The sequence below is a fragment of the Argiope bruennichi genome, chromosome 6, assembly GCF_947563725.1.
Source record: "Argiope bruennichi chromosome 6, qqArgBrue1.1, whole genome shotgun sequence".
Taxonomy (NCBI): Eukaryota; Metazoa; Arthropoda; class Arachnida; order Araneae; family Araneidae; genus Argiope; species Argiope bruennichi.
The window spans coordinates 114560985-114633073 of NC_079156.1; the positions used below are offsets into that span (position 1 = coordinate 114560985).

General features: G+C 30.8%; 2 protein-coding genes across 5 annotated transcripts in view; one reads left to right on the plus strand and one right to left on the minus strand.

Annotated features, from left to right (window-relative positions):
• The window catches only part of LOC129971073 (techylectin-like protein), a 14785-nt gene extending 5389 nt beyond the window's left edge, over positions 1-9396 (plus strand). For both annotated transcript variants that reach the window (XM_056084545.1, XM_056084546.1), the window contains exons 3-7: positions 907-1014; positions 2341-2504; positions 6170-6272; positions 6545-6709; positions 9018-9396. In XM_056084545.1, coding sequence (XP_055940520.1) covers positions 907-1014; positions 2341-2504; positions 6170-6272; positions 6545-6709; positions 9018-9244 — 767 coding nt within the window. In that variant the 3' untranslated portion in view covers positions 9245-9396. The remainder of the gene's footprint in view (positions 1-906; positions 1015-2340; positions 2505-6169; positions 6273-6544; positions 6710-9017) is intronic.
• A 17138-nt stretch (positions 9397-26534) lies between these two features.
• On the minus strand, positions 26535-55407 carry LOC129972984 (techylectin-5B-like). Of its 3 annotated transcripts, none has more exons than XM_056087318.1 (6): positions 55292-55407; positions 39608-39681; positions 36889-37040; positions 29487-29589; positions 29244-29408; positions 26535-26823 (listed from the first exon to the last, which is right to left on the minus strand). In XM_056087318.1, exons 1-6 carry the CDS (start codon positions 55300-55302, stop codon positions 26588-26590), a joined length of 741 nt encoding a protein of 246 aa, XP_055943293.1. In that variant the 5' UTR covers positions 55303-55407; the 3' UTR covers positions 26535-26587. The 3 variants fall into 3 exon arrangements, with proteins under 3 accessions (XP_055943293.1, XP_055943292.1, XP_055943294.1); XM_056087317.1 differs by lacking the exon at positions 55292-55407 and adding an exon at positions 52559-52628; XM_056087319.1 differs by lacking the exon at positions 55292-55407 and adding an exon at positions 42268-42389.
• Between the last annotated feature and the right edge of the window lie 16682 nt (positions 55408-72089).

Sequence of the window (72089 nt, forward strand, 5' to 3'; positions counted from 1 at the left end):
GGCCCTCTATCCTTCGAATAACTCCTAAGAAATTAATCCCTCAATTAATTTGACACTTGTTGTTACATCGTTTTGTAAGCTTTGGGATAATTTTTGAACATTTCAAAAATTATCCCAACGTGGGGCGCCAATGTGGTGGTATGTAGATTATTATGATCCATGCAGGAAGCAACAGGACGAATGTTTATAGGAACATTTATTTTAATACACATTCACACACTAAACAAACACAAAGACAAGACATTCACGCGCGCGGCTTCACAGTTCAGCATCACATCTCATTCTCATTACAATCGTAATGCACTATGGGATGACCTAATCAGGCATCGCCATCTAGTATCCAAAAGAGAAGATAAGAGTAATGCAACTGCTACAGGAATAAATTTTATTTTTTAAAGCACTTTTTGTGTATAAATTTTCTGAAAGTGTTATTTTTTTACTATAATCTGAAATTTAAAATTATATCGAAAATTAATTCTTGTGTTTTGTTTGATCAGTAATAGTAACCTAAATCTAAATTTGAAACATTCCGTTATCGCCAAGTAGTACACATGATTCCAAGTTGTACTCATCACTTACTCTTCTCTTTATCACTTAGAAACACGGCAAAAAAATGCAAATACACCAAAACGAAAAAATTATTTCGTGATTACTCTTTTATAGCTTAATAGCAAAGATTGAGAAATAAAGATTAATCGGAGAGAATTATTAGTAATTATTAATAATAAAATGATAAAATGTTCTGTGTTACAAAAGTATCGAGGCAGCGAAATTGCTACATGGAAACGTTTCCATCAGAAGGTTTTACTCAATTGTATATCATTCTTTTTTTTTTAAATTTTGGTATGAACATCAAACATTTTATTTCTTTCTATAGTTTTTATTTTTGTTTTATTCACCTCACAGCTAATGACGCATCAAAGCAATCAGAGTGCAACAGGAAAGAAAAATCTTCCATCTACATGGAATTTACAAGGAAGTTGCTGAGGGAAATCAGAGATAATTTCCCATCATGTATGTATTAAAAAATAACTCGATGAAATTTTAAATGATCTAAATATATATGGGGTGAATTGCATATAAGCCAGTAACAGCGCTTCTGCCCGAACAGCTGTTTTGGCAAAATCGGTTAGTTACTGGACTGCTAGCTAAAAGGTCCCAGGTTCTATCCCCACGCGTCCCTCACCTCTTCATTGGTGACCTCGGACGCTGAACCTTCAACCTTCGTACAGCTGTTGTGGCGCCATCTACCCGCAACTAAAGTCGCTCACTTGGCGCAGCAAAGTCGTCAGACTCACGTGACGCAGCTACCCAAAAGTCGCCAGACACACTTGGCGCATTAGCACCCACACACGCTCGCCATAACACGTGCCGCTATTCAAAATTGGGTATCGGCCCATTAAGACAACAGCTACTACTACTAATAATAATAACTCAATACATCACCACTCAACATCCGTATCGTTCGTCGCCCCTTCGACTCACTGGAGGGAGAGTACTGTGGTGAATTGCATATAAGCCAGTAACAGCGCTTCTGCCCGAACAGCTGTTTTGGCAAAATCGGTTAGTTACCGGACTGCTAGCTAAAAGGTCCCAGGTTCTATCCCCACGCGTCTCATACCTCTTCATATAAAACCAACAAAAAAAAAAATACAAGACGTAATGTAATATAAATATATGTAATTCAGAATAACGTAACAAAATAAAATAAGAAAGGAAATTCATGCACTGGAGGATTTAAAATATAACATAAAAGCTGTTCGAGAGAAATCAGAATGTAGGAAACAAGAAAAGCCAATTGCAAAAGCAAAAGTTTTCTGAAAAGGAAACTATTTAAACAGTTCATGATTTCTAGCTTTGTGAATCTTTCAAATTTTTTTTCTTTCTATCTTCAATTTCGCTTCACAGATAAAGAAAATTCAGTTCTCAAATTAAAAGCGTGAACAGTAGATTTAATTGTGTTTTATTTATTTAATTTTATTTCCGATTTCCGATATTGTCTTTCTTTATCCAATAAAAGACGCTGTAAAAAAGCCTAGTTTTAAACTATTTCTTTAGTGATACCAACAATAAAAAGTTTGTCAAAATTTTAACCATTGAATAAAATATTCAAATATTTTCCCAAATATTATTTTTTACTTTTTGTTTTGGAGACAATTACAAAGATATCTCGTTCATTTCTGTACTTTTTCACTCCGTAAATGGAAAATAGATAAATTACTCTTTTTTCTCCTTCTTGTAGTAACACAAATCCTTTAACGACTCACTGTTTTAGAGAATATTTTAAGTTATGCAAATCTAACCGTTCGCAGTGACACAAAATTTCAAACATTTGCCTAGGTCAACCGGTGGAGTGCAGTAAGAGACCGAGGGATTGTACTGAGGTCATGGAAGCTGGAGACACCAAGAGCGGAACCTACGCCATTTTCCCAATGAGCAAGTATACAGCTTCGAAACTAGTCAATGCGTATTGTGACATGGACACCGATGGCGGGGGTTGGACGGTCAGTATACTCTTCACACTGCAGGCTGTTTAATAGAACTATCATTCAATTTTATAGTCTTGAAGAATGTGTCACGTATATGTAATTGGAGGAGTGGGGGCATTGACAGAAGCTGATTATGTTAAGAAAAAGCTTTTTAAAAGGGAATGACATTTCTTTAAGGAACTTTTCCTAACTTTCGTCGTGGGACATCATAAAATATTCTCAAACCCTCTTTCAAATTTCTTTTCAAGTCAGTGCGAAACTGCTTGGATTCATTTGTGAAGTAGAGGAATTCCCATTATTTTACCCAGATTGACCATCCTTAAATTTTTATCTGTAATGACTCAAAAAAGAGGTCACTCGGAGGCCAGAAGTTTGACGACAACCTTATACTGCTTGGTAGCGTTTTACGAGACTGGGATTTCTAAATTGATCCCAAGCTGTGATAGATGCTTCAATATGGAAGGCAATTTATCGAAAATCAATAATACTCTAATTTCTATTTTATTCTGTCCTTTACTGAATTTTTTAAATATTTTTCTCAATACTTTGTGCGTTATTTCCAGATGCACCTTCGACAATCAGCTATTTTGACTGTGATAGATATATGGAGTTATCGTGAAATACTTTTCATGTTTGGAGATTTCTAGAACGAATGAGCGGAATAAATATGAAGAATTTACATTAGATGAACACACAAGATACATTAGATGAATTTCACAAAAAGAGTACCAAAAGCCTTTGATTTATCATCCTATTTCCAGATAAAGTCAGAGCATTGAAAATATTGCAGCTAAACGCAAGCTGATTAATGATTTTTATCGAGTTTCATACAGTATGTCATTCAATGCTCATGTGCGTTTTTTAACACTCGAAAATTCATGAATTTTTGCATAATTCCTTTTTTTTGTATCTCAATTGTAATATGTTTTTATTGCGAAAGCTTATATTTACTGTAATTTTTTTATTACATTTTCTTTCAGAGGAAGCCATTTCCTTATATCTTTATACAGTATATGTATTAATGTATGGCTTTATTTCATTCACTAATTATAGCTGTAATAATTACTAAAAATAATTTAAATTAACTTCTTATGGGAAAAGTTATTTTAAACCCACTTCAAAATTTATTGGGGCAGTAAAATTATATGCTGCCTATTTCTGAAAAATTTAAATGAATCGTCTCAACTTTTTTGTTTTGAAGGTTTTCTGTTTAGATACTCATAAAATTTTACTTAGCAGTCTAAAACTGCAATCACCAAAAAAAAAAAAAAAATGCGTGGATTAGATTTTATATACTCGATCAGTGATAATAAATATTTTTTATTAAATTTATTTTCTGTTCTTGTAATTCTGTTTCATAGTTTTGAAATTATAACTCTGAATTCCAACAACTCATAGTGTCCAATACAGAAGTATTCATATTTTTACCCTATGAAAAAAAAATTAGGGATATTTGTTTTTGAAGGTCATACTTTTTCTTTTCTTCATGATATATAAATAGTAGTCACAGCTATTTAAAGCTTCTAATCTTTTTTTACAGAATGAAGTATCTATTTTCTAAATTGCTATATGGATGGAATGTTTTCAAACAATTTCATATATTTTTTAAACAAAATGAATTGTTATTTGTATACTAGATTATAATAGCATAAAATTAGCTGTAATAGTAAAGATAAACACAATAGTAGACGGAAATCGCAAGATATATCTGATAATAGATTAGTTGTCAATTCACTGAAATGATGAGATACAACAGAGAATAGACTGCCTGTCAATCCATGGAAATCTTGAGATACAGCGGAGAATAGACTGGCTGTCAATCTATAGAAATCAGGAGATGTAGTAGAGAATAGATTGACTGTAAATCCATAGAAATGATGAGATACAGCAGAAAACAGAATGACTATTTATCCACAGAAATCAGAAGATATAGCAGATAATAGACTGGCTGTAAATCCGTGGAAAACGTAGGGTAAATACTGGAAAGTTTGATGAGATACAGCAGAGAACAGAATGACTATTTATCCACAGAAATCGGAAGATACAGCAGATAATAGACTGGCTGTCAATCCGTGGAAAACGTAGGGTAAATACTGGAAAGTTTGATGAGATACAGCAGAGATCAGAATGACTATTTATCCATAGAAATCGGAAGATACAGCAGATAATAAACTGGCTGTCAATCCGTGGAAAACGTAGGGTAAATACTGGAAAGTTTGATGAGATACAGCAGAGAACAGAATGACTATTTATCCATAGAAATCGGAAGATACAGCAGATAATGGGCTGGCTGTCAATCCGTGGAAATCGTAGGATAAATACTTGAAAGTTTGATGAGAAAAGCAAACGAGATTTTTTTTTTTATATGGGTTTGTTCTTCGGTTTTCGTAACATTTAAAGAGGTAATCTTTTATTTTTTTATCGATAATTTAATGATAAGCCCAAGTTTAAGATAAAAGACTATTTAATGTTTTTATAACTATCAGTGCTTTGCTACTGTAACCTCCATAGGTTGACGCATTTGTCCATTTTGTAAAGAACACTGATAATGTTTCATGTAATTGGGAAATTAAAAACATTCCCGCATTTGGCTGCAAACCATTGTGTTTTTCTGTACTACTCGATTTGCAGTTGCAAGTGTGAGACAGTTTCGGAGTGAATGATTACTTCCATTAAAAAGTCATAATATAATTATTTTTAATATCATTGTAATATATTTTATCATATTCAATATGTTTTAAAAGTTCTTATTCCTTCAGTAAAATTATTCAAGATTTTTGTTTATAAACCTTAAAATTATGCCACTAAACGATGAAATGGTTGACTTTAAATTATCACAAAGTATAGATTATCATATACAAAAACAATGACAATCATTGATAGATTTGGATGAGTGTTTATATAGCCATTATCTTCTTATCCTCCCATAATTGAGATTATTGGAGGCTGTGGTGAATAGCTTATAAGCCAATTAATAGCTACGTTACCTGAGCAATTGCTTTTGTATCGTGGTCATGTTACTGGACTGCGAACCACAAGGTTCCAGCTTCTATCCTCGCTCAACACAATTCGCTACATTGGTGACCTCGGACGATGATCCTTCAACTTTCGTACAGCTGTTGTGGCGCCATCTACCCACAACCCAAAGTCGTCAGACTCACTTGACGCAGCAACCGAAAGTCGTCAGATTCACTTGACGCAACAACGCAAAAAGGTCGCAGCAACAGCATCAGCAACCACTCACCCACACACGCTCGCCATTGGCACTACTCAAATGGGTACAGGCGCATTAGAATCAACAGCTAATACATCACCACTCAACAGCCATATCGTTCGTCTCACCTCCGACTCACTTGAGGGAGAGTCTGTGGTGAACAGCTTATAAGCCAGTTAACAGTTACGCTACTCGAGCAATTACTTTAGTATCGTGGCCATTTTACTCGGCTGCGAACCACAAGGATCTATTCTCGCTCATCGCAAACTCGCTAGAAGGCGTATAAATGAATCATAAATATTTTTTTCTGGAGTTCGGAGAAAATATGCACGTAATTAATGAAAACTTGCGAACCATTTAACATAAAACAGTAAAAAAATTCAACTTTTAAAAAAAATGGAAATTTGTAAACTTACAAACCTTTAAATGTGGAAATAATTACAGCATCCAAACATTCAATTTTCAGGTGATACAAAGAAGAGGAAATTTTACTCCCCAACATAATTTTCAGCTGAAGTGGAATGAATACAAAACCGGTTTCGGAAACATCGAGGGGGAATTTTATTTAGGTAATATTATTAGGTATTTACTATTAATTAATATATTTAACCGATTAACATTTATTGAGGTTAATTATTCTTTAGTACATACTTTATTCAAGATTTTATCAGATAAAACATTTATTGAAGTATTTTATTGGATACATAATTTTGTTTAAGATACTTATAAGATAATCATTTATCAATGTAATTTATTAGATGCTTAATAAAGAAAAAACATTTTCTTCCTGAAATTAAAAGATATATGTTTTACTATATATATATACTTTCATTGCTTTCAGGAAATGACAATATCTATGCTTTGAGCAACCAAAGTCCAGTTGAACTTCGTATCGATATGATGGATGCTAAGGGAAACCGTCGCTATGCGACTTACAAAAAATTTCGAATTGATGACGAAAAAAATAATTATAAATTGCACGTCGACGAGTACGAAGGCGATGCTGGTGAGTTGTTTGACTTTTAATCGAGATTTCTAAGAATAAAATGATATATTGCATACCAATGGAGCTCTAAATTTAAATCTAATAATCTTTTTACACTAAGAGCCCTAATTATTAGAAATATCCCTCGATAAAACTTAATAGCGGATTGTAGCACATCCCTCCCTCCTACCAGAGGTTGTGCCGGCGTCCTGGCATAGGGGCTGCGCGTCTTCCCCGTGATCTGGGCGCCCTGGTTACGAGTCCCGGTTCGGGCATGGTTGTTCTTCATCTGTTCTATCTGTGAGATGTGTGAATGTGCCCCCTCCCCTGTAAAAAGGGGTTATGCAAGCGAATGTGATGCGTGAGTAGCTAATTCCTACTTTTGGCCCTAGTTGACGCTACTAAAAAAACCAGAGACGCTCCCTCAGCGGCTTAAAATCACTGTCTTCGTAACAGTGGGCTTGTCCATGGCAAGTGCCATAAGAAGCAACAACAACAACAACCAGTGGTTGTAAATCTGATAAATTTGAAGATGATTAGGTGTATGCCATAAGTGGTTATATACTGGTAAATAGCTCATAATTAAAATATTGTTAAAAAATAGTCATTCAAAAATTTCTTATGCATATATGCTAGGTGAAAAAAGAGGCTATAGTCAATAAAAGAAAGTAAAAAGCCACAACAAAAAAGGAAGGGAGGAGCATGGAAAAAAGAAGGGAAGGTCTGAATGATACAAATAATAGTTAGATACCTTATTAATAAAACTTCCCACGAGATAGGCATTTAAACTTCAAACATAGAAAAAAAAATTGAAAAAAGAAATAAAAAGAAGATGATGGAATTTTAAGGAAAAGACAAAATATAAATAAATAGGGGAAAAAAACAAGAATAAATAAATATGTGCATTAATTCAGTCTTAGGTAAAATCCATTCTCAGGAACAAAAAGCTACAAAAAGAGTTGATTTTGAGATCCGCCCCCCCCCCCTCAAACTGACAAGATGCCATTGAGTTTTTAATAATACTTGACTTTCTCTATGCTTGACTTGAGGATTCTGGCACTAATATAGTCCTATTTAAAGTTTGTACTGTTGGAAAAGCTTTAAGGAAGTGGACATTTTTTTTAATCAGAGGAATAGAAAATTGGTATACAGCAAAGTATAATCAACAAAAATTATTTTTTTATCCGTAGTAAAATAACATATGGTTCCGACAGAAGCAGAATCGAAATTAGTGAAGATAAGTCCTGATAGGGAGTAAAATATATGATTATTTCCAATGGAAAATCTTGTTTTCATTGCAGTACAGGAATTCCAAGATAGCTTGACCTTCTATCATCAATTTATAGTATTATAACTCTCCCTATAGCCTAAGAGTGTAAACTGAATTCAATATTAAGAAGTTTTTCAGTCAGTTCAGTATTGCAGTCATTGAAAGTTGATGGTGATTCTGATCATAAACCTGGGCCCAGTGGCCTGGTGGTAAGGTCTCTGCTTGTGAGCCGTAAGGTTTCAGATTCGAGAGCCGATTTCACCGAAGAACCGTCGTGCAAGGGTATCTGTTGCACATTAAATCCGTCATGCCAAACGCCGTCCCGCTGGTGTGGTGTGACGTGGAGAGGGGGATGCCAGCTCGGGTGTTGTCCTCGTCGTCTGACCGCGGTTCAAAATGACGAGGTCCGTCCCAAAATAACCTTAGTGTTGCTTTACAACGGGACGTTAATATAACTAAACTAAACTAAAACTGATCATAAATCCAATCTATGTAATCTATGAATCCAATTTATGTAAAGAAAATTAAATATATATATATATATATATATATATATATATATATATATATATATATATATATATATATATATATATATATGTATGTATATAATGATGTCTGGCTCAAGAATTTTATTTTAAATATTTTCATAATGTTGTAAAACAAATTTTTAAAATCTCTTTTGTTTGAAGGAGTTGTTTAAAGACCTGATAATGAGTATAATTTAATTTGCATGTGGCTGGAATGCAACAATAAAAGAAAATAGAGCGGAACGGCGTAGAACGTAAAGAACAATAGTGCAGCTAATAAAGTCACCTAGAAGTAACGTCACAAGTAAGCTTTACAGAAATGGGAACCGTAAAAAAATCTAGCAAGTTTATTAGTTTAAGCTTAAGTTTTTAAAACATTAGCATTTTATATAAATGAGTGTCATCATTTTTGTAACAAAGATAGGAATAATACAGAAAACTCTATTTTTACTTATTTAAATTCTATTAATGTGCAATTTCAAAAAAAGAAGTTTTACATGCTCAATCAAAATGCATTTTTTCCTTGCAGGCGATGGCATGAAGCGTCACAATGGAAAGGAGTTTTCAACCATAGATAAAGGAAATACTGCTGCCGTAGCTGCTATTAATGGACCCTGGTGGATCGCTGATTGGGCTGATGCTCATTTGAATGGAAAGTACGAACCTGGGATAGACGATTTTCAAAACATCCATTGGCATGTTTGGCTCGAAAACGTGGGCTTGGCGTTCGTTGAGATGAAAGTGAGGGAAGTGTAGAAACAGAAACAAGCTGGAAGATGGCATAAATCATGCTTGTTTGAGAATTTATCTTCAGAGTCCAGTAAAAAGTATAAGATGAATAAGGTGGACAACATATTGTAAATATTCAATATTTTTTTTTTTGATTAAAGAAACATTAAGTGATTGAATCTCAAAGTTTATGTTTATTTGAGTGAATACACATGGTCAACAATGGCTTAGTGGGTAATTGAAAGAAACATTAAGTGATTGAATAGCAAAGTTTATGTTTATTTGAGTGAACACACTTGGTCAACAATGGCTTAGTGGGTAATTGAAAGAAACATTAAGTGATTGAATAGCAAAGTTTATGTTTATTTGAGTGAATACACTTGGTCAACAATGGCTTAGTGGGTAATAGAAAGAAATATTAAGTGATTGAATCGCAAAGTTTATGTTTATTTGAGTGAACACACTTGGTCAACAATGGCTTAGTTGGTAATAGATAGGTAAAGTGTGAGATAATAAATCGGAGAAAGGAAGTTAAAATCCTTATTTTCTGGTTTTATACGTAATAGCATTAATCATCGACGAGTAGATTGATATATTTTTCATTGTGGATGGCCTGATTAATTGATGATTACTTGATTTTTCCCTAAGATGAACTCAATTGTGAGCTACTCCTTGAAAGTCTTTTAGTAAGAAAAATCGTCATATATTCAAGGAACTCTAAGGTCGCTTTAATCTGTAGAAAATTCCTCATTTTCCCTTTTTTACGAATCCTTGATTGATATGCTAGAATAAATAGGATTAAGTCAGATCAATAAGGCAACTTTCCTAGATTAAATGGGGTTAAGTTAGAGCAATAACACAACTTTCCTATATTAAATGAGGTTAGTTTAGACCAAGGAGGGAACTTTCTTAGATTAAATAGGGTTAGGTTAGATCAAAGAGGCAACTTTCCTAGATTAACCCTTTAAAGGGCCATTTTTTTTCTAGTCATATTATGTTAAAATATTTTTAGGCTTGAAATTAGAATAAGACAAGAGATTCATTTAACTTATTAGATAAATTTAATTTGATTCATTAATTAATTTGGTTCATTAATAATTAAGTAACAAATCAAGATACATCATTTTGTGTAAGATAAAGAACTGAAGCATCTAAGTTTCTGTCTTTGTAAAAAAAATTGTCAGAACATATGCCAACCTACATCATTTCATACAAAGATTGATAAATTTGGTGGGAAGCATACCTCCCACGGCTCTGGAAAGAGTTAAATGAGGTTGGATTAGACCATAGTGGGAACTTTCTCAGATTAAATGAGGTTAGGTTAGAACAATAAGGCAACTTTCCTAGATAAAATAGGTTAGGTTAGAACAATAAGGCAACTTTCCTAGATAAAATAGGTTAGGTTAGAACAATAAGGCAACTTTCCTAGATAAAATAGGTTAGGTTAGACCAATAAGGCAAGGTTATATATTTCAGCCAAATCAGCTTTAAATCTCAGGTGCTTTAAGATCGGTTTGATCAACAGAATATATCATATTTCCTATCTATGAAGAATCCTTGATTCATGGGCTTAAATTTATATGCCAAAACATATGAATTTTATTATTATCGTTAATATTATACACATTTATGTTGTATAGAGATCAAATGATGGAAATAATTTATGAATTTATTACTTTTCCTTTTTTTAAATGTTTATGTTGCATACAAAAACGAATGAAATTCATTCATTTTATAAAATGCACGTTTTAGTACTAAATGAAATTTAAAATATCTATCAATTTTACTTCAATATTTCTCATATTGTCGCCGGATAACAGGGAGTACTTGTACGAACGATTTTTTTTTTTGGTGAGATCAGTTAAATTTTGTCGAAACTGATATTTATTCTATCCTATTGTGTCAAGTAGTTGGCACAAGTTGATAATTATTTGTTTATGATAAAAGCTATATTATATAGTTTCAAACATAATTCTTTTTGAGAGAAACTTTTTTCATACTGAAAATATATTAGATGTGCTGTGCAGCTGTTAAGTATTCTGCTACGTTCTTAAAAGGTATAAATTATTATAAAATATCAAGATTATAATAAAAATATCTGGAAGACCGGGCTTCGTTCGGCAGTTTTTGGGGGTTAAATCGTGTTTTTCAGGAGAAAATATTTAGATACGAATCCCAAACTAATTACATATGAACATTTTTCAATCCCACTTACATATGAACTGACCATTTAAATAAAAAAAATCATGAATGCACTTAGTTTAACCTATTATTAGAAACAATCTGCTAGATTACAGTATTCGTTTTACAGTTTATTTAACATTACTTATATTTTTGAACTGACACTCCATTTTACCATGGTGAAATCGGGTCCAAGATGGTGGTATATGACATTGCCAGCATGAGAACGTATAGAATATAGATTCTAAGAGCTAGTAATAAAAAGCGACTTTTTTTTGTATGTAAAATCGCATTTTTTCAGGAAAGACGACTATTTAGGTAGACTTAAAAGACAATATATAAAATATAAAGACATTTGTAAAAGAATAAAGCAAAACGTGCGACTGGAACTGATGACCTGCAACACATGCGTCATTCATATAGTTCTGACTACTAAATTGCACAGCCCACACTTTTTAGTGAAGTTTAGTGTTAGTTGGAAGTGTGTGTGTGTGTATGTGTAAAACCGATTTTTTTTCTGGAAAGACACCTATATAGTTTAACTTAAAAAGCAAAACCTTATTTATTATTTAACTATAAAATTTGATCCAAATCGTTAGATGAGTTTCTGAAAAGCCCGAACTATATATATATATATATATATATATATATATATATATATATATATATATATATATATATATATATATATATATATATATATATATATATATATATATATATATATATATATATATATATATATATATATATATATATATATATATATATATATATATATACATACATATATATATATATATATATATATATACATACATACATACATATATATATATATATACATACTATATATATATATATATATATATATATATATATATATATATATATATATATATATATATATATATATATATATATATATATATATATATACATACATATATATATATATATATATATATATATACATACATATATATATATATATATATATATATATATATGTGTGTGTGTGTGTGTGTGTGTGTGTGTGTGTAAGCATTATTTTGTATGAAGCAGGTTGCATTTTGAAGACAGTGAAGAGACTTTTGATTTCGTCACGTCGTTTTATTTCATATAGGAGAAGCACGCATGATTATTTACAAGAAGGCGTGGACATGGCACGTCCGCCCCAGTGCGGAACAACAGCAGAAGTGGAGAAGAAGAGAGAAATAAACTATCCCTCGTCTTGTATAACCCGAGATTTCGATAGGGAAAATATTTCTTCATAGTGCCAATATATTAATAAGATTCTGATTCTGATGCATGTCAATCAGAAGTAAGGGAAACACAGGGATGTTTTAAAAAGAATGTGCTTACTGGACATTTTCCTTTCCCTTCAAGCGGAGCGTGAGCATGTGTCGGCGTTTAGCCGATTGAGCAATTTTATAAAGCATCTCTTGAATTAAGTAAGTAGAGAAAGTGGAATTGGATCACGAAATAAGAGAATATTTTTAGAATGAAGTTACTATGGGCTAAGTTAAGATAAAACTTTGAAAATTAATTAAAATGAAATTAGAGTTAAAATATCATTACACCCCCCATATATATATATATATATATATATATATATATATATATATATATATATAAAAGCATTGATAAATAATAAGTATTGCCTAAATAAAAGCATTGAAAATAATGCAACAGTAGAACGCGTTAAGGTAACATATACAAGATATCACAAGGTGAAGGTAATAATTGAAGGTAAGACACGTAACAACATCAACAGTAGAAATCGTGATTTAATTTTAAAAAAATTCATTTTGTGTGTTCGCTGTTTCACCTGTCAGTTGACTGATGAACAATCCACGGAAACCATGACCTTCAAAAGCTTTGTTTGATTGCTGTACAAACATCTTTTATAATGTCCTTGCTTTTAAATTAAGTGCGATAGGGTTAAAACGAACTGGCACCGCTTTTTCATATCCGTTAAAGTTAGAATGAAAAGACATGATTTTCTCAAATCATTATGTTTGCATAACAATAGCTATTGTGTTAAGCAAAGCCTCAAAATTGTAGAATATAACTCTTTTTTTCCCTCTTAGGTAAATTTTATTTCAGAATAAAATGCGGTCTTAAGTTTGTAAAATGAACATGACGTGTTTGTCTACATCCTCTACTTTTAATGTAATATGCTCGGATGTGAAGTTTATACTTTTCGTTTCTATTTTAGAGTGTAAGAATACTTTTAACTATGAGGTGGCTCAGTATAGCATCTGCTTAGATGTCAAATATATGGCTTTTAAACTTTTATTATTTATGACTAGTGTTCGGCTTGTTTGTTCGGAATATTGATTTTTCTAGTTGTTGAACTATTAACACGCCATACATTAATTTAAAATTTCACTTGGTGAAAAAATATGAAATTGATGGAATCACTCACTCTATTACAAATTATTAGACGTTGATATATACTCACTCTACACAAATATATACTCAGTCTATTACAAATTATTATACGTTGATATATACTCACTCTATACAAATATATACTCACTCTATTACAAATTATTATACGTTGAAATTCATAAGTGTACATTGTACACTTATAAAATAATAATTCTGAACATGTTTGAAGAAAAACACATTATTTTATTTCCGTTTTATCATTGGCAATAGCACATGATTAAATGTTTGATGGAACAATGAAAATAGTTTGAATTTCCTCAACAAAATCTTTCATTGAAAAATTCACAATTTTGTTTGCATTTCACAACAAAAATTTTGTTGTAGTTTGTGTATCAAATTGTATAAAAATGGAAAGGAAACTGGCACCATTAAGTAAAAAAGTAATTTTTTAAGTTCCTAAGACAGTGTAAAAATAATTTTAGTGTGAGAAATTTTATCTACATATGGTGAAAAATGTGGAAGTTTGCTAAATTTTTGATAAACTTTTAGTCCTTTAAAATAGATAGTGCTAAATTTCATGTAGATAGAGAAAAAAACTGGATATTTGTATAAAAGAAATACATACAAACATTAATCTTTATACCTACAAATATAGAATAAGAAATTTAGTCTCATGCGAACGTCCATCTTTTACCATACTTTAACAAAACAACAAAACAAATAACGCACAAATCAGTCTTATTTTAGAGGAAATTATCAATTTTTTCAGGGAATCAATTGTATTCGGAACTTGATTGTAATATTGTATTGTAACGAATATTGTATTCACAAAGAAAAATGTTGATGCATTTTAAATTTACAGAGATGGAAGCGATAATTATTACTAAAGAAACTGACACTTCAAACCAAAATTCATCAAAAAATAAAAACACTTTTAAATTTGAAAGAAAGTTTTAACTCAATGGAAAAAGACTCATAAATTTTTAAGACAGTGGATATTAAAAAGGAGGCATTCAAAATCAAAATAAATATAAAAAAAGAGTATTAATTCACTACAAAGAAATTTTGGAATAAAGAAGAAAAAACATGAATCTTTAGAGGAGTTTGTTAGATTAATATTACGTCGGCATCGAATTTAATCTATTTCAGTTTGATTTTAATATATGTTATTGTATATCTCTTGGTATAAAAAAAACTTTCTTTATCACATGCCGTTTTACGAAATAACTTCAGGAAAAACTCTTGACTGGAATCAATATTAACTCGATTTATATACAAACCATGAATGATGTCTGCACATTCCAATCTTGGGAAAACCGATTCACTCCGATATTTACATGGCCATTATAAATAACCCATGTTATTAGTCCTCTCTAAGTACTATCCGTTATAGAAAGCGTGACAAGCACGCCCAAACCACTATTTCTGAATTCTTGGAATAAGAACATTTTACTTCTGCAACTTCTCATCCCAGAATTTGAGGTGCCCCCCTCCACATACACATCTGAAGGAATATACTAAGTAAAAGATCTGAATTCGTCCCAAATCGAAGTCAAGCGGTTCATATTTTGCCAGGAACTCTTATAGTATAACATCTCTATTCCTTGGAAAAAACTATGCAATTATTTGACTTTTAAATGCCATTTTAATCACATATAGGAACATTTAAATAAGCCTTCCGTAGTCGTCACTCCCTAATTTCTAGAAAATCAATAATAAAGTGTTTATTTATCCAGAATATTTGCGTTTATCTGTTGTATTTTTTTTTATGGCACTTGCCATGGACAAGCCCTCTGTTAAGTAGACAGCGATTTTAAGCCGAGCGTCTCTTTTTTATAGTAGCGCCATCTAGGACCAAGAGAACGACTTAGCCACACACAAGTCACAACCCTTTTTAGGGCGGACTTCATTCACAGATCGTAATTTAGACCTGAAACAGAGAACGATCACCCCTGATCCAGTACCCTCAGTAGTATTACTCTCGACATGGTGGACTTTGTGACCACGACAGATTTATACGCGTGTCAGCCATCTAGCACGTGGGGAATCTTCGGCCGGCGGGGTTCGAACTCGTAACCTAAGGGACGCGAATCCAACGCTTTACCAACCAGGTTATCTCGGCACAGACCACCATACCAAGTCAAATCTATTTGAAGTCTCATATGTTTTATATTTAATTTCGGAATTTTCACGTTTATTAGTTGTTCAAAAAGATTGATTACCATAGTTTGGTAATAAGATCTTGACTATGGCATCAGAGGTTTCAATGGCCTAATTCGACTTCACCAAAGAATTGTAGATTGATTCACGCAAATTCTGACAAAGAGGATCCAACTCTTCCCTTTGATGTTGTACTGGTATTTTGAAGAGGAGGTATTATTTCAGGCGTTGTTCACAATATTTCAATAAAACTCAAATTAAGAAATGTCTTCAAAAAGTACCCCTTGATTCTACAAACAAGAAAGTTGAATTAACCCATAACCAAAGATTATTTCCATTTCGGCCGGCGGGGTTCGAACTCGTAACAAAAGGGACGCGAATCCAACGCTCTACCAAGTGTGGGAATTACTTTACGTACCAACTTTAATACGATTAAAGCTCTGGAAAATAAAATCATTAGAATGATAGTTTGGGAAAAGGTGGTACCAAAGAAACTCTGAAATAAAAACGGGCTTGTAATCCCAAATCTAATCCGGCAGTGCTCTCATCTGCTCTTATAAATATATTTGTGCATTATTACCTACATGCTATTGACGAACAATAATTTTGAAAAAACCTGCCAGTGTATACGTTTTGGCGATTTTTTGGCGATACATCGCTGGAATGGGATTATCACAAATGTTCCAGAAGTGGAAATGTATTTTGGTTACACCTGTTTTCATGCCGATTGACACCAAAATTCGACAAAGAATTATAATTGTTGTCACAGAATTACATGCCAAATTTCATATATTTTAGTCATTGTATTTTAGAGCTACAGCGTTTATATGTTTAGGAAAATACAGACAGATAGACAGCAAAAATCTTGATGGATTTGGTTCCAAATTTGACTACCATCTACCCTTTAGAAGTTAAATTTTTATATCAAATCTTATCTATCCAGCTCTTTTCGTCTTATGCCTGGTGGTAAGGTCTCGGTTTGTAAGCCGTAGGATTTCAGGTTCGTGATCCGATTTTACCACAGAACCGTCGTGTAAGAAGGTTTGTTGCACGTTAAATCCGTCAGACCAAACGTTCTCCCGCTGGTGTGGAGAGGGAGGGGGCCTGCTCAGGTGTCGTCCTCGTCATCTGACCGCGGTTCAAAATTACGAGGTCCGTTCCAAAATAGTCTTAGTATTGCTTTACAACGGGACTTTAATATAACTAAACTAAAAAAAACTAAACTTTTCGCTTTATACTTATCGTGTTAAATGAAATTTGGACCTCCTCGCAGTGAAACTTAGTCTGATTGGATTTCATACAAAATTTGTTAGAAATGTACATATTTTGGGTGAGGTCCGTATATTACATTTAATCCATATAGCTTATAACATTTTTGAATTACCGAGCTCATAAACATTCGCAATTCCAGAAATGCGCCTTTCGAATTCAGGGAAATCTAAAAGACGTAATTCGTCAAAATCACGAGTCAAATTTTTTGAAGGTTACAATATTTTCTTTATGTATATTTCACTTATGAGAAAATAAATAAAAAAATTTATACAGGGTATTATAGTCCACCTCACGATTGTTGGCGTTCGACTTCAGACGAGTCCACTTCAAAACGGATTGGAAACAAGACGATCCAAGGTTGCTATAATCATGCGTTGGCGAAAGAAGTTTCCTTCGTCATTATTTGTTTACGATTGGCTTTGCGAGTGCCTTGCGTTTATTGGTGCTTTTCCGACTTCTTATATTTCTAATCTAAATCCATCTAAATATCAGTGCCATAATGCCTGGGAATCGTATTGTTTCCAAAGAAAGAAAAATAATTATGAATGTTTTGAGGTATTTTGAAAATGAATGTTCTTAAAACGAATTAAGTATCCCACTTTGTCAACGGATCAAAAGAGCTGCAGAAGCGACCGGTGTTTCGACTAGAACACCGTAAAATTGAACATTCATCAGCTTTGTGGCTTCTTCTTCTTCTTTTTTTTTTTTTTTTTTTGCATGATTTGCATCCTGGTTTTTTAGTATATATAGCTTTCTCTGTTGACGGTTCTTATGATGCTTAAATATTTTTGATGCCTAAATAGTATAGATTGTTAATATTCAAATTAGAAATTCTTTGTTTTTGATAGAATTAAGACAAAAATGTCTCTGAAAAAATGATTTGGTTTGAAAGCTAATGCGTAATAACATGAAATTTCATCTGCCTAATGTAAAACTCGATTAAATAATATTGAATTTTATTATATAAGGCAATAAAGATTTTTCAAAAAATCAGAGAAGCAACAGCTTTTTCTTTCGATTAAATTATTTCAATAAAGTCGCAACACATTTTTTTTTTAAACCTTGAATTACTTTTCGGGAGGAAGTAGTTGAGTATTTCACGGAATACTCGAGTATTTTACTGTTTTCTCTTAACAATGTAATCGTATTTTTCTAGATGTCATCGATATTGCAGAATAAAATATCACGTTCTGGTTCCTCTCAAATATTACCGGTTTGAAGCCAAATCTAGGGGGAGCGGTGTCACCCCTCATCCCATCCTCTCACTAAGTTCCTGGAAATCTATATAAAGTCTGAAACTGCATATGCAAATACCAGCTATCTTGATTGATTATAGTAATGCTGAATTAACTTAATCATATGATAATTAATTAATTAAATCATAAGATAAATGATTGATTCAGCCATATAACTGTAGTATTATTTCATTCGCCACGAATTTTTATTTTCACAAATATCGTATCATAGAAGCTGAAAAAATAATTAGCTGAATGCTTGAGACAAATCCCCCCGCTAATGCGCCAACTATGGAAACCTTGATTTGCGGCTTGCTTTTATGGCCCTCCCCATTTCCTGCTAATTCGATGTTTTCGACTCAACCGTCGAGCGCCAACAATACTGAGGTGGACTATATCAAGTTTTCTAAAAATTCTATAATAATATAAATAAAAAAAAAGATTCTGTATTAAGAAAATTTCCCAGTATGATGGTTCTCTCATCAAAAAAATGCCAAAAAAATCCTCCCGCTGTTGTGGTGTGGTGTGGAGAGGGGGTTGCCAGCTCAGGTGTAAGGTCCTCGTCATCTGATCGCGGTTCAAAATTACGAGGTCCGTCCCAAAATAGCCCTAGTGTTGCTTTTTAACGGGACATTAATATAACTAAACTAAACTAAAACTCTCGTAAAAAAACGATCAAAGTCTCTAATGATTATGTAAATTCATTACTATCCTATTAAGCCCCGAATATCATCCCTAGGAACGCAAAGTATTAAATACTTAACCCCTTGAAATATTTAAATCAAAATCTTATACAGAGTTAAACTTTCGATGGTAAATTTGAGTAACAAATGTTATCCACCGAATGTTTTACATTTCGTAAATATCGTGTTTGGCAGGCATTTGGACAACCAGAGAGGCAGATTTCATGTGAACGGATTTCGTTCAAAATTTGATAGGAAAAAACAATTTGGCTCAAAGACCATATACGAACTTCAGCTGTCTAGCTCAAAACGATTTTTTAGTTTGTTTGGTTTGCGGATAGGTAAACCACAAACTGGCTACTCAAACCTGGCGGAAGGCGCATGGAAAAACTCTAATGACCGGGCTGTCGCAACAGCAACACTTGCAGGTACTGTGGTTGTGTCCTAAGGGCCGACACCGGTCACATTACAACTCTTCCCTTAGGAAGTACGTCCCGTCATCGATGGGAGGGGCCAGACCCCCACCTTTTTGTGTATCTAAAAGGATGGCGAGAACCAACCGCCATAACGAAAGCTTCTCACCTTCAATTTCATGGTGCATCCCTTTCCCGTGGGACAGCGAATAGGTAAAATTCCAAAAATGTGATTTTCAATTTTAAGACATATGCATGAGTTATAGCATGAAGATTTCTCAATATTTCGATTTCGAATTTTTTGATTATTACAATATTTTCTGTATGAATATGTGAGAAAAAAGAAAAAAAAAAAAAATTGGGCAGAATTAAAGTGACCATGTTTCTCTTTATTTTAATTCAGGAAGAATAGTTTAGCTCATTGTCAAGGACTCTGAAAGATGAAGGGAGGGGATCTAAGATAAAATAAGAAAAGAAGAAAAAAAAAAAACCCAAATGAAATAGTTAATTACAAATTAGTTAGAAAAGAAAGCGTTAACCTATAAGGGTTGCTCAAATGAAAACTGGATAAGTTGAATAAAAAGAATATCTTTGTTGGAAATAAAAAGAAATTACCAAAGGGCGTCGTAACACAGGTCTTATCGTTTAGGTAGCAGGTTTGTGCCTTTGCTGTACAAAGATGGTAATTGATTCTTGAGGAAGTCCTCCTGTACAACCCCTTTCACTTCGCCGTCTGAAGGCAAATGTGACCTCTGTAATGCTCTCCTAAGTGGCCCAAAGATGTGGGAGTCGCAGGGTGACAAATCCGGACTGTACGGTGGTTGTTCCCAACGGAATTTTTTAAGGTTGCTTGGGTTTAATGTGAAACCTGTGGGCGGGAGTTGTCATGGAGTGGAATCACTTGTTCAGTGAGAAGGTATGGCCGTTTGCTTTTCTTGCTTTCGTTGTTTCGTCAGAGTATTGCAGAATTGTGTTGAATTGATAGTGCTATTTTGGTGCAGGGAATCAATCAAGAGTGTTCCACGACAATCAGAAACCGTAAAACCGCGTGTTGTTCCGATCTGGACGAACCCATGTATAGTTACTCTCAATCTACTACTTTACTCTCAATCAGTTTCCTCTACCACGAACAGCTTTCACTGTTGAACGCCGTATGTAGTGCATACCTTATACCACCCTTTATATCCCTGTTCGGTGATGCTGCTGTGACTGCAGTCACTATGGCCCAATCCCAAAGATCCACTTTTCATTTGGAACACCCTAGTAGTTAAAAAAATATTCTGTCATGATTTTCAATTTTTTTCTAAGAAAATGATTACCTATTCAAAAAATTCAACTGTTTTTTAATCTAAGCCAGTGTTACCTAATTATAAAGTTTTATTAGTTCAAATATCATCTATTATTTTTATTAATCAATATTTTGTGAAATTAAAGATATAAATGTAAAAGGCGATATGAAAATTTCTTTTTTCTTATATTTCTTTTCAATAGAAATCTACCTTCTCCTATTGATTTATATATAGAAATTATTTAAACATTCAGTTGCAAATTATTAAATGTTTTTGTAAGCAAAATCTTGCCAATTGAATTTGTTTTTCCATTGAATTATGCCAACGATTATTAATTAATTATTTTAAAAACTGGAAAATTTGTTAACCTTGAGAATTTGGGGCAACTTAGGCCCCACCGAGATGTCAGCTTACCTTAAACATTAACAAAGAACAGATGAGCGTTTTCCTTTTTTTTATTAGATTTCCTTATTTTATGTAGAGATGCATAATCCACGATTTTTTGAATAACAAATAATATTGCTATTGTTATTTTTAAATATGCGTTCCATATATCTGTTATTTCAATCATATTATTAATTAAAAATTGTTACGTAATATTAAATATAAAATTTATTAATTGTAATTAATACTTAATTTACTAATTTAATTAACGTGTGATTGAATTAATTTATCTGTTTCAGCTTACTTCTTAAATTTTATTTTTTTTCTCAAAACTATTTATTTAATTTATTTATTAGAGTGAACCATTTTCTGGAAAAGATGAGTTAAAAATATATGTCATTTCTTTAAAATGTTTACTTTAGTCCTATATTCTAAAAATAGATGGCGCCAGCAGTAAATAGAGTACATGTAATCAAAGTCAATCATGTCACGAGCAATAAAAAATGATCTGTATGGAATAGTGCATCATCAAATACGAATATCGGTCACTCCCGTAAAGTGGAGTGGTGACTTCGCACTTTCCAGTGAAGCCTTGCACTTTCCGGTGAAATCACCGCTCCGATAAATTTCAGTGATATGCAATTCAATGATACGATACGATAATTCCAATAACCGGTCTGCTCACTTTTCAATCCAATCACAGATTTCTTTCGAGAGCTTCCATTGGACAGATCGTATCGTCACCGCTCCGGCAAATTTCAGTGATATCATATCGATTGTTAGTTTCTATCGTGATCCAAAACTTGTAATCGAAATATCATCAGTAAGATCGTATGAAGGATTTGAATCACACCCCTCTTTGAAAAGTATTGATCACTTGTATTTGTGACTTTTTGATATTGGTTACGTAATAACCGCTCTGAAAATATTCGTCATCCCTAATTTTATGCTTCGATATGCCGGCGTCCTGGCATAGGGGTAACGCATCTTCCCCGTGATCTGGGCGTCCTGGGTTTGAGTCCCGGTTTGGGCATGGTTGTTCTTCCGTTGTTCTATTTGTGAGATGTGTGAATGTGCCCTGCTGTAAAAAAAGGTTTTGCAAGCGGGTGAATGATGCGTGAGTTTGAAAGTCGCCCTCTTGGCTCTAGTTGGCATTACCATAAAACAAGAGCACCTCACCCACCGGCTTAAATCGCTGTCTTCGTAACAGCGGGCTTGTCCATGGCAAGTGCCATAAGAAACAACAACATGATTCCATATTTAAAATCATATAATTAGAAGGGATAATAGTTCCATATGAAGGATCATGCAGATTATTAGAAAGACTGCCACTCAACCGCATTAAAATCATGTAGAGCATTAGAAGAATAAGGCTTTCATATTAAAATTCGTTTAGAGTTTAAGAAATAGGCTTTCGTACTAAAAATCATCTTAAGTATTAATTTAGAAGCAATAATGCCAATCATATTAAAAAGAAAAGATAATGCTTTTACATTAAAAAAATCCTACAAATTGTTAGAAATACTGCTCATCAGTTAGTTAATTTTTTTTCTAAATATAATAGTATGTTTGAATAGAATCGAAAGTGATTGGAAACTAAGAATTCAAAGCATGTGTTGATAAAAGAAATCTAGCTCATAAAACGCAAACGCGATCATTTTTATCTTGAGTGATATGTGATTGTTATGATACAGAACATGAACTCGATGAGAGGGAGACTTGCATCTTTCGAGAATTGACCCATGAGTCCATTTCATAAATCTTCCAAGGTCGAAAGCGCAGAACATTTTGTTATTCAAACAGTCAGATGTTTGAGCTGATTATATTATTTATAAGCGTAGATAAGTTTTACGAGTATCTGTTTCACTCATGTTTGATAACAAAACCACAAGGTATATACAATTGATTAACTCGATTTCGGCTAGGCGAATATGACATTAAAAAAAACTATTGAATTTAAAATATAAAGCACATTTTTCAACTTTAAAGAAAGGGTCCACAGCATATTACCCAAAGAGTTGTATTCATACAGGAAAGTGTGAAGCCTTCTAGAGTTTGGTATTGGTAGAACTGAATTCATGGTAATTGAACATACTTTAGTTTGAAGGTCACTAAACGTCATTCCTTTTTTTCCCACAGATGCAATAAAGAGACAGCAAAGGCTACACCAAAAGATTACAAAATAAATTAATTAGCATGCATTTTACTAAATTCTCTGTTTAAAACAGCATACTGTTTTGAAGTCATCTCTCCCTTAAACTTCTACCACTAAACCAATTGATGTAAAATTTGTTTCCTATCATTCTGAGTTTAAACATTTTGCATTTAATTTTGATATTCCCTCTCTTCGTTCGGTGTGAAAATTGGTGGCAGATTATTTTGACGAAGAAAAAATTGATGTCTAGTAAAATGTCCCGGATTTTATCCAAAAGATCTTTTGGAAGCTTTTCATTTGCTATTATTGATATTCTTTGATTTGTTACTTCTTAAGTCCAAGGTTTGGTAGAGTAAGACGACGCTTTTCTCCAAGATTATCAGAATGAAAAGAACATTGATGAATCATGATGTTGGTAGAAATATTCTTGAATAATAAAAACATTGATGGTACATGCCATGTTCAGCCATGCTATTGCTTAGATGAAGAATGTGTTTCTAGAACTGAGCTTTCAAATCTTCAAATCTTCAAATTGAGAGTACATTTAACATGATTGCTCTCTTCCACTAGCACATGCCATTATAATCATGGTCTCATTTTGCTTGAAAAAGCAAATCCTAATAGTAAAGGCAAAAAAGTCATTTTTATCTTAAAAGTCACTCTAATATGCAGTGATTGTAGAGTTATAGTATGCCAGCATTAATTAAAGTCAAACAAGTCATGTTTGTCTTTTGACTATGTTCGCTAGTGATATATGGTTATATCAAAAGTTCGACAATGGCATGAATTAAACCAAAAGTTCGCCATTGGCATGAATTAAGCCAAAAGTTCGCCAATGGCATGCAATTACGCCAAAAGTTCACCAATGGCATGCGTTTAATTTACAAGTACTTAGTGTACATAGACGAAATTTTAAACATTATTCTACTTTATGTTGAAATTTTTTTTCATCATTGCTTCAAAGGAAGTCATTGACAAATTCTATGACTTTGACATCCGGTTCAAATGTTTTTAATAACCATCACACCTACCTCCGCAGAAATTATCTTGAAAATGTATTATGGAAATCAGAGGAAAATAGTCAAGTATGGAATCAAGTAAACAGTCAAATCAGGTTTACTTTGATGAAGGAAAGGAACAATTCCTTTTACTTTACCGGGTAACCATCTTTTTTAATTCGTTCAATAATCACCAAAATTTGCCCTAAAAACAACAAATTTATAAAATTAAAGAGCATTTGTGACAAACCCCAAGCAGAAAAATTTTGTTACTTTAAAAAAAAATTCTATCTCTGCTATTCCATCTTCCATCGCATTTCTTCTGTTCCATCTACTTCCATTGCCTTTTCCCCATTCAAGTTGTGGTTGCCATGGAAACCGGCGCATCGCAGTTTTTCTAGAACTTTGTTTTAGTTTTCTAGAACTTTGTTTAGTTTAGAACGCAGTTTCTTTTATTATTAGCTATTCATATTTGTGATATCTAATTAGAGATATAATGGTGAATATCTTTGTGTTCGTGTAGATTTCCGTGATCGTCAATAAATATCATTCTGTGTTTAATGATATCTTTGATTCTTGAGAGTTAGAAAGTAGATTTTAGATGTTAGATCATAGATAATTAATACCACACTAAACCACATAATAGATTTAGAAAGGCGCGATTTATTTGGTGTAAGCTCTGGCGCCATAGACATCACCAGCTACCATATGAGAATATTTCAGCTTAACACAAAAGCCCAATCGTTCGTTTTCCCCCCTTTATAATAATGGCATTCTTAAATGAACACTGGCTAAATTCTTTATTAACATTATTCAGTGTTTATCATCAACTGGATTTCAAAAGGCGAGATTCGGCAATAAAGGGTGTTAAAAAATTCCTTAAAAAATACATCCATAAGACACCGATATAATTCAGAGAGTTTAGGAAGATACTGTATATTTTATTCATAAAGTGATTGTCAGTTTAAGATCCACGATTATTAATTTAAAAATATAATTAAAAGCTTAAAGCTTTAATTTTCTTTAAAAGAAGAGGGATTTTAACCCCATACAAATAAAAAAAAACAGATATTCGATGTTTTTGTTAAAAAGAAGACAATCATTCTATAAGTGCAAATATTTCGTTTGTTAAGTCATGATTATATGTGTAAGCTTCCTACTGTAAAAAAAAAAAATTTTATTATTATATTTAAACATTAGTGCTGCAATAACATTATTACTGTAATGTTTTTTTTAAAAAAGATTAGATCATTTTTAATCATGGATAATTTCGCGTTAATTTTTTTGACAAATCTAATAATTTTCACTTTTTTTGCCATTGACTCAAGAGTAACCAGCTGAATAGTCTACACAAAACTTTCTCCCATACGGGCTAATACAGATGTAATCTCAGAGAACGCATTGCATATCATTGACGTATAAAAGAACCTTGGGCGTGAATATAATGAAACTAGCGTCTCATCCTTGGCGAGTTTTTTGGCGATTAATCCCTGGCATGCAGTTAATGGTATCGAAGACTCGATTTTGTGTTATAGGCGTGTTTTTATCAACCGAGTGAAACAAAAGTTTAACATAGAATTACAATTATAGTAACAAACTCCCGTACCAAATTTGGCTTATTAAAGTCATTGTACTTTTGAGTTATCACATTTATATGTTTCCGAAAGTACAAACCGACAGACAGTCAACCCCTTGATGAATTTAATTGAAAATTTCATAAGTATTTACACTACATTTATTAAATCTGTGTACCGAATTTTATTTATTTATTTTATTTGTAGTTATCATGTTAACGTATATACGGACAGCCGGACAGATAAATTTCTTCTGAACAGATTTTGATCAAAATTTGATAGAAATCTACAAATTTGGTATATAAACTGTATACTAAACTTCATCTGTCTAGTTCAAAGTGTTTTTAAATTACCTTTATCAGAGAGAGACAGACAATTTCCAACAATTTGTCTTTGAAACTTTCGGAAGATCTAAAATGCGGAGACTCGTCAGAATCTCGAGTTCGAATTTTTTGACGTTTATAATACTCTCTCTATGCAAAGAAGTAAAAAAGCTCAATTTGAAACGATAAATTGCAGTTATATGCAAAAGGTTTCCAAAATGGAAAACAATAACAAAGACAAGAAACTTCCTAATCTCGAAGGCGAAACCAAACACTTTAATATTGATTACAGTCATGTTCTTTTATTTACTCCTCCGAACGTTTTCTGATCTTCATTTCACAGAAGGCGAGTCCTTCATTTTCCAACCATTTGTACCAGTGGATAGCCTGGAAGTCGTCCATACCTGGATCATAAAATCCATTTAGATGGACGTACGCCCATTCGAAAATCCACCAGGATCCCTTTAGAGCAACGGCAGCTCTGTAGTTTCCTCTATCTTTGGCAGAGAACTCTTGGCCATCGTGGTATTTCATGCCATCACCTGAGGAAAGAAAATACGAATTTAGAGTGCAATTTACTTTATTTCGTTATCCAGTTTCCATCCATATTAGCTACAAGTTTCTATTATCAAAATTAGACGAAATTGGACTGTATAGAGGTCTGTAAATTACGTTCAGCAATCCACATGTAGGATTTCGAGAAGGAATGGAATTTTTGAAGTAAAAATGTGAATGAAAGTGAAACCATCATTGTTCTATTCGTAAAATTTTTAAAGAATATTATTGAGATAATATATTTAAAACAATTATTTATTCCATTTTATTCATGAGTTTTTTATTTTCTCGCATAAGTAGTAAACAGAAAGTATAGTCATCGATTCGAACTCGAGATTTTGACAAGTCTCCATGTTCGATTCTGTTTCACTCACTGGTTCGAGTTTTAGAAAATACCCATCTATCTATCTGTTTCGTCTGTGTTTGACTGATGAAATTTGGTATACAGTCTTTATTTCAAATTTATAGATTTCTTTCAAATTTTGTTCAAAAATCCATTCAAGAAAGTCTGTCTGTCCAGTTGTTAAAATATGTTAAAACGGTAATTACAAAACGAAAAGATCCAGATAAATAAAATTCGGTACACAGATTTAACATCTATTGTGTAGATATTTACCAATTTCTGTGGTAAATCCAACAATGGTTTGGCTGTCAGTTAGTTTCTACTTCCAAAAACACTTAAAAGTTATAATTCAAGAACGAAATAACTAAATATATCAGATTTAATTTAGGAAATTTATGACTACAAGAGTAATTTTTGTGATCAATTCTTGTTTCAATCGGTTGGTAAAATCGCACCTAAAGCACAAATTCGATTTTCGGATACTATTAATGCATACCAGGGATTAAGGAGTGAAAAAGATAAATTCACGCCAAAGGTTAATATTAATTATTACACGCCAATGCCATGCACGACATTCTCTAGTATAACATCATTATGAGAGAATATGCGAGAAAGTTTTGGGAGACTACTCCGCCTGGTTTTTATTACAATATGTTTCTAAAATCATGATAGAAATTTTAAAGGTAAAACAGATATATAGCAACTAATCATTTTTACAATAAAGCATAGTATTGCAAATCCAAAGAGCGACAGCTATTGGGGTTTCTTTGTAGTGAAATACAATGTGATTATAAAACGCCCTGGTCGTTTTATCAGGTATACCACCGTTCACGATGACATTTTGAGTACAAGTGAAAAATTTGTGAAATGTATTAACTTTTTATCCTTTCCCATTGCTTCTTAAGCCTTGTAGGTTGCTTCCATCTTAATTTCGGTCTCTGCTTTACACCAGCATTTTTTACGCCGAAGGTAACAATCAAACAGCATTTATGATTTTTTTTTATTGCGAAACTAAAAAGTCATACTAAACCTGTGGGAGAGGTCTCATCGAAATTTTCTCGCATGTACTGTAATAAAGATGTTATTCCAGAGAAAACCTTGCATAGCATCGGCGTATAATAAAAACGAAACATTAACTTTTGGAGGGAATTTAGCATTTTTACTGAATCTGTCGTATGATCCTTGGAGAATTATTTGACAATTAATTCCAGGCATGTGGTTAATATTAACCGAAAGTCGAATTTGTTTTTTAAACACATTTATCTCAATCGATTGAAACAAAAATTTGAGACAAAATCCTGTACAGATTTGATATTTTTAAATCTCTGCGTTTTTGAATTATCGCATTTACATGTTTCTTAAAGTACAGACAAGCAGATAATCTACCAGTCGTTGGATCTGGTTCAAAATTTGAAAGTTGCCTACACTATAGATCTAAAATCTTTGCACCGAATCCTATCTATCGAACTCTCTTCGTTTTGTAGCTGTACTGGGACAGACGGACTTCTTCTGAACAGATAACATGTTTTCAAAACTTGATAGAAATCTGCAAATTTTGTGTAAAAATCGTATACCGAATTTCAGCCATCTAGCTTTTGAGTTATCTTTGTCACAGCAGACAGAGAACAAACACTTTAGTAAATCGTCTTTTTCGAACTTCGGGAGGTATGAAACGTGGAGGTTCATAAAAGTCTCGATTTAGTTTAGCTATATTAACGTCCCGTTTTAAGCAACACTTGGGCTATTTTGGGACGGACTTCGACATTTTGAGCCGCGGTCAGATGACGAGGACTACACCTGAGCTGGTATCCCCCTCTCCACACCAGCGGGATGACGTTTGGCCCGTAGGGATTGAGCGTGCACCAGACCCGCTTGCATGTCGGTTCTTCGGTAGAATCGGGTCTCGAACCTGAAACCCTATGGCTCACGAGCCGAGACCTTACCACCAGGCCACTGCGGCCCTCATAAACGTTTCGAATTCGAATTTGTTGACGATTATTATACTTTCTCTACGTTACGTATATGAGAAAATTAAAAGGAAAAAAAAAATGGCACACTGTTTACCTGCATCTCCACTGTAACCGCTAATGTGCAAAGTATAGTTCTGGCTTTCATCATCGATGTGGAAACTTTTGTACTTCGCGAAACGTCTTTCTCCTCTGACATCTTCAAGTTCAAAGCGAATTTCCACGGGCACTTGGGTGCTCAGGACGTGAATGTTCTCGTTTCCTATCAGATATAAAAATTATAAGATGTGGCTAAGAAAGGCACCTATGATATTTTTGGAAGCACTCAAATCATACGCACCTAACCAGAAATCTCGTTCGATGCTTCCGAATCCTTGCTTGTAGTCATTCCAGTTTCGATAGAAATTTTCAAGTGGCGTGAAATTTCCTCTTCTTTGAATGACCTGGAATTTAATACACATTTTATCAAGTTGCTTTTTGAGTAAATGTATTATATATATATATAAATGTATCTAAACTAGTACCCAATGGGAACTAATATTCCAATGGGAAACAATTATATCTGGTGTGATATATATATATAAAAATGTACTAAATTATGTATGATATATATATATATAAATGCTGGGAGTGATATTTGTTTTAAATGCAAATATTTATATACAATACATTCCCGAGTATCCGGCCTAACGTGACGGAAGGACAGGGCGGATAACAAAAAAGCGGATAAGTTGGACTTCTGGGAACTCATTTCTTTGCCCAACATTACCAGAAGGCAAAGTTTTATACCAAAACTCACTGTTATAATGCGTATTTTCACACTTCTTATTGAGTATTAAACCCTCCACTTATCTCAAACCACGTAGAATGTGAACGCCTTCGCTGCCCGGTGAATAATATAAGCCGTTACAGATAATATAGCGAGTTAAAATAGAGGGCTTTGTACTAGTAGTTTATATATATATATTTACATACTGCACTGCAAGAATTTATTAGAAAAAAGTAAGTAAAAGGATATAAATTGTTCACATTTTAACGTAAATTCTGTATACTTCACTGTGGTATGCTTAAAAAAACATTAAGCATATCCAAAGAACAGTTTATGAATCCTGTAAGAACTGTGCAGCGGCAACATTTAAGGTCAGTTGCTTAAATAGTGAAACAGCTTAACAACGAAACAGTGAACAACGACAGAACACTGCTCTTTTCCCATCACAACTTGTATTTTGCACACAACACGTAAGTGGATCACAGCAGATGCCCACTTTCAATGCATGCCTTTCCTTTCCCAGTTAATTACGATAAAGAAAACTAGGACGGATAGTACGGAAGATGGATAGTCGCGAATCGGATACTCGGGTGTGTACTATATTTCAAATTTTTTTTTTCGTTCTGAAGATTTAATAGAATCATGTTTTCTGCCTCAAATAAAAGTCAGAATAATGAAATATTAACTTTGTGAAGTCTAAATATAACTAAGCCATAATAATATTTAATTATAAACCATAAAATATGTAAATTTAGCCCCTAAGAATTCAAATAAACAATGAAAGATCGAAGAATATTAAACAAAGTACAGAGAGCTTATGAAAAAAAAAGAACGATCCCGACATACGAGACTTTAACTATCACTAGAACGAAATTTTTTTTTTAGTTCAAGGTATTTTGAGATACGTGCTCAAGAATCTTATGAAAAACAAGAATTAAACTCTATCACACTATGGATACAGCGACACCATTTCAAATTTTTCAAATGGCAACACCAACTTTTTCTTATTGGAATGGGTTCTCCATAGCAAGAAACAATAAATTGCATTGGAAAGGTACCTCTAGAACGAAAATCACCAATGTTAAGTACCTAGACAGACTAATAAGAAAAGGGAAAACAACTATGGTGTGCCTACCAGAAGCGTGAAGTTCAACAGATTCCTCTCGGCATGGTACTCGGTTTGATTTTCGGCACCATTTGCTGCATATAAAGTCTCATCATGATTGAAACAGGTCAAGTAAAGAATTTGTGAAACACAATAAAATGTTTTGCTTTCTGTCGCTTCTCTGCTGATATTGGCTATTTTCTCTTTTTTTTCTTAATCTATCTAGCACTGGCGATTTTCGTGCTCCAAGTACAGTTCAAACATTATTTATTTATTTTTTTCTTTGGAGAACACAATTCAATATGAAGAAGTTGGTATACCATTTAAAATCTTGAAATTTTTCAATGTAACCGTAATTATTAAAGTTTAACTACGGTTTTTCATATGGTTGAGCCCATACCTCAAAATGTCTTGGATCAAATTTTTAACCATTTTTGTGAACGGTATGATAATTACGTTCTTACATATCGGAATATATATTTTAATAATTATCCGGTATATACCTCTAAGAATAGAAGGAAATATCAAATTTATGCGCTTTAAGTATATTAAGACAAATACCTGAGAATAGAATTCTAAGAAAGTATGCAATTCTAATAAGATTTGATACAGGTACAAAAAAATGGCTTACAAACTTTATATACTCCTCTATCAGACAATATGGACAAGATTTAGATAGAAAGTTGGTCGAGAAATGCGATTTTTGACCATCAGATGCCGATGTTTGCAAGTTCATTAGAAAATAAGAAACGGGATGGGAAACCTATTCATTCTATCCGGTATATGTAAAGCTGCTCCGATAAATCATATTCTCAGCCCTACAATGACAGCAATGGACCAATACCTGAACATTACAATACTCGGCACTTATCTCTATGAATTTCTATTTTAGGGTTACTTGAAATGATTTAGAGAAAAATAACATATAAAACCGTTACAGTAGACACCATTTCTCCACCAGGATCGTAAAACACGTTTCCATAAAACCTAGTTTGAGAAAATCAAAGAGTGCACGCCCCAACATTTTGAAATTCTTTTTATGATTGATAAAAATTACTTGTGTATCTTCTATGATGAATTTTTTCTTCATATGCATGATCAAGCTTATTCTTGTTAATGACGTTAATAATTATTGAATTCCTTTTTTACATTCAAACCCGATAGCTGTTGAACTTATTCTTAAGCTTATTCTTGTTAATGAAGTTAATAATTATCGAAATTTTTTTTCACATTCAAACCTGATTGCCGTTGAACTTATTCTTGAGCTTATTCTTGTTAATGAAGCTAATAATTATCGAATTCCTTTTTTACATTCAAACCCGATCGCTGTCGATCTTATTCTTGAGCTTATTTTTGTTAATGAAGCTAATAATTATCGAATTCCTTTTTTACATTCAAACCCGATCGCTGTTGATCTTATTCTTGAGCTTATTCTTGTTAATGATGCTAAAAATTATCGAATTCCTTTTTTACATTCAAACCCGATAGCTGTTGAACTTATTCTTAAGCTTATTCTTGTTAATGAAGTTAATAATTATCGAAATTTTTTTTCACATTCAAACCCGATTGCCGTTGAACTTATTCTTGAGCTTATTCTTGTTAATGAAGCTAATAATTATCGAATTCCTTTTTTACATTCAAACCCAATCGCTGTCGATCTTATTCTTGAGCTTATTTTTGTTAATGAAGCTAATAATTATCGAATTCCTTTTTTACATTCAAACCCGATAGCTGTTGAACTTATTCTTAAGCTTATTCTTGTTCATGAAGTTAATAATTATCGAATTTTTTTTTCTCATTCAAACCCGATAGCTGTTGAACTTATTCTTAAGCTTATTCTTGTTAATGAAGTTAATAATTATCGAATTCCTTTTTCTCATTCAAACCCGATAGCTGTTGAACTTATTCTTAAGCTTATTCTTGTTAATGAAGTTAATAATTATCGAAATTTTTTTTCACATTCAAACCCGATTGCCGTTGAACTTATTCTTGAGCCTATTCTTGTTAATGAAGCTAATAATTATCGAATTCCTTTTTTGCATTCAAATCCGATCGATGTTGAACTGTAATATTTTATATCTGAACAAAATTTTCGATTTGGAACCTGTATGTAATAATTAACAGATAAATATGTAAGATTTACAGATCACCTTTTAAGGTACCTTACATCTAGATTTTGTAGATTTTTTTCGTTATTGTTTAAAGCGATGTGATTCTGAATAATGAGTCTATTAAAAGGTCAACCGCACTTCGTTCTTTCATGATTAGAGTCCACAACTCATGACCTTCATTCTGTACGAGCAAATGAAAATGTTTTATTAAGAAATATCAGCGATGATGAACTTAGATAATAACGTGCTTGATGGCAGATGTTTTTTTTCTTTCAGATATAGAAAATATTACTTTTTAAGATAATTGAAATAAACTGATATAATAATTAACAATATCTTCTTTTCTGTTTCTTTTTGCTGCTGAATATTACTCCGGAAATACGTCCTTTTATTATGAAAACAGCATTTTTCAGTTTTTTCAAAAGAGCATTAGGGTTAACTTTAATTCAACGAAAAGATCGAAATGATTCTAATAGCCTTCAAGTTTAACACAAATTATGGTGAAGATGATTTGATTAGATTATTCTTTTGATTACTTTAATCACAACATGCCTATAAGGATATTTCATAAAAAAATTGATTGAGTATTCAATTTGTAAGAAAATATATTCCAGATTATATAATCATTAAGCTAATTCAAATTAGCTTGAAGCTCTATTTTGAAGCTATATCATCTGTTTGGGAATGGATCTCATTTTTTAAACGATAATCAGCTGAAAAGGGTCACATCTGAGATATCAGTTCTTTTCCGAACTTTCATCATATTAATCTGAGGACTTTTGATTACCAATAACTGTAACGGATATCACGCTCACCCACTCGTCAGAATTTTTTGTAGAATATGGCATCGGACATTTTATTCCTCGGTTTTTCAACTGAGATACTACTACTAGGCCATCTCAAGTTATTTCTTTCGTGAAGCGGTTTAATCGCATGCCTCTTTAAATAAGTAGGTCAAACAGGCCGTTAATTTGGAGGAATGGAATGCTTAAGATATTTTATGTATTAATTTTGAAGTGAAGAATTAGGAAGAAATATTAAATAGAGAGATTATGTCTTCATAACAAACAGAGTTTAATAAAAGGCCTCATCTCAATCTCGTGCTCACAAGATTATAAAGACAAGATATATAAAGTTTTTATACAGTAATAGTTGCCAATATACAATAATCAGACGTGCACACGGCATAGTACTAATTGAAGTTTTTATTTAGCGAGTAGCTATAAGAGGTGATATTCTTGACAGTAGACTATACAATGGCAACACATTTTCTTCCATGTCACCCACATCCAATGATCTTCATTTTCTTGTATTTTATATTCAAACATTCAGTGGAATTTCATTTACTGTAAATTTATCTCTAAATCATGAGTCTATTATGCAAATCTGTTTGAAATTCTCACCGAAATCGTTTTTGGGCACATTATCACTCTTCCAAGACCAATTCAGAACAAACTTTCTTTCTTCAAAACTTTATCTGGACTGGGTCATTATTTCTCAATGGTTAAGTTTCAAACAAATACAAAATTCAATATCGTACCAGTCCAAAAGTTGTGATTAAAGTTTTTGAGACTTTCGATATATCCACAAATCGTGAGTCTCGAGTTTAACTTCATCATTTTCTCCAGAGAACGAAGAATGCAGTTCATCACTTTAGAGATCGAAATGATATGCTAAATATTTCTATCAAAATTGTGACATTTTCAATTATTATATCTAATTACGCATGAACAGACAGATAGAGAGAATATCATGAATGTTTTTTTTAACTCGAGAAGGTCTAAAACGTAGTAATTTTTCAAGTAAATTTCAAGACCGAGTAGAAACTGAATATTGTTACAAACTTGTAATTTGCTTCCCATCACGGCTAGTATCACCGTAAGAAAGACCGTTGTAAGATCTGAGCTGAGCGGCTGCCACGTCAATGACCTGAGAGCTTGGCGACCATTTGGCGACTTGGTGGTGAATTTGGCGAGTTTGGCGACTAAATCGATAATACCAGAAAGTTCGAGAAGTTTCATGATCCATCCAGTAATAACAGAGATACACCCAGGTACGCCCTGATTGGTCTGCAGTTTCTAGCCCCGCCTCCCGGAACTATAAAAGACGGGCACTCTGAAGCTGGAGAAGAAGTCATGTGGATCGTCAGAAATGGTGTGTGCGAGTGGACGGAGTCACCGACGAGTAAACAGATTTGTGAGGATCAGACAGCAAGCAAGCTGCTGAACTATTAGAGATTAAATGCGCTGCGTCATTACAATTGAGTGGCGGTATTTGTAGCAGAAGAAAATTTTTGTAACAATATTAAAATTTTTTATCCTTTCTGTACTTTTGCATCAGATAATAATCAATGTAAGTTTAATTACTCTCTCATGCACGAAATAAAAAAAGTATAGCACAGTGATGCAACTCATAGGAATAAAACGGAATATTTTATAATACTGGCAATGACTAACATGGATAGAAACGTTCTGCACGTGCTGTCCATCTTTCGCCATTAGTGTTCAGAAAGTAATAAAAGAAAATTTGATGTATGAAATAAAACAAAAAAAAAATTGCTCAGTAGTGCAACTCGTAAAGATAATAAAAAAAAAATTGCACAGTGATGCAAGAAGTAAGAATAATAAAATAAATATTGCATGGTGCTGGCCTTGATTAACATAGATAGAAATTCCCTGCCCTTGCTGTCCAGTCCATCTTTTGCCATCAGTGATTCAGAAAGTAGCCAATGAAAGTTTGATGCATGAAATGAAAGACAGGATAAAATATGGCACAGTGATGCAACACGTAAAAATAATAATAATAATGCTGGCAATGATTAACATGGATAGAAAAGTCCTGAACGTGCTGTCTATCTTCAGCCACCAGTGTTCAGAAAATAATCAATGGAAGTTTGATGTATGAAATAAAAAAAATATTGCACAGGTGTGCAACTCGCAAGATTAAAAAAATATTGCACCGTGATGCAACAAGTGGGAATAATAATAATAAAAAAAATATTGCATATAGTGCTCGCAATGATTAACATAGATAGAAATGCCCTGCCTTTGCTGTCCAGTCCATCCTTTGCCATCAGTGTTCAAAAAGTAACCAATGAAAGTTTGATGTATGAAATGAAAGACATGAAAAAAATATGGCACAGTGATGCAACACGTAAAAATAATAATAATAATGCATAATGCTGGCAATGACTAACATGGGTAGAAATGTCCTGCACTTATTATCCATCCTCCGTCATCAGTGTTCAGATGGTAATCAATGGAAGTTTGATTACTCTCTCATGCACGATATAAAAAAAAATATTGCACAGTGATGCAACTAATAAGAATAAAAAACAATATTTCAAGATGCAAGCAGTGATTAATATGGATAGAAATGTTATGCACTTGTTATCCATCCTCCGCCATCAATGTTCAAAAATTAATCAACTGAAGTTTGATTACCCTCTCATAAACGATATAAAAATATTGCACAGTGATGCAACTCGTAGCAATAAAAATAATATTACATGACGCTGGCAATGGTTAATATGGCTAGATATGTCTTTCCCTTGCTCTTCATCTTCTGCCACCAGTGCTCATTTAATGTGCTATCAATGTTCAGAGAGTAATCAATGGAAGTTTGATACTCTCTCATGCACGAAATAAAAGGTAATATTGCACAGTGATTCAATACATAAAAATAATTATAGAAATATTGCGTAATGCTGGCAGGATAGAAATGATGACTAATATGGATAGAAATGTCAGGCACTTACTGTCCATCCCCCGCCATCAGTGTTCATGTCACAGAATACATTGATGCTTTTGGAGTTGGGATAGATTTGGTAGACACCGCTCTCATAATTTCCATTCGCATAGTGCTCTGAGCAATCTTTTGGCTTGCTGAGTTTGTCGATGACGTTGTTCTCTGAAAAGAGGTGTCATTGTTTAAATAGATGCAGAATAATACTTTGGTGATTAAGTGGTCGCAGTTAAGCAATCAATAATCACATATCATGTAATGTATTTTTCACCTAAAGTTTTGGGAACGAAATGGTTGCACTAATGTAATTATAATGTAATATGTAATGGATTTCTGGTTTATAAATGCAAAGTTGCACGTTATTAAGTAAAATTAACCGAAATATTTCCGATCCTTTATACATCAGGAAAAGTAAAATGTAATAATTAAATCTGAAAACATGCAGCATTATTTTCTTTTTAGAAATATTTTGCGTTAGCAGCTAAATCTGAAAATAAATCGTTTTTATTTTACTTCAAGCAAGTAAAGGGTGTCCCAAAATGAACGCAAGTTTTGAATTTGCAACCATAAGTAAACCCCCGGTGGGCACCTCGAAATGAGGATGAGATGCTTCCGGCATGGTGGTTGGATCTCGCCGCCCTGGAGGGTGGACAAATAGGTGGGTGATCTGACTCATGCCATCGGTGACGGGACGTACTTCCTTCGGGAGAGGGTGTACCGTGGCCGGTGAGGGCACTTAGGACTCAACCACAGTTCCCACCAGTGTTGCTGTTGCAGCGGTCTGGTCATTCAGTTTTATGTTTTAAATCCGTGTGCCTTCGTAGCGGGTCGGAGAGTCAGATGGATGACTTGCCACCATTAGAGCAATAAAGTCTTAGCAACCCTATTAAAGAAACCATTTGACAGCTGATAGTTTAGGATTAGGAAAAATGGAGCGTTACATGATAGAACAACGTGTTAATGCAAAATTTGAATTAAATAAAAAAACTCATTTTTTTCAAATTGTTATATTTTTGTTGAACCGTAAAGTACACAGGATAGGGTTATGTATGGAACAACACATAGGGCAAATGGCCTCCACGGTTTTGCTGGCACATACGCACTCTTTTGTCGAAATTTTTCATGACCATTTTGCCTAAATGTGGCTGAATTTCGTTGATAAAGCTTTGAATTTCCTCCTTCAACGTACGTATGCTTGTTGGTTTATTGGCACAGACTTTTGACTTTAAATAACCCCATAAAAAAGAAATCCAATGATCTCTAATCACACGATATTGGGGGCCATATCTCAAATTTTTTAACTGTGGCCTACAGAATTTCAGCATTTTCCCCCATTTTAGTAAAGATAAAATTAGTAAAATTGGTAAATTAGTAATTTAGTAATTATTACTAATAAATTAGTAATTATTACTAATAAATTAGTAAATTAGTAATTATTACTAATAAATTAGTAAATTAGTAATTATTACTAATAAATTAGTAAATTAGTAATTATTACTAATAAATTAGTAAATTAGTAATTATTACTAATAAATTAGTAAATTAGTAATTAGTTTAAAATTAGTAAAAACTATCTGCTATCAAATGGTTATTCTAATAGGGTTACCAACACGTTGCTTCACGAATGGTAGTAAATTCAAATCTTGCTTTAATTATGGGACACCCTTTAAACGTTCCTATTTACTGATACGGAAAAAATTTAAGTTTATATACCTAATAAATTCTATCAATTATTGAAAACTCCTTTATGAATAAAAGTAATTGCGAAGCTACGCAACATATCAGACCGTCGAAAAAAGTGTGTCTCACTTTCTATCTTTGCATATAAATACATGTTAAATTTAATTATTTGGTGATAAGTTAAATAGTTGTATCTTTCAAACGTATCATTACAAAATAATGCATATTAAAGTAACATATATGAAATGGTATTATTTCTTTAATGGTATTTAACTGGTATGGTACTTGCCGCTACAAAATAGTGTGTTTTTAAAATGAATACTCATAAAATTGTATTATTTTGAAACCGATGACTTAAAAACAAATACTCGTCTGATGATTTGATTTTTTTTGGCGCAAAATTTCTTTGCAACAAATTTAATTTTTTATATCAAATTCGAGTGTATTGTCTTCAAAATTTATATCTTTTTCATTTCAGATTTTCTGTATGACTTTGCAATCTTTATCATTTTTTGTTGTTGTTGTTTTGATCTGGATGCGAGGGCTTTTGTAGTAGCCATTTGCTCTATGAACTTATTGATTATCAAGTCTCTGTCATGTGAAACTTTCATTAGTATTATTACTACTGACAAATTAGTATTAACTTCCAAATATGTTTTGCAAGATTGACAGTTTCTAATATATGAATGATTTCAACAAATTCTCATGTTGTTTCAGATCATTTAAAAAATAGTAAAAATTCTCTTTTTATTTTTATTATTTGCTCTTATTTATGAATTTAACATTTACATTATAATTTAAATGAGAAATATTTTACCTGTTGAAGGTGGGACGGGGGGTGGGGGGTGGGGTAAACTCTGAATTCGTGTGTGTCGAAGTTTTACTGCACTCTATTTATTTCAGCATTAGACCACTGATATTATTCACGTTCTAGTACATAGATATGATGTTAACGTAGAAAAAACAGTAATTGAAATCTTCCCATTTTGCATCAATAGAATTACTTAAATTGATAATAAAAATGAAAATTGATTTTAAACTAGTTTTCTTACCGTCGGATTCTTCTCCCTTTGAGATTCCTAACACAAGAACGAGTAGGACAACTCCACAAACAAAAAAATTCCGCCTGAAAATAAAAGAATTTTTTAGAATTCTAGTCCACTTTGGCGACCAATACGTGCGCCGTATTGTTGACTTTTTAGATTGTTAAATTATTAATATAAAAAAAACCCATCTTGCTTTTTGATAAAACTGAAAGACGCTAACTAATTTAATTTTAAAAGATAGTTAAAAATTACTGTGAGGGCAAATTAAAACTCGCTCATATTGAAAAATGAAAGAGGAAGTGAAAATCTGCTTTAAAATTAGTACCCAGATGAAACAATTTTTTTAAACATCTTAATTTGAGAATTGTCAAAAGTCCGCGGTAGAATGTTTTGATAGGTAAGTGTGAATTAACGGTAATTTTGAATTAATCTTAAAAATATTGTTGCAAGTTATATGTCAGATCAAATTAGAAAAGAAAATTAATTAGTTAAAACAATGGAACAATTATTTCAGGCATTAACAAAGGTTAACCATATATAAACACTTCATTTATTCTCTTATTTGTGATTCTAATTGATTATTTTACATGAATCGTGTTTTAAAACATATGATAATATCTAAACGTTGTGCATCATATTAGTACTGCGCAAATCATCTCAAATCCAATTATGTATTGTCGTAAGATTTAACACCAAAATTCAGTTCAAATCTTTAAATTAATTTCAAAATTCCAAATTGGGGTTCGCTTGATGCATGTGATATTTATCACCAGAGAAAGAATATCTACATAATCTATTTTTCGATTTTTATGTAGTTGATGTGACAGTATAATCGCTTTTAAGTATTTCTTATTAATTATCAGGCAATAGCTTTGAAAATAGTCACATGACAAATCTACTGAAAGTTGTATCTCATTTTCTGCCAAGCAGTTTCTACGCATCTCTGAAACTATAAACTATTATAAATATATAATAAATATATACAAGTCAGTAGATAGTCGATAATCTACATAAATTTGTGACATAAAATTTATAAACTTCTTAGATTGTATTATAAATAGGGATATTGTAGATGAAAAACAGTACAGTAAATTTTTAAAACGCTTAACTTTATTAATGTACTAAAACTTAGAAAATAAGCATTTTGTAAATATTTTGAATGCTAAAGCAAATATCTAAAAACATATAGATGTTTTAAATAAATATAGATATAAATAATAGATAAAATATAAATAGCAAATAACAAATATAAGGATACAAATACTTTAAATACTTAAATTCAATCACATTCATTAAATATTATAAGAATTTGCTTAGGATATTCATCGTGATAGAGATATAAATAATTGTAAGATAATAATAATTCTATTGTAATCGTGATAGAGGTTAAATATAGATATAAATACTACATAAAATATAAATAACAAATATATAGATACAAATACTTTAAATACTTAAATTCAATCACATTCATTAAATATTATAAGAATTTGCTTAGGATATTCATCGTGGCTTAGTTTCCTTGTCGTAATATATTCAGTACTTTAAGCTTTAATGAGATTTGTTTTGAGCTCCAGAAGTTTTATAAAATATTTTTGCAATATTCAGTATTCTAATAAAAGTGAGCGTTTTTGATATTTTTTTTAATCTTAAATATATTTCATGATTCATTATAATAATTGAGTATTATAAGCAATTATTTTTATCAAATTATTTTTTCCCTGATTCATAAGGATAAGCAATGTAATGCGTCTTTTCTATTTTAAATATTTTTTAAAATTTCTTAACATCTTAAATTAAAGCTGCAAACTCAACTGTCAATTAATTTTTTTTTGTTCTGTCAATACTACTTACAACTGCTTTTGGAAAATCTGTATTAGAACAGCTTATTCATTATTGATTGAAATTAATTCGTGGGTTGCGATTAGAGCGAATATGCTATATATATATATATATATATATATATATATATATATATATATATATATATATATATATATATATATATATATATATATATATATATATATATATATATATATATATGTAACGGTTAAAATGATTAATCCGATGATTATGTATAATTACAAATGATTATTTCTAATCACAAATAATTCCATTGGAAATTATGAATTACCATCGGTAATTGTACATAATCATAAGTAAGTATAGTAATAATTATGAATAATCATCGGTAATTATACATAATCACAAATAAGTTCATTGGAAATTAGGAATTACCATTGGTAATTGTACATAATCACAAGCAAGTTTAGTGATAATTATGAATAATCTTCGGTAATTATGCATAATCACTAGTTTATTACATTTACCATAACATGCATAAAACATGCTTTCTGTAAATAAAAGATTTATTGAATTAATAATAAATTTAATTAATAAAACATATTTAATTATTAAGTTTCTAAAGTATTAAATTTATATCGAGAAAACACAACTGGTGAAAATTTCAAAACTCTTATTACATCATAAAATAAGGGAAAATTTATTTACAAAAGTTTATAATTACGGATATAAAATTCAAATTTACATTTTAATTCAGATGAAGATTCGATTACAAACAGAAAAGTCACATGTGCATTTTTGAAAGATCTACAAGAAGAAGTCATTTTAAATAAAAGTGTATAATGAAAAACGCCACTTACATGTTCACGCTTGAAGAATGTTTATTTCTGGTCAAGTAAAAATATGTCTCCCAAATTTATACTACCAACAATCGCATCAAAAGTAAAAAAAAAAAAAAAAAATCAATCAACACTTTCTTTCCTTTTCCTCCTGATAAGTTTCCATGCCCATTTATTTACTATATCTGATAAGATATTCTTCATAACATTCGAAATGTCAATGCAACACTTTCTGAGAACTTATTACCCGGTAGGAACACCTACATTTTTTGATGCAGTTATATCATCGGAATTTCCTCTCAGAGGAAACACTGTCTCATTTTCAAATGAAGCCTATTTTTTTTCTTCCGCTTTTGACGGAAGAGCCAATCTGACATTTAAAGAGCGTGATTCTGAGATAAGATCTGAGGATTTCCCAAGGATAATTTAGCAACCCCAATTTGTGATGTTATTATTATTAGAATTAGTAGTACTGAAGACAGAAAGGTCATGGTCATCTACAGAGAGATGGAAGATACATAATGATTCAATATTTCATTTTCTTTCCGATTAGCAATAATTACACATTTAAAAATAATTTATGCTTAAAATAGTATGAAGAAAAAAACTTGGTGTACATAATCTTGGCATAAATGTGCATTGTACATTTATGTACATAATATACTTGGTCAGAAATGTACTTGGTAATGTACGTAATCTTAATATAAATGTATATTGTACATTTACATAATGTACTTGGCAGTGAATATAATCTTTATATAAATGTGCATGATGGTGGTAACGTACATAATCTTTGTATAAATGTACATAATGTTGGTAATGTACATAATCTTGATATAAATTTACATAATATTGGTATAAATGCACATAATCTTGTATAATAATTCTACTCTAAGTATAATGTACAAGGTTAGCAAGAAATAAGTTACCCACTTCAGTGGGCTCTAAAATGTGTTCTATTGATCCAAATGAGATAAAATTTCAACCACAATTTATTGAGATGATGCGCTTTACATTTAGTAAATAAAACAAATTAGAACAAAAATTCACCGTTAGGAGGCGCTGTAATACGCATGAAGTCGTTTAATATGGTCGATAATTGTTAAATAAAGTAAAATAAAAATTGCTCAATATGTTTTCCTTCATTTTCAAGAATATACTCTAATCGGAGAACCATATTTTCTATAGATGACCGGTGTGAATTTGCCGTAATATTAAGAATATGGCGCCAAATGTTGTCCTTCAGATCTGGTAGAGATGATGGCCTTTGACGATAGATATTGTCCTTCAAATAACTCCACAACCAAAAGTCGCAAAGGGTCCGGCGACCGAGGAGGCCATGCTATTGGGAAATGACGGCTGATTACTCGTGCTTCTGTGATATGCTGTATTAGCAATCGCTTTACACGACGATCAATATGAAGTGGTGCATCATCCTGCATGAAAATGATGTCTTGAAGGCATCCACACTGTAGAAGAGTTGGGATTACAAAATCCCTCAGCATACCATGGTACCGTTGTCCTGTGACAGGTTTGGATTGCATTTGAAGTTATCTCTTGAAAGAAATACGGTGCAATGATAAAGGTAGATCACACCATACTGTCACTTTTTCAGGATGCAAGGGATGTTCGTGGATAACGTGAGGGTCTTCCTCTGCCCAAATTCGACAGTTATGGTTGTTAACTTCCCCATTGAGGAAAAAGTGGGCCTCTTCACTACACAGAATTTTCATGGCTAAGTTATGTCAACCATCATTCGAGCAAAGAACTGAAGTGCAAAAGCTTTACAGACCTTTAAGTCTCCGTCCTGCAACAGGTGCACAGACTTGATTTTGAATGGATAAAAATGCAAAATCTGCCGTATGCTTTTTCGTACAGTTGAATACAGCATATCCAGAACACGGGAAACAACTGGCAAACTCACACTATTATGCGGCGACTGACTGCTGGCTTCAACGAGTGCGGGCGCAATATATGCTGGAAGACCGGTTTTTTTCGTCCTCTACCGGGAAAAATGCCAAGATGCCAAGTTTTTTCAAATTTCTGTATCATCTTGCATAGGGCACCTGGAGAAATTGGACCTCTTCGTATTTGCTTCATACGACAAAATTCCTTTAGAGCTGTAGCGGAGTTTTGTTGGTTCTGGAAGAATAATTTAACCAGTCGCGTTTTTTCATGCTAGGCATGACTAATGTTCGTGCAGAATCCGCCTTCTTTTTATCCAAAGAAAAATGGTAATAGACATGCGCGGTAATTCAAATTATGTTTCACATTTTCAATATATGTAAATAAATGCTATTTGTGTTACTGCGCTATCTATTGGTGAATTTTTGTACTAAATGTTTTTAATTAATAATTGTAAAGCACATGATCTGAATAATCTGTAGTTCAAAGTTTATCTTATTTGGATCATAGAACGCATTTTAGAGCCATCTGAAGTGGGTAACTTATTTCTTTCTAACCCTATATATAATTTTGTTGAAATATGAAATACATAATCTTGGTGACAGGCTAAATGAATGATTGATTTAAAAAAATGCAAAAAAAACCCATCAAGAATTAAAAAATAAATTTAAAAAAAATAATAATTTTTAATTAAAAATGATCATGTTTACAGGTTGGATACTATGTGAAAATTGAGTCATGTATTATGAAACGATTGTTTAAAAAGATCTATATGACAGATGATGGTTTGGCACACATGCTTTTTTTGAGTAGAAAGCGCCTCTATAGAAAGGGTTTTCAACATATCTGTTACATTTTTTTTTCTTTAAAAATGTAACGAAATTTTGATGTTTTTCATCAATAACTTCGAAATATAGTAATATCGTAGAAAGCCTTTTACACCAGAATTCAATTATTATTTTTAATGATGCCAATTATATATAAGCTATTAATTATAACTAATTAAAAATTAGTGTTACCTAATTATCATGAAAAGTACCAAACAACGAAAAAATACACAACAGCGATTTTATTGATTTAAATTGATTTCTTTTTTTAAAAAAAATCGAAAACAGGTTTCTTAGTCAATACTCTGATATAGGGGTTAATTTAAGTAAAAACAAACAGATATTCCGAGTTCAAGTTACTATTTATTTGACAGAAAAAATTTAAATTAAAAAATTAAAGGTTTAAAGACATAAAATGAGCTGTTTAACGCCACTATATCTTAAATTGAAAAGAAATAAATTTTGAAAAGTATTTTTCATTTTCAAAGAATTTGAACGAAATTTTTGGAGCTCCATTTAAGTATTTGCTATTTAGAAGGAAATTGCTAATAAAAATTTCAAGTTGATATCTCCAATATACTTTAGGAAATTCCTTATCGATATAAACAGAGTCATTGAGAATGTCTGTAAGTGCTTTCTTTATGTTCGAATTTGTGGATATTAAACGCAATTCTAATCTAAAAGTTTTATGCTGCGACATCAAGTGGTAACAAACGAATCGATTTAAAAAAGAAGGGAATTGAATTTTGAAAAAAAAAGTTTCACTTTGTGGCTATTGATTTTCGAAAGGCATTAAATTGTGTTTGGTTACAAGATGAATTCAGTCTTAATGCTTAAAACAAAAAATTAACATTAATTTTCTTTTTAACTGGGTTATTACGATATCATTTGAAATCGTAAAAGAATGCTTTTAAAATGAAATTATTTTTTGGCCCGTGAATTCTGAATAGCAGAAAAGTACTTATAGGAATTTTTGAACTGATTTATTTTTTTTTTTTCAACGAAGTCCAAATTTTCAAAAACTAATGCAGATATCTGTCTAAAATTTAAAAAAAAGTTTTTCATTTTTTTTTTGTAATAATTACTTAACACTTTCAACGCTACCAACGAGGTATGTCGCCTTTCAGATAAGGTTTTTGTGGGGTAAAATTGGTCTCTTATGCCAGGTAAAGGTATAAGATCTTAAATTATTCTTCAGATATGTAAGTTCAACCTATCTAAACTGGCATAAGGGACAAATGTTAGAAAACAGAAACATGTAATTGGAAGAATCTGAAGGACGAGATATCTCGTCTGTAGCGGTGAAAATGTTAATACAATTAAAAAAAATTGGTCAAATTTCAAAATAAACAAATAAATAAATAAAATAAAACAAAGAAAAATAAAAAAAAATAATAATACTTTTTCCAAATTTGAATTTTTTTTTTAAATTTTCTCCTGATCTAATTAACATATAAAATTCTATAGTTCATTTAACAGAACTTTTAAATGCCCACAACTTTCAAAACTATATGAACTTAAAATGTCCTTTAATAAAACGCATCTCAATTACCCCTCTCATTACCCGGTTAGCATATCTGGGTGCAAATACAAGACTGTTTTTGATAATTAACTCAACAACATAAATCAATAAAATTGCTGTTATATATTATTTTCATTCTAAAGTACAATTAGAATAAGTATATTGTCTTTAGAATTGAACTTAGATTTCTGACATGAGCTCTAGAAATTAATGTATATTTTGTGAAAATAGATCTTTGAGGTGAATCTACTATTTTTACTGTGCGAATATGTATTTTGGGTGTTTGCTTTTTATATTGTAAAATTCCCCGTTTCCCAATACTGATAAGACATTTACAGCCAGCTGTGTCGTCGCTGTTACTTACTAAACTTCTCGAGATAGCTAGATGGTAGATCTTTTCACCTGGGTGGTTTCGCATGTGTTCTTTAGCGACTACAGTGAAAGACCACATGTGAGAATTACTCGTCCAAGGGATATTGATAGTACCTTCAAAGAGAAAGGGGTGTCCAAACATCTGAATGCTAAATGTTTCTCATTGTGAAAGGAATATGGTAACTCTGTGTTCCAGAATAGTCAGTTATGAAAGGTGCATCACTAAAAGGACCTTCCCACGATCGACTGGCGCCGCTGAGGGAGCATATTGCTGAACCCCGATTGGCCGAAAGAGAGCTCAAATGACCAATTTAAATTAAGAGGCGGAGATTGTCGCCGAAATAAAGAGCGGATATTTTTTTTAGAGAGAGAAGAAACGAATTGCAGGCAGACCGGTAGACTACGCCCACGAGTTCGGAGTCGGAGAACTACCCTTGGAGTGGTCGTGTTGACTAACAACTTGTTAGTTCCCTGTGGTGTTGTTTCTCCGTATTGATGGAGAATTGTGTTTCAAGATAAACCTTTGAATTGGACTGTTGTGTCTCTTACTACAGGTGTAAATAACTATTTATTTAACCAAGATTAGAACAAGTTGTTCTTTTATATATATAGGACTGTAAAATAAAGAATTGTCTGGAAATTCTGCTTCGTTATTTGATCAGTCTAGATCAAGACATTACAATATCGATTACAATCAAAATTTTATATGCAATTTCGATTGTAGCTACATGATCTCATATCGAATTTGACTAATTTAAATCATTGTGCTTATAAATCATTGCATTTAAATGCAGGCAAAAGCACAGACCGGCAGACGGTTCTTTCAATAGTTTGAAAGATTCGGTTCAAAATTTGATAAGAAATTATTTTTAGAGGCTAAACGTGCCATCTAAATTTTATTTATCTATCTCTTTACATTTTGGAGCCGCCGAGTTCACTTGTATTTGAACAATCAAATAGGCAACCTTCTTTTGAGTTGATTTCGTCTGAAATGCAATAAAAATCTAGAAATTTGGCTTAAAGTTCATATACTAAATTTCACTCACCTTGCAAAGTGTTCTTGAAATATCTAATTCACAGGGTGATAGACTTAATGCCAAAAATGTGTTTTTCGAATTAAAGTAATGTAAAAATGTAAAAGAATTGTTCATATTGTTCTAAGATGTAAAGATTCGTCAAAATCTCGAGTTCGAATTTTTTGAGCATTACTATACTTTTTTATCAGTTCATATACGAGAAAAACAAAGTCTTTTTTCTTCTCTATCAAATGCTAAAGTTTCTATGATCGGAAAATTAACCATTATGAGAGCTGCTTAATAGCTAACCTTTTTGTTTTTGATTAGCTATTGAAATTATAGAATAATTTAATTTGATTTATTGAAATTTTTAATATGTTCTTTCATTTTGTTATATTTCCTCGGTTTCATCAACAAACTTTTTTTTATTTATTTAAAGCTTCATTTCACCCTTTTGAAATTAGAAGACCAGAGAGAATGCTCTTCCTGAAACTGTTTTACTTCTCTCTAAGAGAAGTGATAGATTGTGTAACGTGAGCAAGGCTGTGAATATCACAAGTACTCAGATTTTTATGATTAGTGTCCTACAAATCACAAATTGTGTTTCTTGAAAAAAAGTGAATATGAAATTTAGACACCCTTTTTGTCGAATGATTAAATCCAAAATTAGACGCAAAACTACAGGCTTAGTAAGAAAATAGCATGCTAAATTGTATTTGTTCGAGCTGTTTCTCTTTTGAGATGATCTCGTTTACATTCATGTGAATACACAGACCGTTCCAAGATTTGGTTTAAAATTTGATGTGAGTCTGTAATTTAAATATGCACCAAATGTTATCCATCTTGCCCTTAACGTTTTGTAGTGTATAACTTTAATGGAATATCTTAATAAACATAATAAAATATCTTTAATTTTCTTCTACTTATAATGGGTTGAAAAATATGAATAGATAGTTATCTGCGATTTGCCGAAGTGCGCCCCGACCTATCAAAAAGAATTATATTATGACATTGACGATGGGCTAGGGAGCAATATTACAATTATTGTACTTACTAGGGAAATAAGGACTAATCTTGCGGTTTTGTCTAGGGTAGTACAAATTTGTACAAATATATTGAGATAATACGTTTTTTAAGGAGTTTTATAATGTAGAAGAAAATTATATCGCTCTTGCAAAAAAAGTAATAATAATAATAATACTAATTGCCCTTGAGAAACACTAAAAAAAGTTATAATGTTGCATTTAAGAGTTATTTTGTACTAGTTATTATTATCATTTTACCTCTTATTCTAAAACCCTCAAAAAGTTTTTAAATAATTAAAATAAAATTATTTTTTGAGTAAATTGCTATAAAATTGTGTAGGAAATTCGAGAACAATACTATGTTAGAATTAGGAACTAATTCGAAAAGGACCGTCTATTTTTAAAATTAAACTTTTTCGTAAGTAAAACTTCAGCGACAGCTTTATAAAATTAGTTAAATTTAAGATTGCATGGAATAAAATTACGAAAGCAAATGGAATGACATCAGCACAAACAGCGGGTTTATATGAAGAAATACACGATTATGACGCAATAGTCGAAGCGAATTGACTTAAGTGCAAGGTCATCTACAAAAGTAGAAGTTGATCTATAGGAAGTCTACCTTGGGGGCGTGGTTCTTCAACACAATGGCCTTGCTACTAAAATTACTATTCGTGAAGTTCATTCCATTTCTATTTTAAAAAGATATTATTGCACTTAAGGGATCCAGATACACTATGTAATTTTCAAGGATATTTCAAACTTGAATTTGCAAATCGTTTATAATTTTTACCAGAATGATAACATAATGTTCCTTGAAAGAAGTCTTAGATTGGTAATTTAATGTAATTTGTATCAATTACATATTTAAAGAATATAAGATATTAAGGGGATATTAATATTAAAAAAATATTTATTTTTATATTACTATAATATTTAACTTGTCAATTATATTATCAGCAAACGATATTTTGCAAGATTGCGACATTACTAAGCTTTAGTTTCCTTTAAAGAATTAAAAGTCTATAAATAGTGTCATATTCGTATTTTAATTACTTAATTTATGTAGGCTTATATTTCATTGTAAAATAATTTTTTTTTATCTAATCTCGCATTTTAGAATTTTTTGAATGTCGGAAAAATGAATTAGTTTAGTGCAAACGATTTATATGGATTTTTTTCATAATTACTTGCTATTTCAACTTTCCGCGTACAACGTAATAAAAGTGAAAAGTTGAGTAATTACTGACTGGCAACATCAATTAAATTTAAAAATGGAATTCAGTGCTCGTTTTCTCTGAATTCCATATAAATGTATAGATTTTGTAAATAATGTGCAACTTATTTTTAATTTTGATATATTTTTTTACGATCTTTCAATTAAAGACTATTTTATAAATATTTAAAGAGTACAAATTAATTTATTTTTGTCATTTTGAAAGCCAAGGAAATTGGCAATTTTCTTTATGGCTTTTCTGAAAAGCAAAAAGTATTACTAAATGAGTTAGTAATGCAAATAAATTTTCTATAATAATCAAGCCCAATCATAATTTGGATATTAGCTCACCTCCATTCTAATTTTAGCTTTTTAGCCTTCACCAAAAATTGATTTATATTTTTTCATTTATTAGAATGAATTGAGGAAATTCAAGAATTGTTCCAATTTTATTTTTGTTATAGTTTTAGTTTCTAATATATCAACAAATTGGCAGAAAAAGAAATCAATAACAAAATTTCTTTTTAAAAAAATCAAATATGGACAATCTAGAGACAATTTAAATCATATAAAAACGTGCAAAAAATCAAAAACAATTTTGATCTCTTCAGGTGCGAAACGCTTTTCAGGATTGGAATAAATTTTGAAATTTCAGATATGATTTTCGATGAAAATACCGTCCATATCCTTTTCCATCTGTTTCTATTAGAGTACTGGGTATATTTATCTATTCAAAATAATGTTCTGTTTAGCAAACAGTGAGTAATATAATTATTTTCATAGATTTAAAAAGTATGGCGAAGAAAAAATGGTAGGTAAAATGGTGTTGAAATATTTTCTGATATATATATATATATATATATATATATATATATATATATATATATCGGAAAATATTTCAACACCAGTTTACCTACCATTTTTTTTTCTATTTTTACCTACCATTATATATATAGGTAAAAGGTCAAAATTCTCTAAAGTAAAACTGCCTTAAATGGGTGAAATAATAATGTTAAGACTTTTAATTTTTTGAAGCTCAGAACGTTTCCGAATTGTACCAGGATACATAAACATGGAGAATGTTTACTTATAACTGAATGAAATCCTAAATTTTAAACAGATTTACATTGTTAATAGAACATTATTTATGTTAACATTCTCACGGTTACTTCTTGTGCTTTTACTTTCTAGTATACGGAATACATGGTGATCATAATTAAAGTTTGTCTATTCCATACCTCTGTAATTGGGATTAAAAATTTATGGAGAAACAGCTCAAAGGATGCTTGAAAGATTCCAAAGATAAATAAAACGAAAATTCATAACATTCGCTCGGATTTTTATTAATTTGAAAAGTTTTGCAATAAGTAACTGCGGGCTTTTTTAACATTTTCAAGCATTATGTCATTTAAAACTGATGCTTTTATATTTTAAAGCATAATGACCAAACAAAGAATGATAAGTATAGAACTGCAACCTCTGATGTACTTTTTGAACTATTTTTTTATTTTCAATTTTTCTTTAGTGAATTTCGGAGCTCATTTTTTGAATTGTTTATCAACAAATTTTCGAAGCAATTCACATTTTATTTACAATTACAAAGAGCTCTGAAATAGGCCAAGTTTAAATACGATCAATACGTATATGTAATCGGTAGACATTTCGAGATTTTGCCGGATCTTCGCCTATCAAACACACCCAGTCCGAAAAACATATTAAGTGTGTTTGTCTCTCTTTGTAGCTATAACTCAAAAAATGCTACAAGCTACATAGATGAAATTTTGTATGTAATCGTTATATCAAATTTGTGGATTTCTGAAAAAATTTGAACGAAATTATTGAATTTCTCTTTTGTCTGTTTCACTGTGGAGTCGTTTTTTTTTTTCTCGATATAATTCTTAATTCAAATAATAATAATAAATTTTTCTTAAAAAAGTTAACATTTTAAAATTATTTTATTATCTATGACTTCCTTGCAATTTTTGTTTCAAATTCAGTAGAGATATCTAGACATAGATATCTAGACTAGAGATATCTAGACTAGAGATATAGAGACATTTTGTATTATTTTAATTTTAAGTCTGTAAGTTTTAATAAAAAATAATTTACAAACTCATCTAATGATTTTACTTGTTCCTTTTTTTAAAAAAAACTGATTTTAACATTAGGTTTGAATTTTTAGCTTGGATTTTAATTGTATCGTTAATTTTAAAATCTTTATAGATATCCAAATTTGCTATAAAAATTGCTTATATCGCAACTGTAAAATAATACCAGGATGTTAACATTTTCTTAAATACTTAACAAGCATTTTTAATGACCTTACTGTCAAAAGAAAATCATTCATATTTGAATTCCATTTATTATCTGGTTACATTAATGTTCGTTTGATACAACGAATTGCATCAGAAAGTAATTATATTTCCTACCTGGATTGTTTTACCTCCATTGCTGGATAAAATCTCAATCTTTAAATAAATGTGTTTATGTTCGCTTCATATATTGAAAGAGGAAGAAGCCTCTTTTGACATTAAGTCGTCAAAGGAAAGTATGTTCTGTTGTTTTTCAAAACTTGATTCTACCTTATTTAAAGAGAACAACCTGGCGCCATCTAGTGTATTCTTACGTAGATTTTCAGTTGTGTCGAATTATTGGTTTTTCATTCATTGTTTTTTAAAATCCTTTTAACATGTTTCTTTTTATATGGCATCTTTCATTCTTGTAAAGAAGAATTATAATAATCATTTATTCAATCATGTTTGGATATATTAGAGTCTTGAAATTTTGTGTAATTCTCGTAAACATAGTATAGAAAAAATATTGTAATTGCCAAAAAATTTGAACTCCAAATTTTAACGAATTTCCATCTTTTAAATCTCTCTGAGTTTGAGAATATATTTTTGGAAAATGACCATCCTTCTGTTTATTTGTGACAAAGATGAATAAGAAACGCTTTGAGCTAGCTGGATAAAATTTGGTATATGGTCTTTATATTAAATTTGTAAATTACTACCAAATTTGAGCAAAATACATTCAAAGAAAGTCTGTCTGTCCAGCTGTTTTAGTCTGAGTTAACATGATAATTACAAAATGATGATACCTAGATATGCAAATTTAGCATCGATATAGTAGACATCTTTTCATATTTTTTCCAAATCCAACAAGCAGTTGACTGTCTGTCTGTTTTTACGTTTCAGAAACATGTAAACGTTTTAATACAAAATTGCAAAGACTTAATTTATCAAATTTGGTGTGTGATTCTGTGAATACAAGTGCAGCTTTGGGACAAATTTTTGATTCAATCGGTAGGGAGACACTTGTCTAAAACACAAATTCAACTTTCTGTTATTTTTTACGTATGCCAGATATTAATTGTCAAAAAAACTCACCAAGGATTACATGATAAATAAAGTAAAAATGTTACATTTGCGCCAAAAGGTAATATTTCGTAACAATTGTACGCCGATGTCATACAAGGTGTACTCTAGGATAACGTCATTGTTAGAGAATATGCGAGAAAGTTTCGGGATGACAACTCATGCTGGTTTATTTGATAAAATTACTCATTTATTGAAATTATAATATGCATTATTTCTGGTGCCAACTTTATTTTAACTCACCTAGTATCGCAGATCCTTCAATGATGAATAAGACATAGATAAGGCACAACTTTTTACAGCCTAACCGACAAAACGTAAACGTTTTAAATCAATATATCTTGTTTACTAGAAATTTAATCCAAAGGAAAGATAAAAATAGCATTAGCATATCAACACTTATTTTTTCGGCACCTGGTGACGAACAAATTCAAGGATTCAAGCGCGTATTATCACCAAGTCCTATTTTTTCAATGCTTTTTAATCACATTTTTCAGAATTAAGAGAACTTATGCCTGCTTCTCTTGAACATGGCTGTCCTTATTTCTTAGAGTATTTGAACCTTATTTCTTAGAGTATTTTGAAAAAGAATATACATAAATAATTGTTCAGTGCAATCTGTAATGGTAGACGTAGTTTAAAAATATACCCTTCAATTTGAAATCCCAAATCCTTTTTTTGCTTTAAAAAAGTTCAATGAGCCGAAGTTAGCTGATTCATAGCTGATTCATAATATACTCGCTTCAGTTGGAGATTATTACTGATATTTTGTTTCGCCATCATTTCTGTCTTGTATTGACATTGTATTTTTGTTTATTTTTAATGGGCCACTATTTGTTTCAAATCGAGTTTTGCAATTAAGTTTCAGTTGAGTGCTCATGCATATTCTGGACAGCAAAGATCTCACAGCAAAAGAAAAGAAAAAAGCCTGTAGCATGCATATATGTATTATTTAAAAAGCACGATTTTCTTTAGCTAACTCGTGACAATCATATGTCAGGTATTGTTAACAGAATAACAGCCCATCTAAATGAGTATATGTAGATGATCAGATGTTCTAGCGTTAATAATAAAGACTTTTAAATTCCATTAAAAAGCTTTCTTTAAAAAGTTGGGCTCTATTTACTTATGTATAAAGCTCATTATGGATGCACAAGTCAAAAATATTTTTTTTTTCTATTTTGTAAAGTTTGCTTATAGAAATAATTTAACCTATAATAATATTTTTGTATGAATTACCGAATGAGACAAACACAAAAAATCAAGATGAATGCATTTTAACATCAAATATTTTCTACGAAGATATATTGTGAAACGGAAGTACATTCTTATCTATAAAAAAATCAAAATTATTTTATGTACACACTCTGTTGCTGTTTAATTTCGTCAACTGAACAAAAAACAAAACTGAAAAAAGTTCAGAGGAAGTTCTGCATGGACTTAAAAGTTATTTTTAAAAAGCAATATAATTGTAATTATTATTATTACTTTATTGAAATTTTTTTCAGTATATTTATTAAGTGAAAAATATTATTATTCTAAAATCTTAAAATTATATTGTTGCTGTTATTTTTAATTCAATTTTTTTTATTCCTCTAACTGCACTAAAGTTTACACTCGAAATTTTTTCAATTGATTTTTTTGTTTTAAGAAAATATAAAAAATATTTCATTAATCTATACAAATGTTTTTAGTTTCAATTTATTTTTCATTTATTATTATTATATTCATCTATAAAAAGAAATATTAAAGATTATTCTGGAATTTCAATATAAATTTGCTTACCTTCCTGTCATTGGCCTTCTTATAGTTACAGAAATATATTTAAAGTTAGAATAAAATGAAAATAATTATTTGAAAATAACCTTGTAAACTGCAACTTCCCAAACGAAGTTAAAGTTTATATAGTCGGATGGAATGATTCGTACCGTTGCCACCAGGAGGAACAAAAAAATATGCTGACAAACGATAATGAAACAAATTTATTAAGAATAAAAAGAGCGGGGAAACCTCCTCACGTGACAAACAAAACAAAGAGAGAATGAAAATGAAATGTTTTAAATAAAGGTGCATCGTACGAAACCTATAAGAACGTACGAGGAAAATTTAGCCAGCATGTCAAAAGTTTGGTGGAAATGTCAAGTCATTTTCCATTCCATTGTTCTTTCGGGAACGCAAGGCCTTTGATAGTTGTTCATATTCTTGCATAACTTCCGGCCAACTCCTCTTTAGTTGCAATTGTTGAAGTTTTTTTCATTTTCAGCAGTTTTACGGCATTTCCTCCCCGACCACGGACTTTGGCCGGGAATTATAATGCACATTCTGCACATGGAATTCTAAAAAGTCATTATATTTTTGTCTTGCATGTCAAAATGTATTATTAGAAAGATATGAATGGATATTTCAACAAAATATCACGAGTTTATTCTTTATCGCCCTATAATTAACTTTTGTATATTTTTTTTCTGTCCTTGATTTTGGTTGTAATTTTTGCTTAAAATTTTCAGGTGTTATAAAATACTGTTTCTTTTGAATGACCTAGAATAAGCGGGAAGATTTCGCAAATTTCATAGAAGGACTATATTTATTCTCGTATTTGAAGCAGAATCGGTGAAAATATTGTAATTGTCTCAAAATTTGACATCAAGATTTTGATGAATGTCCACAGTTTGAACTTTTCAAATGAATCTCCGAAAATTATTTCTGGTTTTACCTCTGTCAGTCTCTGGTTTAACTGAATAACGGGACGAACTTAACATTCTGCTCTTGGAATTCTAAAATGTCATTATATTTTTGTCTTGCATGTCAAAATGTATTATTAGAAAGATATGAATGGATATTTCAACAAAATATCACGAGTTTATTCTTTATCGCCCTATAATTAACTTTTGTATATTTTTTTTCTGTCCTTGATTTTGGTTGTAATTATTGCTTAAATTTTTCAGATGTTATAAAATATTGTTTTCTTTTTAATGACCTAGAATAAGCGGGAAGATTTCGCAAATTTCATAGAAGGACTATACTTCTCATGTATGAAGCAGAATCGGTGAAAAAATTGTAATTGTCTCGAAATTCGACATCAAGATTTTGATGAATGTACACATTTTGAACATCTCAAATGAATCTCCGAAAACTATTTCTATTACGTCTGTCAGTTAGTGGTGTAACTGAATAACAGAGAGGAACTTAATTTGGGAAGCAGCATTTTCATTAAAACCAAACATGCATATCAACTTTCATGCCAAATTTACAAGAAAAGACTATCTATTAGTCCGTCTATATGCATATGACGCCAACGATTCGAAGGCTTTAAAAGCTAATTTGAAGAAATTGCTGAAGTTAATTGACGAAATTACAAGAATATTGCAAGATCTGCATTAATATTTAGAATTATGTTCCTCAAAGATTTGATTGTTTGCCCGAAGGCATCTGAATAAAATAGGCAGAATACGGAAAAAGATAGTTAGATAAAATATATCATTTAGGCTTAACATCAAAATTGTACATTTGCATCAAATTTGGATTAAAATCTTTGAGTGGTTATATAAATAAAATATATTATTTAGGCTTAACAACAAAGTTGTACATTTGCATCAAATTCGGATTAAGATCTTTGGGCGGTCAAACAGATAAAACACATCATGTAGACTTAACATCAAAATTGTACATTTGCATCAAATTCGGATTAAGATCTTTGGGAGATAAAACAGATAAAATACATCATGTAGACTTAACATCAAAATTGTACATTTGCATCAGATTCGGATTAAGATCTTTGGAAGATAAAACAGATAAAATACATCATGTAGACTTGACATCAAAATTGTACATTTGCATCAGATTCGGATTAAGATCTTTGAGAGAGAAAACAGATAAAATACATCATGTAGACTTAACATCAAAATTGTACATTTGCATCAGATTCGGATTAAGATCTTTGGAAGATAAAACAGATAAAATACATCATGTAGACTTGACATCAAAATTGTACATTTGCATCAGATTCGGATTAAGATCTTTTGGAGAGAAAACAGATAAAATACATCATGTAGACTTAACATCAAAATTGTACATTTGCATCAGATTCGGATTAAGATCTTTGGGAGATAAAACAGATAAAATAAATCATGTAGACTTAACATCAAAATTGTACATTTGCATCAGATTCGGATTAAGATCTTTGGGAGATAAAACAGATAAAATACATCATGTAGACTTGACATCAAAATTGTACATTTGCTTCAGATTCAGATTAAGATCTTTGGAAGATAAAACAGATAAAATACATCATGTAGACTTGACATCAAAATTGTACATTTGCATCAGCTTCGGATTAAGATCTTTGGGAGAGAAAACAGATAAAATACATCATGTAGACTTAACATCAAAATTGTACATTTGCATCAGATTCGGATTAAGATCTTTGGGAGGTCAAACAGATAAAGCATATCATGTAGACTTAACATCAAAATTGTACATTTGCATCAGATTCGGATTAAGATCTTTGGGAGAGAAAACAGATAAAATACATCATGTAGACTTAACATCAAAATTGTACATTTGCATCAGATTCGGATTAAGATCTTTGGGAGGTCAAACAGATAAAGCATATCATGTAGACTTAACATCAAAATTGTACATTTGCATCAGATTCGGATTAAGATCTTTGGGAGATAAAACAGATAAAATAAATCATGTAGACTTAACATCAAAATTGTACATTTGCATCAGATTCGGATTAAGATCTTTTGGAGAGAAAACAGATAAAATACATCATGTAGACTTAACATCAAAATTGTACATTTGCATCAGATTCGGATTAAGATCTTTGGGAGATAAAACAGATAAAATAAATCATGTAGACTTAACATCAAAATTGTACATTTGCATCAGATTCGGATTAAGATCTTTGGGAGATAAAACAGATAAAATACATCATGTAGACTTGACATCAAAATTGTACATTTGCTTCAGATTCAGATTAAGATCTTTGGAAGATAAAACAGATAAAATACATCATGTAGACTTGACATCAAAATTGTACATTTGCATCAGATTCGGATTAAGATCTTTGGGAGAGAAAACAGATAAAATACATCATGTAGACTTAACATCAAAATTGTACATTTGCATCAGATTCGGATTAAGATCTTTGGGAGGTCAAACAGATAAAGCATATCATGTAGACTTAACATCAAAATTGTACATTTGCATCAGATTCGGATTAAGATCTTTGGGAGAGAAAACAGATAAAATACATCATGTAGACTTAACATCAAAATTGTACATTTGCATCAGATTCGGATTAAGATCTTTGGGAGGTCAAACAGATAAAGCATATCGTGTAGACTTAACATCAAAATTGTACATTTGCATCAGATTCGGATTAAGATCTTTGGGAGATAAAACAGATAAAATAAATCATGTAGACTTAACATCAAAATTGTACATTTGCATCAGATTCGGATTAAGATCTTTGGGAGGTCAAACAGATAAAATATATCATGTAGGTTTAAGATTAAAATTGTACATTTGCATCAAATTAAAATCTCGGGAGGTCAAAGAATCTGTCTTTCTGTCTATCCATCCACAGATGAACCTAATTCAAAAACATACACAACGCTCTATAACGCAAAATCGGAATGCAGATGAAATTCTCTAAGAGGTCTTTACATCAGTCAATTCCTAACGAATTTTGAAAAAGAAATCAAATTTGTCTGTCCGTCATTCTATGTAAACTCACTAATTCTAATAGGCATCGAACCAGATGAATGAATCATGCATTTAATTTTAACATCGATATTTTAGATGTGAATCGTATTTTGAGCTGACTAATTGTCAGTTTGTCTGTACGAGGTATGGATACGCAAGCGCGACAACTATTAGGAGTACAACTTTGCTTTCGCCATTTTCTCACAGATGGCTATAGCGGTAAGTTCTGTTCAGAAATGTTGTAAAGTAAGCTTGGACATATGTCAACTTAATGATAGTCCCACGTTAATGAATATGTGTTTGTATCATAAATTTTGATTTTCAACTGCATTTGAAAAAAACTACGGTTAAGACTATCGAATGTGAAGTATTTACGGCAAGTCTTACTGAAGGAACGCGTCGTGAGTAATTGCAGCTTTTCAGACCGAGTGTTCACTGTACTAAGGTTATTTTCTGAAAGTGGGAAGACCAGAAATATGATATTTTATGATGATATAATATGAGCTGTTGAAAATGAAACAATCACAGGGAGTTAATATTGGACATAACTGATGTGTTTTAGACGAACATTGAAGAAAAAAACAGCCAAAATATCAAGAGAGGTATGGAAATATTATTATTTAGCCTGAAAAAGCTCGAACACATGACTGAAACTTTGTCAAAACATACTTAGAAATGCTAAAATGGGAGGTTCTTACACCACACCCGTATTCTCTAGATATACTCCTACTGACTACTCTTTGTTTCGATCGATGCCACACGGCCTGACAGATCAGCATTTCTGCTCTTGTAGCGATCGTTCTAATTCTCTCAGAGAAAGCGCGCCAAAGTTTGATGTGCGTTTCATCTCCATTAATCATAAAATGGCCTTGAATGCGCAGCATGACTCAGTTTCCCGCCTCTTGGGGAGCGCAGAGAAACATAACCAGAGTAGCTCCGAGGGACAGAGCGTGCGATGTTGTTGTGTGTCTAATAAAGATATATTTTTGATATAACCGAAAAGTGATTGCTTCCAAACCCTTACATGGAGTCAGATCATGACAAATAACTTTATGGATTAATCAATCCTCATCACTTTTATGAAGAAGACTAAAAATGGATCAATTCATGAATCGTCTCAAAAGAACATTTTTTTAAAGACAGTATTTGACAGTTTCCAAAAAGACGAGTAAAAGTCATTGTTAGTGATAGAGATGCATAATCCACGATTTTTTGAATAACAAATAATATTGCTATTGTTATTTTTAAATATGCGTTCCAAATATCTGTTATTTCAATCATATTATTAATTAAAAATTATTACTTAATATTAAATATATAATTTATTAATTGTAATTAATACTTAATTTACTAATTTAATTAACGTGTGATTGAATTAATTTATCTGTTTCAGCTTACTTCTTGAATTTTATTTTTTTTCTCAAAACTATTTATTTAATTTATTTATTAAAGTGAACCATTTTCTGGAAAAGATGAGTTAAAAATATATGTCATTTCTTTAAAATGTTTACTTTAGTCCTATATTCTACCAATAGATGGCGCCAGCAGTAAACAGAGTACATGTAATCAAAGTCAATCATGTCACGAGCAATAAAAAATGATCTGTATGGAATAGTGCATCATCAAATACGAATATCGGTCACTCCCGTAAAGTGGAGCGGTGACTTCGCCCTTTCCAGTGAAGCCTCGCACTTTCCGGTGAAATCACCGCTCCGATGAATTTCAGTGATATGCAATTCAATGATATGATACAATAATTCCAATAACCGGTCCGTTCACTTTTCAATCCAATCACAGATTTCTTTCGAGAGCTTCCATTGGACAGATCGCATCGATTCTTACTTTGCAGTAAAGTCACCGCTCCGGCAAATTTCAGTGATATCGTATCGATTGTTACTTTCTATCGTGATCCAAAATCTGTAATCGAAATATCATCAGTAAGATCGTATCGAGGATTTGAATCACACCCCTCTTTGAAAAGTATTGATCACTTGTATTTGTGACTTTTTGATATTGGTTACGTAATAACCGCTCTGAAAATATTCGTCATCCCTAGTCAGTGATAGACAGTATACTTTAAATCATGAATAGGTAATCAGTTCCTTAAGAGTAAAGTCTCAAATTTTGGAGAAAAAAATGATGTTAGAAAAGTTGTACACTTATAAATCTTTATTAAATTTTGTATTCACTCACCGAAGTGAAGATGTGCGATTTTGTACTGGCATCACTTCAGCGTACGAATAATCCTAGAAGGTCGAGGGAAAACACTTTCTATAGTCACACATCATAGTGTTGAATATTTTGAGATCTGTTTCAGCATTAAACCACAATATATTTAATATAAGTCTTTTTTAAATTTTCATACGAATAAGTAAGCTTAAATGTTATTCATTGTACTATAAAGAAGAAAAGGCCCTAAGCTTTCAGCCTTATTTTGATATTGTTAATCGAATGCATATTTAAAATTAGTGTGTGTGAAACGTGCTGGTATCATTCTGGAAAATTTCTCGACTACTTCCCAGTTAAGCTCTTATCGCTTTCTCCCACCACATTTAAGTCATTCCGTTTATGAATTAATACATTTATATGCAAGCGAAAGTGCAGACCAGTCAGAGGTCTATCCTTTGACTAGTCTGTACTTTCTGACGGTCTTGTACTTTCTGGTCTTATCTTTGGATTCGAATCAAAATTTGATAAAAATCTATATTTTAGATTCTAATTCTGTGCATTAAATTTCATCTACCAAGATCTTTGTGTTTTGGAGTTATCTATTTAATTTGTAAGCGAACATATAGGCAAATCGATTTTTTTGAGAATATATTTCTATCAAAATTTGATAGAAATCAGTAAATTTGGCCATGAATTCATATAACAAGTTGGTTCCGTTTAACGCAAAATGATTTTGAGCTTTCGTGTTCGTAGACAGAGAGACACAATACCAAAAATGTGTTTTTCTGGGAGATCTGAAATGTAAAGATTCGTTCAAATATTGAGTTCGAATTTTCTTTGCAATATTTTTTCTATACTTCACATACGAGAAAGTAAAAGTTATTAATTATCGATAAATAACAGTCTTAATTGGTTCTCTCAAAAAATATTCCAAAATCAAAAACAGAAGTGGAATTTCTATTTACGTTTCGTATCCGAATACAGATTCAACCGAACAATAGATGTTGAAGGTAAATGAACTAAAAGAACGGTCATTGTCATGTTCACAGAATCGGTGTTTCAAGAACAGTCAGCAAAATAAAATAAAAGCAGATGAATCATGAACAGTAGTACAAAGGGGAAAAATGGCAAAGAATAAATGCAAATTGAATGTTCTTTTAAGGTATTAAATATGCTACTATGCCATCTTTATGACTGTATTTTTATATCAATAGTAAAAGATAAGAATACATCGTCTATTAGGAATAGAAAGTGTTATCCTTTAATAGAAATGAACTTAAAATATGCTTTTATTCCTTATATTCTTATTTCCACATTAATATTGTAGTTTCCAGAGCAGTATTTTTTTATCTTATTCTTATTTTTTTGAAATTTAAGAAGTAAATTTCACAACAATATTTAAATAATATGGATTTAATTAATTCTATTTTAAGTAATATGGAATAGTTTTCTTTCAGATGCAAGTATTGAGAGTCCGCTTTTATAATAAGTTTAAGTGAACTGTTCAAAAGCAACAATCATCATCATGTACAATAAATTAGTGTTCTGAAAAATGGCAACGACGCAAATAAATTATAATTAATCATATACACTGTATATAAACTTTTATACACTGTATAAAATTTTAATAAACAACAACCAAAAAAATGGCGAAAAGAACTGAGAACCTTTTTAGGAACAAAATGCATATATATTACCAAGGTGCATATATATTTGTCTTCATATTATAACAAAGAAAAGCAACCAGGCATATAAAAAAATATGTCGTTGAAAAATTAGGCTAAAAATTTGACTTATATCTACATATCTGAATCAAGGATCCTATGCTGAAATAATTTTTCTAGTTTTTTTTAATAGCCATCATATGTGCATGGATCGTCGTATGACAGCTTTCTCTCCCAAAGATTTAGCTCAAATTTTTATTCAAAATGTAGAATTTTGTTACAGGGACTACATAATACACTTGATCTACTTACTTTAATTTGTTTGTCACATTTGTTTAATCTTTGCCGCATTTGATTAAATAACTCATGTAAATATTGTTGTAAACTTCCTCGACTCAGTACTTTGCTCTTTCGAGACACTGTATATATATATATATATATATATATATATATATATATATATATATATATATATATATATATATATATATATATATATATATATATATATATATATATATGCATATATATATATGCATATATATATATATATATGCATATATATATATATATATATATATATATATATATATATATATATATATATATATATATATATATATGCATATATATATATATATATATGCATATATATATATATATATATATATATATATATATATATATATATATATATATATATATATATATATATATATATATATATATATATATATATATATATATATATATATATATATATATGTGGAGAACAAATAAGTAAATGAAATTTCAACAGGTTTAGTAAAAAAATATTTACCTCTATAGTTTTGATGTGAACAATGTATACTATATTTATCAACCAAGTTATGTTATCTTTTAAGTTATTTCGTGTACTGCCAGGCGTCCTGGCATAGGGGTAGCGCGTCTTCCTCGTGATCTGGGCGTCCCGGGTTCGAGTCCCGGTTTGGGCATGGTTGTTCTATCTGTGAGATGTGTGAATGTGCCCTCCTGTAAAAAGGGGTTGTGCAAGCGAATGAGTGATGCGTGAGTGGCAAAGTCGTACTCTCGGCCCTAGTTGGCGCTGCTATAAAAAATAAGAGACGTCCCCCTCAGGCTTAAATCGCTGTCTTCGTAACAGTGGGCTTGTCAGTGGCAAGTGCCATAAGAAACAAACAAACAATTTCGTGTACTGATAGACATACAGAATAGTATTTTCGATCCCAGAAACCCAAAGCGTGGAGATCAATCAATAATTCGAATCGAATTGTTTGACAGTTATAATGATTTGTTTATGTACAACTCGTATATATAAATGTTTAAATACATCGATACAAAATTCGATGTAGTATCGAATTGATCATTTTTGAAATTTATTGCAAGGCAGGTTTTTAAATGATATTTAGTCTAGTCACATTGTCATAAAAAGTATCAAAATATATATAAAAAAATACATAACAACAATTTTATTGTCTTAAGATATTGAACTGATAATCCAAAATAATTGTTCACTAAGTTTGACTATGATCTATTACCGGACGAGGATCTGAATGGTGGATGCTTTAACACAGGTTTTTCACATTCAAAAAAAAGCTAATAAATTAAAAGGAAAATTTTAAATTAAGTATTAAGATCTGTGAAATGAATTATAAAAAAATATTGATGCGTTTATAGTTAGAGTTTAGTTTAGAGTTAAAGAATGAAAAATATTAAATATATTCAAAAATCTACAACTTAAAAAAATATTTTAAATTCCTTTTACTTTAATTTCTGGGAATGTTTTAAAATTCCTCTTTAGTAGATGCTATTTAGAAGGGAATAACTAGCAAAATTTTCAAGTCAATATCTGCATAGTGTTATAAAAAATTGAATTTTTCAATTTTTGAATTTTAATGTAGTCGTTAAAAAAGGAATGTAAGTAATATCAGTCAGAATCCTTGACCTGAAAAAAAATCATATTCTAAATGTGATTTTCTAAGATTTTGAATTGTGTATCATAATGAGTGATTTAAAAAAAAAGTCTTACTTTTTGGAAATTAATTTTCGAAAAACACAAAAAATAAACTAGTGCTTGGTAGCTGAACGATAATCTGAAAATATATTCAGGTCTAATAATTAAGACAATATATTGATTTAAATTTAAGATATCATTCATTCATTTAAATTCATTTTGTAAGTGGGCAATTTTTGAATTCTTAATTTAAAATTGTCTTCACAGGTTAACAGTTTTGTATTTAAATGCAATAAACAGGAGGTAAAACATCTCACATCCTTATCCAATAATATATCTATGTCCAAATTTAGGGCTCTAATTTGGAGAATCTTTATTTGGAATGGAATTTATTTATATGGAATTTATGGCATTCAAAAAGTGTGTAGTATAGAACTATTTTTGACTGCGTATTAGAAACAAAATCTCTATGAGGAAATTTGTAAGCTATAATCAAGGAATGTTCTTACAATTTAAATAAATTTGAGACAAAACATAATTTTCAGAGCTTTTTTTTTTCATTTCAATGTAATGAAACCTTGAGTACATTATTATGATGAAAAGCCATTAGAAGAATAACCGCACGAGATGCTAGTTATAATTTTAAAATTGCGACAGATGGCGTGCAGACGATTCTTGATCTGATTCAGACGATTTTTCTGATGTTCTGTTGCGTACAGTAAAAATATATGTTTATATATTATCCAAGACGTTCGATTGGTTTTAAAAAAGAAATTGCGAACGAAAAAATATTCCATTTTATAGCCGTAAAGATAATAATAAATATCAAATTTTCATGACAGTTGTTTCCATGGCAACCTTATGCTGATGGTATTCCATATATGTTTCATATAAATTTGACGACCTTGTACTTCTTTAATTAATCTGAATCATTAAAAAATCTCAGTATTTCTACACACTGTTAAAAAAATTGATTGCTTTGTTGAAAAAAAAAAAAAAAAAGACAATAAATTGTTGCGACCAATTTTATAAACAAAATATTATATAACAGAAATTTTTTAATTTTTATTATTGCTAATATTTATGGAGTTGGTTATAAATGGTGATTTCAAGTTCAGTATACAAAGTGTCAGGGAAAATATGTAAAACTAAAACAAAATAACATACGAATATACTATTACTTGTATACGCCACAGTTGTTAATATGGTTATAGGAAAATAAATAAAAGGCTAATCAGTAACGGGTAAAAACTCTTTATTTGGTGATATTTTATAATTGATTAAAAAGTGAACATATTACAATTTTCTAAATAGTCTATATTCATTCAAGTTCCGATGCAAATCCGAAAGCTCTAAATAACTTCCTCCGGACATCTAGAATGTATGGCTAGTTCAATGCATTCGAATTCCACATCTGAGACCCCTCAATAGCCATCAAGAAGAAACCTTTTCACTTTTTTACATTTTTAAAAAACAGAAATTACATAAGACGGGTTTATTTGGCGGTGCTAACAAAAAATTTCTGATAAGCCTTTATCATAAATAACAGAATAATAAATGAATGTAATTTAGTTATTTATATTAACATGCAGATAGGCGCATGAAGAGTAGGTATGAAACAGGTAAATAGGCGTCAAAATCTCGAATTCAATTTTTTAAACATTTTTTCCTTTTTGTATACTTCGTTTAAAAGAAGCAAATAGGCGTCAAAATCTCGAGTCCAATTTTTTAAAACATTTTTTTCTTTTTGTATACTTTGTTTAAAAGAAGCAATAAATAAATAAAAAATAAATAAGTAATGCAGAAACAGAAATTAAAGGTTGAAATTTAAAGTCAACAATTTTGCCATTATTTTCACAATGGGAAAAAAATTATGTGATTGAATAATTTAATAAAACAATGAAATTGAATTTTAGAGCAACAAAGAAAAATATTATTGCAAATATATTACAAAATTATTTTCTAAAATTAATTAAATATCACATGAAATCCAAACAGATATAATTAAAATAGCATATTAATACATAATTTGCCACCAATAAATCTGAATTGTGCCTTTAAATATAGGCAATAGCTCATTCAACTAAAATGACTTCAGATCTGTATATCACTTCAAATTTATTAATAAAACGAAAGTTATCTTCACAGTTTTATTAACTGTCTTTGGCGACCAGTTGGTTCATGGGAGATATTGGTTATATTTAATTTCAGATGAATTTGTTTCTTATTTAAAACATAAAGTTCATAATTCCATAGGCAAAGTATTTTGAAATTTCAATTTGTGATAGGCATTAAAGTTATATTATTTTAAAAGTCTTACATTAGTTTCGTAAATTACGTGTATGAACCTTTCTAATGAAGTCAGATCCCATGACGTCACATTGCTATTGAAAAAGTACAAACAATGTATCTTTTAACTACACGTTGTCTTTCGTAATGTCATAATTTTACTTTCTCATGTAATTAGCTCTGTGTGATAAACAGAATTTTTCATCCTAAACTACCAATAATGTAAAGAATATCTGATATTAAATACTTGATGGAGAAATTAAAATGATTTGAATTTCATTCCAACAACGAAAAGTATTATCAAAAATAACCCGAAAAATTATTAACAAAAATTTTTTAAGAATTCCAGGAAAATTTGAATTTAAATTATATTAGTATCATCATAGAGAAAACATTCTTTAATTAAGGTGTACGTACACACTAGAAGATTTTTTTTAATTTTAAAAATCCAGTTTTTTTTACAGTAAGTCATTAATATATGTTTAAACTCATTTCAGTGAGAAAAACCATATTACATTAATTATTAATTAATTAATTAATATTTAATGAGCTTATTAGTCTATTTTTTGAAACATGATATCTTAAACTCTAATTTGTACAGACACACAATTCTAGTTGTAAATAATGCCTAATATGAGTCTTCATGTTGTCTGCCTCCATCAAGTTATAAAAATATATAGTCTTTTTTAAACAATTTTTTCATCAACGATGAATAGAAAAAGCGAGATTTTTTCAGTAATTTTAACTTTTAAATAGCTATTAAAAATTTATTTCTGTAATATATAACTTTGATTGGGGCACAAAACATCCGCTATTTCATACAAATTATTTTGATATATAAATAACTGTATTTGGTTCATTTCTTATTGAGTTATGATTGTTTGAATAAAGCAACATAGTGGGAAAATATCATTCTTCATAAAATGAGTTTTAAAAAAACCGTAACTAGAGTTTTTAATGAAAGCACCTCAAGAAAAATAATTATAACTCGAGAAATATTTCGAATATTGACAGTATCGTTTGAAAGCTAAAGGATCAGAGAGCATTATTAAGCAATTAAAAAAAATTCCATATTTTGAACGATTTTCGAAGTTTCAAGTGTGTATATACACCTTAAAAGGATTAGAAATTAGCTTTTCATTCCACAAATTTTTAACTCCAAAATTATGCACATTCTTAATGAATTAAAATTTTAGTTTCAAACGTATCAATCACACCTGGGTGCACATTATCACTGTCAAAATTATATTCGTATAGAAACTCTAGGTATAAAGGATATAGAAGTCTAGACCTACAGAATTCTATGTCTATTTAATAGAATAGTTAGTAAGAATTCTAACATGCATTCTATGATACGCACGCGCACACACATATACACATTATCCTTCATTAGCAATAACGCCATTGTTTCCCTTTTCAAGTTGCACTTCCTGTTTGATTTCAACTAGTTATTGATGATTTACCATGATGATTAAGCTAAAAGTTAAGGCATCAGTGTGATTTATCTATATTTCGACCGTCAAACTGAATCAATATAAATGCATGATATTCAAATATCCTTGTCAAAATTTAAATATCTGATCTTACTTTAAAAAAATCAACTAACTAGATAAATAAAGACCGAAAGAAATTGATTGTTTTTCTGTTAAATTGACAAAATTGTCCAGTTAAATATTTTAAACTAAAGAATGCGATTTCCTATCTTAAACCGAAATAGGAAATCGCAAAGTTTGCCATAAAAATTTCTTTTTTAATCTTAAAAATTCAATTACACTTTGCCAATTATATTTTATCGCATACAGAGAAAAATATTGTAATAATTAAAAAATTCTCTACATTTCAAACCTCATCCACACATTTCGGCATTATATATATCTGTCTGTGAAAAAGATAATTTAAAACTGTTTTGAGCTAGATGAATTTTGATATGTAATCTTTATAGTAAATTCGTTGATTTCTATCAAATTTTGAGTGAAATTCTGTTCAGAGGAAGTCTATCTATTGTGTTTTCCGAATATTTCAGAGGATATATGCAAAACGAAGTGGTTTAGTCGGATAAAATTTGATTCACAGAGATTCAATATCGAAAGTGTACACATCTATTAATGAACTAATAAATTTAAGGGTTTACTTTCTATAGAATTATATTTCCGTAAGCAATTGCACGATAACCCAATAAATAAATAAATCTATGAAATCTGGTATGTGATTTTCTAACTACGATTGTAATTTTGTATCAAAATTTGGTGTCATTTGGTTAACAACAATACGCCAAAAGCACGAATTCAGTTTATTATTTTGCTGAATGCCAGAGAATAATCACCAAAATTCGCTAAGACCCACATGATAGATTCAGTAAAATTGCTAGATTCAGGTGAAATATCAATATTTGTTAATTATTGTTAATTGAAATGAGAAATGTATTAGAAAGAAATCATATAAATATAAAATATATAAATTTTATTTAGTGCAAGTCGTTTTTAAATCTATTATTAAGATTTGTAATATTGTTTCCCAGAGCAGCAATTCTCCTCGTAAAGAAGGTGGTTTCCAAATAGTTCTGATAGATAACACTTAATAACACACCACACCTCCGTTTCTAGAGCTGATATGGCCCCTTTCCGGATTGGTACAGATGTAGGTGGACTTGACCCCCAGCATCTTGTTGCCAATTTGGCGACTTAGTTCCTGGAAGCTCAGAAGGAATACGAATACACCAGCCATGGACCACCGAATTGTATGTTTTCTAATTTATTATACGTACTAATTCAAATCAAATCAAACACTGCACATTCCCGAGTATTCGATCTAATGTGGCGGAAGTACTGGTCGGATATCAAAAAAGTAGAATACGCCAATGTTTTAGAAATTTCTTTGCCCACCATTAACAGAAGACAAAATTATTTTTTACCAAAATTCTCTGTTATAATACGTATTTTCTCACTTCTAATTGAGTCTAAGCCCTCTATTTATCTCAAGTCACGTAGAATGTGAATTCGGCCATGGCCGGGAACAGTATGAAACATATAAGCAGCAAAAATATTATGCTTATGAAGTTCTATAAGACTTTTGCTTGTTAATTACTCATCTCCAATTGTCAACAAATGTTTTATTTGTACTTTTAAATGAAGCGAAATCTCAATTACTATTATAATTGTTTTCTAGGTTCAGCAAAAAGGAAAAATGAAATGTATAAATAAATGTATAATTTTTTATATGTAGCTGAAGATTCAGTTATACATATATAGAATATTTATATAAATGTGTGTGGATTTTTAGAAATTTCAAACTCTTCAAGTATTACATAATAAATAAAGTTTAAATAAATTTTTTATAAATTACTTTGTGTCAATATTATTTATTCTTCTAAATTATAAGTCATAGTTTCAGGATTTTGCTTGGGTGTATAAGTCATTACAGAAAATTCAGTAAAAAATTTCAAGTAAATTATTATTTTACTTTGTATTTCTAAAATATTATTTAATGAAGGTCTTTGTAAATAAATTGTTTTGCATAGTTGTTTTTCTTTTCTCCTAAAAATAAAGAGGGGAAAATAATAATTAAAAAAATATTTGTCTAAAGAAATTTTGTATAATTGAAAGTAGTGTTTACATTTTTAGGTATGGAGTTTTTGTGAAATATTCAGAGTTAATCATAGATCAAATTTGGTTCTTGTGCCATGAAACAAAACCAAACTAATCATAGATTTAAAAAAAAAAAAATTAGAAATTTGAAGTAAATTGTTAATTTGTGCTTGTAAAATGTTATCAATTGGACATTAGCTAACACTAACATTTGTAATAAGGTATAAAATTTCTACACCATAAAGTAACTTTGTAAGTTAATAATAATAAAGTAACTTTGTAAGTTAATAATAAGATTTCGTATAAGTGAAAGAAGTGTTGTATTTTTGTGCATGGAATTTTTGTGAAACATATTTTTCAAATATTCAGAGTTAATCATAGATCAAATTTGGTTATTTTGCCACAAATCTAAACCTCACTAAACATAAATTATGAAAATATTAGAAATTTGAAGTAAGTTATTAAATAAGAAGTAAGTTTGTGCTTGTAAATTGTTGTTTATTGAATATTAGCTAACACTAACATTTATAATGAGGTTTAAAATTAATGCAATATGAAGTAACTCTGTAAATTAATAGTAAATAAAATTTCCTGTAATGGGAAGAAGTGTTCCATGTTTGGGTATGGAATTTTTGTGAAATATTCAGTGTTAATCATTAATTAAATTTGGTTCTTTTGCTACAAAACCAAACAACTAAATATAGATCAAGAAAATAATAGAAATTTGAAGTAAATTATTAATTTGTGCTTGTAAAATGTTGTATGTTGGACATCAACCGACACTAACATTTATAATGTGTAAAATTTCTACAACTTGAAGAAACTTTACATGTCAATAGTAAATATAAGGAATTTTGTAGAATTGAAAGAAGTGCTGCATTTTTGTGTATGGAATTTTTGAGAAATATTCAGTGTTAATCAAAGATCAAATTTAATTCTTGTGCCATAAAACCAAACTAATCATAGATAATAAAAAAAATATTAGAAATTTGAAGTAAATTATTATTTTGTGCTTGTAAAATGTTATCTATTGGACATTAGCAAACACTAAAATTTATAATGAGGTATAAAATTTCTTCATGAAGTAATTTTGTAAAATCAATAGTAAATAGAATCAGTAAAATTGAAAGAAGCGTTACATTTTTCTATATGGAATTTTTATGAAACATATTTGTGAAATACTCGGGGTTTAACATTGATCAAATTTTGTTATT

Coding starts and splice junctions, on each gene's coding strand:
- LOC129972984 (XM_056087317.1), bottom strand. CDS start 52,578: ATGGAGGTAAAACAATCCAG. Junction 39,682..52,558: donor ATGGAGGTAAAACAATCCAG/GTAGGAAATATA, acceptor TTTTATTTTCAG/GCGGAATTTTTTTGTTTGTG. Junction 26,824..29,243: donor CGGTTACAGTGGAGATGCAG/GTAAACAGTGTG, acceptor TTCTTTCCTCAG/GTGATGGCATGAAATACCAC.